At 42.7% G+C, this 71,905-nt stretch overlaps 2 protein-coding genes and 2 long non-coding RNA genes across 6 annotated transcripts; 2 read left to right on the forward strand and 2 right to left on the reverse strand.

The window, feature by feature from the left end:
* Positions 1-7,548: 7,548 nt before the first annotated feature.
* PLEKHF1 (pleckstrin homology and FYVE domain containing 1) lies at positions 7,549-22,227 on the forward strand. Of its 2 annotated transcripts, none has more exons than XM_043494957.1 (2): positions 7,549-7,681; positions 19,643-22,227. In XM_043494957.1, the coding sequence occupies exon 2, from the start codon at positions 19,648-19,650 to the stop codon at positions 20,476-20,478; it is 831 nt and encodes a 276-aa protein (XP_043350892.1). In that variant the 5' UTR covers positions 7,549-7,681; positions 19,643-19,647; the 3' UTR covers positions 20,479-22,227. The 2 variants fall into 2 exon arrangements, with proteins under 2 accessions (XP_043350892.1, XP_038224279.1); XM_038368351.2 differs by lacking the exon at positions 7,549-7,681 and adding an exon at positions 18,767-18,896.
* A 1,444-nt stretch (positions 22,228-23,671) lies between these two features.
* On the forward strand, positions 23,672-41,806 carry LOC122456278. The gene is made up of 2 exons (XR_006275086.1): positions 23,672-24,853; positions 40,044-41,806. It is a non-coding gene; the product is annotated as an uncharacterized LOC122456278 (long non-coding RNA).
* LOC122456277 lies at positions 32,789-38,695 on the reverse strand. Its single transcript, XR_006275085.1, has 2 exons — positions 33,620-38,695; positions 32,789-33,535 (listed from the first exon to the last, which is right to left on the reverse strand). It is a non-coding gene; the product is annotated as an uncharacterized LOC122456277 (long non-coding RNA).
* Positions 41,807-43,010: 1,204 nt separating the features above from the next.
* C12H19orf12 (chromosome 12 C19orf12 homolog) lies at positions 43,011-61,017 on the reverse strand. 2 transcript variants are annotated; one of them, XM_038368361.2, is made up of 4 exons: positions 60,856-61,017; positions 48,831-48,921; positions 46,334-46,510; positions 43,011-43,530 (listed from the first exon to the last, which is right to left on the reverse strand). In XM_038368361.2, exons 3-4 carry the CDS (start codon positions 46,491-46,493, stop codon positions 43,265-43,267), a joined length of 426 nt encoding a protein of 141 aa, XP_038224289.1. In that variant the 5' UTR covers positions 46,494-46,510; positions 48,831-48,921; positions 60,856-61,017; the 3' UTR covers positions 43,011-43,264. The 2 variants fall into 2 exon arrangements, with proteins under 2 accessions (XP_038224289.1, XP_038224290.1); XM_038368362.2 differs by lacking the exon at positions 48,831-48,921 and having other exon boundaries at positions 60,856-61,015.
* Between the last annotated feature and the right edge of the window lie 10,888 nt (positions 61,018-71,905).

The raw sequence follows: 71,905 nt of genomic DNA on the forward strand, positions 1-71,905 counted from the left end.
ATATAGCTTCCATAATTTCAACTTCAAGTGATGGAATATGGTCAAGTAGTTAGGAGCATGGGACTATGAGTCATGGACTCTGGGGTTCTATTCCTGAATCTGCCAGTGAATCACTGAATCGGACTCTACTCCCCACTGAAATCAATGGCAAAGCTCCCATTATTCCCATCTTCAGTGGAAGTGTGATCAAAAGCTCTGCATGACCTTGACTATGTCACTCTGCTTCTCTGTGGCTCAGTTTACCTATTTGTAAAAAGGGTATAAAATATCTACCTTGTTCACAGGGTTACGCTGGAAGAGGAAGAGTGTATTGTTGATTCGTCAGCCAGACCTACTCGGACAATAGCACCAGGAAAGATGGGACAATGAGAGGCTAACTTCAAAGTCAGCCTGTGTCAAAATTTACTTGCAGCAAATGGACTAGATGTGTCTGACAGAACATCAAGACTTCTCTATTTGAATTAATGATCTGTTGGAAACTGACATTTTTAAGTCTAGAAATGCTATTTTAGGTCATTTTGCAGGTGATTTAAACATTTATTAGCTCTATTATTTCTATGAGCGCTGAACAATTGGACTCAAAGGCTTTTTAGCAAAGGGGGTACAATACATATTCCTAATACAAATTCTGTAAACTCTAAAATACACTGATTCAGCTCTCATCATAGGAGTCTTTTTACTGAGTCCAGTGGGAGCCAGATCAGGCTCATGCAAGAGATAGGATGCTATGATATAAAGGTTTTATTGGCAGTTGTTCGTGATATGTGCATAACTTACACACTGGCTGTGCCACTCATAAGTAGTATGATCAACCCAAACTCATGCTAATAAACCTTTATAATCACACTACACACTGCAGAATTCCTGATTGACAGATAGCTATATGGCATTGTTTTTAAACCTTGTTTTGTCTAATGTCACGTTTCATGAAGATTAAAAAATAGTGCCCACTGGAGTTCTTAGGACCCTATGGGCTCTGAAGTCCTAAGTATGTTAGTTGAGTCTTTCCACTTAATTGTGTTCAGAATAGTTTTATACAATGCCTGTTGTTTTTTAAATGCTCAGTTAAACATATACTTAGCTCAGGATTTAACAGATGTTTTTGTTAACATTATAGACTAATCTTTTTTCTGCAGGCTGTTGTAATAACTTCGCCACTAGAAGATAATAAAGAGCCCTTTCTCCCCTACAGAGTTTACCTTTGGCTGACTCAGTCTGAACAGCTGCAATTTCCTTTATTTGCTTTGAAATAATTGCAACCCACTTCGGCTGAAGATATTTCTGCTCTTGAAAAAACAGTTGTTTTTGGAAAAAAAATGCAATGGGCAGTAGATTAGATAGCTACAACTACAAACAGGTAAATGGACTTTAAAAGCTGGTACTTCAAGTTGTAGCTTTTCTGACTGGTCTCACAAGTGCTTAATTTTTAGGACTTGAAAAAGTACAGCTCCAGAGACCTTTAACAAGTGGCCTTTAGGATTCTTTGTAAAACTGTGAGTTTATTTTTCCACTTGAGGCACTCGGGCCAAGTTGAACTAAGGAAAGGAAGCCAATTTTCAAGTGTGACTGGCTAACAGACTAGGAATGATATACATTTTCAGAGACAGCAGCCTCCCTAGCATTGTACAGCAGTTGGTTGAACTGTTCCACTTTTGACTGGGGATGGAGAAAATAAAGATAATCATAAGTCACATAATGTTCAGCCAAGCCAGGTGCCAGATTTGCTCAACCGTCCAGTGCTTAAAAATATTAACAAAACAGAAATGATGAGGGGTATGGAGCAGCTTCCATATGAGGAGAGATTAAAAAGACTGGGACTTTTCAGCATGGAAAAGAGACGATTAAGGGGGGATATGATAGAGGTCTATAAAATCATGACTCATATGGAGAAAGTAAATAAGGAAGTGTTATTTACTCTTTCTCAAAGCACAAGAGCTAGGGGTCACCAAATGAAATTAATAGGCAGCATGCTTAAAACAAACAAAAGGAAGTATTTCTTCACACAACACACAGTCAACCTGTGGAACTCTTTGCCAGAGGATGTTGTGAAGGCCAAGAGTATAACAAGGTACAAAAAGAACTAGATAAATTCATGGAAGATGGGTCCATCAATGGCTATTAACCAGGATGGGCAGGGATGGTGTCCCTAGCCTCTGCATTCCAGAAGCTGGGAATGGGCGACAGGGGATGGATCACTTGATGATTACCTGTTCTGCTCATTCCCTCTGGGGCACCTGGCATTGGCCACTGTTGGAAGACAGGATACTGGGCTATATGGGCCTTTGGTCTAACCCAACATGGCCGTTCTTAATCACACTTCAGAAAAGTCAAAAGGATTGAACATATTACAATTATTATGAGAAATCCCAGAGAAAACTCATTCAAAACATTGAGTCATTGAGATAAAGGACATGAATAGGAGAAGTTAACAATGGATTCAAAGTGAACTTAACACCTGGAAAAAGAAAGGCTTAAGCGTTATAAACTATTATTGGCTAAACCTGAATTACACAGAGTCCTAGGACAGCTTTTGATATATTTGTCAGTGCACCGATTTCTGCCTGCTATAACCTTTGCATATCTGACTGTAAGTATTAAGCAAACAGCACTGAGCTAAGTATTACATTATAAGACATAGAGATCTATCCAATTCTGTGGTATCATTCTGAAGGCAGTTAAACTCGGAGATAGTTTTTATTGGGGTTTAACATCAAACAATTCTCAATAATTAACACCCATTTCCAGTAAAAAGGCTGGGGAGGGAGGAATATATCAATTTCCCACAAACTGTGGTTTAGGGAAGTCTGCCTTTTCAGTGCTTCTCTTTCTCTGGTGTATTTGGACAGCACACTTAATGTTCTTCACCAGCAGCAAAGAAAAACGAATCTCAGAATAAAACTCTAAGAGTGAAAAACTGAGCTCAACACCATCACCTGCTCTGTGCTGCTGTAAACTGAGCCCGCTTCCCTCTCCCAATTTTTCAAAAATATATTTGCCCTTCAAAGACCCATTCCAGCCACATTTACAACAATATATTTGCCCTTCAAAGGCCCATTCCAGCCACACTTACTCATAGTCAGTGGGCTATGTGCAAGAGTGGGCAGGAATGACATACCATTTATACCCACAATTAGTCAGTCCACTTTCAGCAGTCAGAAACAACTATGAAGTATGAAGAACAGTATCAAGATGTAAGGGCTGACAGACAGAAATTGACCTTGTAAGTTCCCATGATTACACAGATGTTTTAGCTTTAAAATATAGAGCTACTTCCATATTCTTACCAAAGAAAACTAAAACTTGGACAAGAAACATTTAATATCTTGAGAGATCCATCAGTTCTCATTACAAATTGGGAAAGCGAGAGCAAGTTTCTAAATTATAGCCCAGTGCAGGCTCATAAATCTAATGGGGGTTATGCAGAGTCACCACAATAAATCTAAATTTTCAAATGCTTCCGTTAACTTTGGGTGCCTCCATTTTTGGGTGCCCAACATGAGACACCTGAAAGGGGGATGATTTTCAGAGGTGCTGAACATGCACAGTTCTCATTGACTTTGAAATTGTGGGTGCTCAAACATCTCTGAAAATCAGGCTTTGGGTGTCCAAAGGCACTGAAAATGTGTGTCCATTTCTGGTCTAATCCGAGTGGCCATCTGCCAACCCTCATCAAAGGAGTGTCGCTAATGGCTCTGAAGAAGCCCATCTCAGCTTCGTTGGCCAGAACTGTAGCTGCAAGATGGATGCTTGTTCAAGAGGCATAAAGTGCTACGTATACATGGAAAATAAGTGTACATTTTCCGTGACTATGCTTATTACAGGCTCCTGATGTCCTCTCCATCTTGAGCGGCCTGTTTATTACAGGCACTGTGTCTGTGGTGGTTAGAGCCATGTAAAGGGAGGAGAATGCATGTGGCAGAAGAAATATGCCGAGGGCTCTGACATGGACATGGGTTTACAGAACACAGAAGGAATTACAAAATATGTTCAGGGCAGAGGGGATGTGCACAGTGTATTGCCATCAGTATGTGAGCAAGGACATTACACTATTGTGAGAATTGAGGTTTTAATAGTCACACTGAACAAACTGCATTGTCCACCCCAACCACAGCACTCACACGGACTCAGAAAATCACGGCTGTTATGTAGAGTTTAAGGCTAGGTGCCAAAGGAAGGTGGGAAGAGAACTCCTTCTGCTTCCCTTGGCAGGCTTTTGGAGCAGGGTCTTGGCTCTGACTTGTCAAGTACCCTCCTCTGTCCTCTCCTCAGTCCTCTTCATCCCGAACGTGAATTAGTGAACTGTCAATGTTTTAAAGAGTTTTAAGTTGGGGTTTATGTGTGAGCACACGTGTCCTAAAATAGAGAAGCCGGTCTTTTTTTTAAACAAACAACAACAACAACACAGCACTCAGAGATTAGTGACTTAGGGATGTCAGGCTATATACAGTTTAGGTTTTACTGTGGTCGTTATACACAAGATAGTCATAAGGCATCACAAACTCAATACAGTCACATTTTTTTAATAAGGACACTGCTGGGATAGATCAATGATCCCATTAAATGAATGGCCCTAATAACCAATGTGGGGTTTTCACCCAGTAATGGCCTCAGAGAGTATAAATGGACATAATATAAGATTACAAGGAATCATGTAGAGACAAGGCGGGTGAGGTCAGAGACGGCCTTAGGGGTGAGCCACCTGGGAGACTGCCCGGGGAGCCATAGTCAGGCGGATGACATGCAGCAGCATAAAGGTGCGCGCTGCCCGTGTAGTGTCGGAAGCTGCTCCTGGCTGGCAGGGGAGCGCTGGTGCGGGAGGGAGGTGTCCAGATTTCTCCCTGCTTCCTCCCAATGGAAGAACATGGGGGGAGTGAACAGTGACCCACAGATACTGCTCCTCCAATGTTCCTCCGCACCCCCGTTGGGGCTGTGAGTGGGGAGCGAGGAGCAGCATCAGGGCTCCCTGCATCCAGGTCACTTTCCACACCTGGGCATCGCTCTTCACTCCTCCCCCTCACAGCCCCTAGGGGGACTGGAGGAGCAGCATTCGGGGGTGGGGGGAAGAGAGCAGCAATACCAGCTGCTCCATGCATCCAGGTCACTTTCCCCACAGGAGAGGTGCAGGGGTTAGGGACACAAGGGGACACATTGCAGGGGTTGGGGTGAAGGGGGTGGGGAGCCCACAGGGGCCAGGGGGAGCACCCATGAGGGCCAAGGACAATGGGGGGTAGGGACGCCTAAAAACAAGTGCGCACAGTGCATCATTTTCCCTAAGGCCAGCCCAGGGTGATGTAATATCTTTTATTGGACCAATTTCTGTTGGGGAAAGCTTGTCTCTCTCACCAGCAGAAGTTGGTCGAATAAAAGATATTACCTCACCTACCCTGCCTCTCTAATATCCTGGGATCAACACGGCTACAACAATGCTACATACAAGAAATCATGCAGTAATTTACAAATATTGCATTCATAAGCACTTTCAGTGCACGTATGTGTAAATATTAAGAATCAAGATGCATTGTACAAAATAATTCATGCGTCTCAAAATTTTAACAATAACAAATAGTTTCATAACCTCTCCTATTTAAAAGACTTAAAAACTGCAATTGCAATTCCATCTCAGGAGCACACAATGAAGTTAAATTATCTTGCACAAGATCTTAGAAGTCCCCCAGTAAAATAGCTCTTAAAGCCTGTTAAATGCATTACTTGAAATCTGCTCCTGGTCATGTGTTAAAATTAAGTGGATGTCCCTATTGACTATGGACCAATGACACATTGCCTATTGTACTTCAATAACCTTTGGTTAATACAGTGTTTTATAATGAATCCATCCTGAAAGCCTATTTTTGTGCATTATAATGTGTTTTATTTGCAGTCTGGGCCACTCTTCAATGAGACACATCCTAAAATGCAAGACTTGAGAAGTGACACCAGGGCACTCTGAGGGAAGAAGAGGAGCAAGTTTTGTGTTTGTAAAATTCCTAAGCCTGCACGTCTCCAGCTCTGTCTTATAGTTTAGGAGGAAATCATATGGGATAGTCCTACAACAAAGCAAGCTGCCACTGTGGCAGTGCTGCTCACAAGGATCCTGCCCAGAGGTTCCACTTATATAGTGCCCCCCAGATGCATGCTGTTCTCAGGGCCAGACCTAGGAGTTCTGCTGCCCTGGAGAAACTGACAAATGTCAGCCTCTACGAGTCACTCAGCCCTTACTGTTTTGCTGTATTAGATCATTGCCGGTATGGGAGAACTTCCTGTACCTAAAACCACAGGCTCCATTCAGAGGAGCATTGCCTGAAAACTTTCTCATGGGGAGTGGCCTTCTGAACACCACTCAGCTCCCATCACTGCGGCCCTCTGTGCTTCAGTAGTGTAAGCAGGAGCACAGTACGAAGTGCACCATCCACAAAAGTACTCATGAGGCTGGTGGTGCGCTGGAGAAAGACAGCGGTGAGGGGACTCACTGAAACAAGGAGAGACAAAGAGGGTGAGATTCTTGCCCCTGGCAAAATTCCCATGGACGGTAATGGGTTCTGGATTTCATCCATGAGGTTGAAAGCAAAACAGAAGAGAGATACAACAACAAGACATCCGATGAAGTGAGCTGTAGCTCACGAAAGCTTATGCTCTAATAAATTTGTTAGTCTCTAAGGTGCCACCAGTACTCCTTTTCTTTTTAACAACAAGACAGGTTTCAGAGTAGCAGGCGTGTTAGTCTGTATTCGCAAAAAGAAAAGGAGGACTTGTGGCACCTGCATCCGATGCCTCCGATGAAGTGAGCTGTAGCTCACGAAAGCTTATGCTCTAATAAATTTGTTAGTCTCTAAGGTGCCACAAGTCCTCCTTTTCTTTTTGCGAACAACAAGACATTATTTTCACTGCATCCATAAACTAAAACAGCGCCCAACCCCACAACAGGCAAACTTCTCCATTCTTCTTTGGAATGCATTAAGTTCCAGATCTTCTACATACTTCAGGCACGGAACCACTTATCATCCACTGGGAACCTCAGCAAGTCAGGCCATGCTTTGCCCCATCTCTCACACACCCCGTGGCACAGAGAAAGGCTCCAGCAGGGTCTGCGCTGACACAGAAAACTTCCCACAAACTGCTTCTATTCCTTGTCCCTCTGGACAGCTGGAGGTCCCAGCGCCCCTTCTCTCCGCGGCTGGGTGGCTCCCTTGCTCCCCAGCCAGGACCGTGATGATTCCTCCTGCCCGCCCCGCTCACAGCAGCTGGGTGGCCTGCCCTGCCTCGCCGCCAGCCGCCGGATCCTTCCCTCGCCCCCTGCTGGCTACCCCACGTCTCTACGGGGGCCCCGAACTCCGCGGCTGGGGCCCCTACGCCCCTCTGGGCCCCTGCAATCTCTCCCCCGCCTTCCATTCCGCCCCTGGCCGGGCTCTCGCTCTGGCTTTGCGATTGGTCGAGATCCCACGGAGGGGCGCGGTCAGAGCGGAATGTTGAGTCGGAGCGTTCCAGAACCCGACGGGCTTGTTCCGGCTGCCGCGAGCTGATTGGCTGAGGGACCGCGAGGAATGCTGCGGCGCGTTCCAGGGCTGGGCGGGGCGGGCCGCGGGAAGCCGGAGCCGCGGCCGCCGGGATCTGCGGAGTCCGCGAAGCCCCCGGCGGCGGGACTGGTCGGGTCGAGAGGCAGGGATCCGGCTGGGAAAGGCGCAAGGTAAAGCTCGCAGGGGCGGGTTGCTCCAGCCCGTGTGCTGGGGGAGAGGCGTTCGCTGCCCGCGGCAGGACCCCAGCCCGGCTCCGCTCCCCCCGTGGCCCCCTCCAGCGCGTCCCCCGCAGCTGGTGCTGAGTCACAAACAGCAGGAACTTTACCGCACCCCAGCGGACTTTCACGTGTCACTGGCAGAGCCACGCCGGGGATCGCGCCTTGGCAGCATTTCACATGGGAGCGCCCGGCGCTTAGCTATTGGGAATAAATAGGTAGCAGATGTTAAGTCCCTGGAACCGCGTTGTTGACATGGTTGTACTCACTGGCTCCAACTAGGAGGGATCGGGTCTATTTATATAGGTATTTCTCTAGTCCCAGTCGCGAGAATCTGAGCACCTTGTAAACTTTAATACATTTTTTTCCCCCTCACAACCTTGTGAGGTAGGTAAGTATTATTATCCCCAAAGTACAGCTAGGGAACTGAATCACAGCGAGGGTGAGCCAGCCCCTGCCAGTGTTACACCTTGCACCACAAAAAAGTTCAGCTGAAATCAGTGGGACTGCTTGCATAGGAAGCTACTACTCACCGTGAGTGAGGGTGATAGGACTGGGTCCTTAGAGTTTGGTACAAGGCCACGCAGAAATCTTCCCAGTCCAGTGTCATCCTTCCCCTGAGTCAGTTTAGAAATGTTTGCATTGAGCAACATGTTTGGAACTCTGTGTCCTACAAACAAGATCCAGGAATATGAAGCACAGAGGGCATTTTAAACGGTGTTAAGCAGAGAAAATTCATAACAGCAAATGCTCAAGAATCCTTCAGGGTATGATTTAGTCCAACATAGCTCCTGGGACTTCCTTTGTTTTTCTGCTCACTATCCTTTAGACAGTAAACTCTTTGTTTTTGTCTTCGACAACACTGAGCATGTTGTTGGTGCTTTACAAATACTGAATCATAATAACAGTAATAATAATAATCCTTCTATAACTCCTCTGTAATGTGATTGCACTGTTTCTAATCTTTTTTCTTAATGTATATGATTAGCAGTAATGTACTCATCTGTTAAATGGTATAGTAATACTTACCCAATTCACATGTTTGTAAGGCACTTTAAGATCCCTGATTAACAAGAGCTATATGCTAAGTATTTACTATCTTTTTTTTTTTTTTTTCCCCCTTTTGGAAAAATAGGCTTAGTCCCGCTAAAATACATGACTGTGTTTCAATATCAATTGCAAATTTTGTAACTTTTTGCCATCTAAGGAAGTATTCCACATTTATTTTATGTGGCATTGTGATCTGCACAGACTGCTTTCAGGTGCTGGGAGACCAGAGTCTGTATGGAACTCAGAAAATCAGTATTATAACTGAACCAATATAGTTTGAAATGCTTTGATGTGAAACCAGGAAACTGTTTAATTGCAACATCTACAGTTATATTTTGTTCCCCCCTCTTCCCCCCCCCCCCCAAAAAAAATAACTGTATGCTTGATTGGCCTGCACAGTTGCTGGGTTTACACACACAAACTGTGTATTTGTTCATTCAAATGGACTCCAGCTTTCTTGTATTCATGAACAACTGATCTGTGTCAACAGTTAACATTACTTTTTCACGTGCAGTTATGCCCTTGCATCTCTCTACTCTTGCAGAGTGTGCACCTCTAGCTATTTAGCGGTTTATAATACCATCCTGGGGCATTTGTTTAATATCAAGATGAAAAAGAAGAGTGCTAACTACTGATTCCTAGCAACACTTCCTGCAGCACCTTGGTGTTACATACAGATGGTTAGATCTGATTAGATTTTTAAGGCCAGAAGAGACAATTAGGTTGTCTAGTGTGATCTCCTGTATACCACAGGCCATAGAACTTTACCCCGTTACTCCTGTAGTGAGCCCAATAACTTGTGTCTGACTAAAGTGGATCCAAGCTTGCTTGATTTGAAGATTTCAGGAAATGGAGAGAGACTCCACCCCTTCCCTTCGTGCTTTGTTCTAGCGATTGATAAAAACGTGTGCCTTATTTCTTATTTGAACTTGTCCGGCTTTAAGTTCCAGCCATTCATTCTTGATTTGCCTTTCTCCACTAAGTTAAGAGTCCTTTAGTCCCAAGTATTTTCTCCCCATGAAGGTACTTACACCTTCATCAGCTGCAGTCATATTAGCTAGTGACAAGATCACATGCTAAGGTAGCCTGATTCCAGCTGGTGCTCTGTTGAAGGGTTCCAGAGGGAGACATGTCCAGGTCTCTTTTATTGGAAGGATATCAATTATGACATGGAGATTTCTGAATGGACAGTGGATGTGTGGTAACTCTCATGGACTCCACAGGGCACTTGGAGTATCCCCTGCCTGCACTCACAGCTGTTACAGCACCTGGGGGGAGGTGCCACTGCTGAGGCTTCTCCTTCTCCATAGGAAACCCACCAGGCCTGTGTGGTTAACACGTAAAGGTTGCATAAGTCATTTGTGTATATATAGGCTTGAAAAAGTGCTCAGCATTTTTAACCAGGGTGAAAAATACCTTTGCTGCACTCAGAAGTGAAAGGAAGCCAGTACGGTGTACCGGCAAGAGCCAGTACGCTGTGCTGGACTGGACCGGCTTCCCCAGGCTGGTGCTTTAAAGGGCCCCAGGCTCCCTGCAGCGGCCGGATCCCTGGACCCTTTAAAGTGCCTCCTGAGTCCTGCTGCCGGAGCCCCGAGGTAGCAGCGACAGACTCTGGCTGTGCTTTAAAGAGCCCGGGGCTCCCTAAAGCGCACCTGGGGCTCCTCGCAGCAGCCGGATCTCCTGGGCCCTTTAAAGCAGCCACCTGAGCCCTGCTGCTAGAGCCCTGAGGTACTGGCGGTAGGGCTCCGGCGGTGATTTAAAGGGCCTGCAGTAGTGGCGGCCAGGGCCCTTTAAATTGCCCCAGGGCTCCCAGCTGCCTCTGCAGCTGGAAGCTCTGGGGGTGATTTAAAGTCCCCAGGGCTCCCAGCCGCAGCTGGAGCCCTTGGGCCTTTAAAACTTGATTTAAAGGACCTGGGTATTTAAAGGCTCCGCCTCTTCCGGTTGAGGCCACACCTCTTCTGGTCGAGAGTCACGCCCCCCCTGCTCAGGACTCTGGAGTACTGGTAAATTCTTTGTTACTTTCACCCCTGGCTGCACTGTTCCTGAGGCAGCATTCCCCAAAGCCATGCTCCCTTTCATTTTAAAGGACTGAAACAGCTGTGCACCATGATTAATTGTCCTGTTGTTAATCAACTACAGTATTTAATTTTTTAATATATAATTTACTACTCCAAATGATCGAATAGTGGAAACAAAGAGTTCAGTGTATTTCACTAGTATTCATTAACTAATATATATTAACTAGCTACAAAGCAAGTTGAATACCAAAAAAAGGTGTTTGTCAAATGCCAGGTAAATTAGACTAGTATGCAACCATCTCCACACCTCTTCTGCTTTGGATGTGCCTTCGTTCTGTTTCTTTCCTTTCCTTCCTCCTACAAATCTGTGTGTACCCAATACTTCTCTCACATGGCTATTCCCATCAATTGGAGGCTTGTTCTGTCACGGGAGAAAGTTTTTTTACCATTTGATGGCTATTTGTAATGAGTTGATGGACCAGTGACCACATTACACAAACCCACCATCGTGACTGGCACCTGTGTGTACATATGTATGTATATGCATGCCCACATTTTACTGTTTATTGGTAAATATACTGTAGTGATTTTACTAGCTCCATAGCATTTCCTTTAATAACTAATACAATGGTTCAGCGACATCATAACAAACTTTGATACAAGCAGAACAAAAATGACATATTTCCCAAATTAATAGGCTGGATCAGAAATTACATCCTGACTTTTTAATCTGCTTGTTACTTTATTATTCCTAAATTTTGGTGTCTCACTTCATGGGGGGAGCCGGGGGAATACAATATTGCATATTCCCAGAAGTCTGTTTTATTTACCAGTAAGAAAATCCCTAAATTCATGCAGTGCCTTCCATTTGTACAGAAAACTAAATAACATTTTAAATTAATCACAATGTTATTAAAGAAAAATTGGTTTCGCAACCTGATGCATAATCCATAAACCAATGGTAATTTACAGTTTATCTGAGAAGTATACACTCACTTTAATAAACCATTTATTCCTTGGGGAATAAGGTGGGAAGTGAACTTCTCATCTTTTTGAACTGATTAAATCAGAGCAAATTTTACCATAGAGGCAGAAATCCATGGGTGGGATCATGGGACACCAGGGATGTGTAATAAAATTGTTTTGCCCATCTGACCCCATACTGGCAACACACTAACAAGCAGTGGTTTGGAGGATTTCTCCCCCCCTTGGGTAATTAATAGTTCTTCTTTCAAAAAGTAACAGGTTAGGATACTGGGGTACAAGAATATAACCTCCAGATCCAAGTATGCCACTAGACAGGTAGTTCCTTTAGTTTTTCTCTCATTTGGGAGTGGAAAGGGTGTTTATACACAGTCTGTTTGTCCTATTGTTCTGGTGTAACAAAATTTGCAGGTGTTCTATGCTGTGTAGGAGCCAAAATAAGCATAATAGTTAAAAATTTTCCTAAATGATTTAGGAGCCAAGTCCCACTGACTTGCAGTAAGGTGTTTATGAAAATTTACCCTATGTCTTCTGGCGGCATAACCTTAATCTGGGATTACATTGTCAGTTTATTTAGACGTTTAGGAAGTATATGGAATTCTCCCTGTCTCTCTTTTCTGACCATCCATGCACTCCCACTCACTACAAAATGTTACCATTCTTCTAAAATAGAGGATTGAGCTAAAAGTCACAGACTAATATGGAAGGTTGGGGTTCCACTGTCCAGGACCAATGCCTAATGAGAAGCCAACCAACCCCGTAACATCTGGGAAAGAATGGGGCGTGGTGGGATTCTCACCAGAGCATTAACCTGAACCGTGCTCCACCTTTTGAATTAACTGCTAAACACACTACACATACTCAACCCTTTTTAAATCACTTTATACCCTAATAGTCTCACAGAGCCCCTCTGAGAGATCTAAGGCTTATTTTACCCATTGTACAGATAAGTAACATGGAAAAGAGAGGAGGTGATTACATGGTGAGTCAGTTGCAGAGCTGGTACTAGAACCCAGGAGTCAAGCTCTTATATTACCATGCAGTGAGATTGCCATAAACAGGATTAAGAATCTCTGTAAAACTATCCAATTCTGCATTGATAATTCCAAAATTCCTGAATTCCCCCACACCAATCTGCCCTTGTTTCAATCTCTCCTCTATTACTTCTATTTCTTTTTGGCTGGGTATCATTGTGTCTTTCTTATCTCCTTTGTGCTCAAAGCTCCTCTCCTAAGGTTTTGTTTGTACGTGTCCAAAAGTAGGCAAGACTCCAGATCTAGAAAATCAGTGTACATGGCATTTATCTGAGGGCCATGCTGTGCCCTCAGTGCGCAGTCATTCTTCTGTTTAAACCTTTCATCCGTTTATTGTGCAATGTCTGTGTAGGCAGGAGGGAGAAAAATGGTTGTAGAATCGCTGTAATGGGAAGTGCAGAAGTTTAATCCTGGCATTGTTATGCCTGCAGGATAACCACCTAGGCTAGAGGAGTCTCATCTGCTCCAACCAGCTAAGCGGTGACACTGAGACTGTCTTTCCACTCTCCCCAACACAAGGGGAAGACAGTTACTCCCATAATGCAACATTCAAAATATCTTTATTTAAAGGAAAATGTCTCTAGAACTTTACTTCAGAAAATGTTGCTCCCTTAGGCCTTTTGGCATAAGGTGCATATATGTCCCATTCTAATATCGCTCATGAGCACCACCATGAAATAACTAGGAAAGGCTGTCTCCAGCAACACTCTCTTATATGGAAATGGATGCACAACTGTGTTATGTGGGAGTGGAGTAGATGGGTGTGGAGTTTCAACTGTTGTCTTAGTGGGATGGGCCTGGAGGCATTTGTATCCCATTAAACATCCCAGACAAAATTATTGCTCTTTCTTTTTCCTTGGTTTAAACTTCACAGAGCAGAAGTCATGGTCTGCTAATATTTTATTTTTCAGAGAAACTTTCCAATGACACACACATATTTTCCTGTGTAACCTTTAGAGGAAGAGTGAATAAAATCTCTGCTATTTTTATGCTACTTTCCCTCATTCATCAGTGTATGGTAGAGGTTGCAATTGGATTTAGACTATACTACACACTAATGAATAGATGTGCTTAATGTAGTCTGAATCCATCAAATCTATTGTCTCAAAGCTTTGAAGAAATACTGTACATCCTGACAGAAGTGAGTCAGAGGGTCATTAGAACCTTCTCTGAATTCAAGGGAGGTCGTGGGTTTGTCCTTTTTTTGGTTGCTCATAGCTTGCATTTGCCTCATCATGCCTGTGTGGGACATAATCCCAGCAACACATTAAGGTAGCTATTGTGGTTCCATCATTTATTAGGAAGAAAGGTTGCCAAGGAAAACACAAGTGCTCCAGAGAAATGTTGACTTTCCCTCTGAATCCATACAGAAGCCAATGCTTTGGGGCACCTTGCTGCTAAAGGCACTGTATTTACATGTCTGCTAAAGACATGGGTCCTGATCATTTGTGGTCAGCCAGATTGAGCACTCAAGGGTGCCCATTTTACTCAATGACAACTGGTGGGTGCTTGGAAAATACAGCCACTTCATCTAGGTTCCTAAGTGGGAGCTGAGCTCTTTTGAAAACTTGGCCCTAAGCTTCCTGTAAATCATATGGTTATTAATAGCAGTCTTCTGGCCACATTCTAAACTGGGGAACTTAATTCATTGTCTCCAGTAATTTTAATTGGCTGCTGCTGTTTTTAGAAACTGCTTAGTGTCACTATATGATGTTTAAGCTACTACTCTGGAGGTCGTTGTGTTTTCCCTATCACTACCCTGAAAGGGTGTGTTGAGATGAAAAATGCTCTATGAATGTAAATTGTCTAGAATTTTCTCCATGCAGTCTCCATCACTGATGCTAAGAAGTCTAAGCACCATGTGGCTTTTAGATCTTTTGAAACCTAGGTTTTTGAGATAACAAGTACTTATGTATTAGCCATTATAAGAAACGCTTACAGAAACAAAGTCCTATGCGCATCTCCTGTGAACTCGGAGCTACTGCTGTCTAAAAGGAAGTGATTCAGTTTCTTATGAAGTTTCTTGTGGATTATTACACCTAGACCCAGAGTCTTGGGGCCAATACCAGTAACACAAACAGCATTTTAAATGTGTAAGTGGAGGAAGATTTTACGTCATGAGTGTGAAGGTATTTAATTGACCCCAGATTAGGGACTTAAAGGAGTTATTTTCACATCACGTAACCTGGTACTTTTAAAATAAAAAAATGTTAAACAGGGGAGTAGCATTGTGGAGATGAGAGGGAGGAATGAGTATGCTATGATCTAGTTCTTTCAGTACTATTCAGAACGTTTTCAGAATGACGTGTCTTGTAACTGGAAACACAAATAAGAAAAGGAACACTTGGTGTGATAAATGCAGGGGTTGGGTTGTGTGGGCTGGGTTGTTTGGGGTTATTTTTAAATTTTTTTTCGGGCTTGTCAGTCCAATAAGAGGAGGCTCACAGGGGAGAGCTCAGAGAATTGATAATAGAGCATGCAGTCTTCCACTTCTGGAATTCTGATTCGGTTCCAGCCTGGGTTTGCAGTGATCAGAGCTGTTACTATCTGGGTGGTGAGTGGTATCCTTGAATTCAATTAATTGTTTCATTCCAATGCCTAGAGGCTAAGAATTGAGTGGGTGTGGAGACTGCACTTAGACTGCTGCACTAGCAGACTTTCCACCCATTAGTAGCAGGGAGTGCAGCTGCACTAGTGTTAGAATAAATGCTAGTGTAGATGGTGATAAAAACAATTGCACTCTGTTTACACTAGCACTTAGCAACTGGTTCAGCTGTACTAACAGGTTAAAAAAAAAAGCGCTAGTGTAGACACACCTGCAAAGGCAACCCCTTTTAGGGTAGGGGTGCAGTGAGGAGTGTGTTGCCAGAGCCAACTCTGCTGTACAGACAGAGCTCTAGTTCTTATGCCTGTCTGTCAAGCACCTTTCATGAGTGACATTTAAAAAAGACATTGTAAGATTGTATTGACTTCACACAGTTTTTGTATCAATATCATTGTTGGTTGGGGTGTGTTTTTTCTGTTTTTAACACTGATATAGTTATCCTGGTACAACTCCTAATGTGGATGCAGTTTTGCCAGTATAAAGGTGCCTTAGAGCAGTTTAGCTAATTCCTCTTCTTCAGTAAAAAGAAAAGGAGTATTTGTGGCACCTTAGAGACTAACACATTTATTTAAGCATAAGCTTTCGTGAGCTACTGCTCACTTCATCAGATGCATGCAGTGGAAAATACAGTAGGGAGATTTTATATACTCAGAACATGAAACAATGGGTGTTGCCATACACACTGTAAGGAGAGGTTTCAGAGTAGCAGCTGTGTTAGTCTGTCCATGTAATGCATCCGATGAAGTGAGCTGTAGCTCACGAAAGCTTATGCTCTAATAAATTTGTTAGTCTCTAAGGTGCCACAAGTACTCCTTTTCTTTTTACTGTAAGGAGAGTGATCAGGTAAGGTGAGCTATTACCAGCAGGAGGGGGAGGGAACCCAAAACCTTTTGTAGTGGTAATCAAGGTGAGCCATTTCCAGTAGTTGACAACATGTGAGGAACAGTACGGGGAAAAATAAACATGGGGAAATAGTTTTACTTTGTGTAGTGACCCATCCACTCCCAGCCTTTATTCAAGCCTAATTTAATGGTGTCCTGTTTGCAAATTAATTCCAATTCAGCAGTCTTTCGGAGTCTGTTTTTGAAGTTTTTTTGTTGAAGAATTGCCACTTTTAGGTCTGAAATCGAGTGACTAGAGAGATTGAAGTGTTCTCCGACTGGTTTTGAATGTTATAATTCTTGACATCTGATTTGTGTCCATTTATTCTTTTACATTGCTGGCCACTCTGCCATGTACATTGGCCAAACCGGACAGTCTCTACAGAACACTTCAATCTCTCTGGTCTTGAATAAAGACTGGTAGTGGATGTGTCATTAAACAAAGTAAAACTATTTTCCCCATGTTTATTCCCCTCCCTACCTCCCCCCCCCAGTTCCTCACACGTTCTTGTCAACTGCTGGAAATGGCCCACCTTGATTATCACTACAAAAGGCTTTTTGTTTTTTTTTTCTCTCTCCTACTGTTAATAGCTCACCTTACCTGATCACTCTTGATAAAGTGTGTATGGTAACACCCATTGTTTCATACTCTGTGTATATAAATCTCCCCCCTGTATTTTCCACTGTATGCATCCAATGAAGTGAGCTGTAGCTCACAAAAGCTTATGCTCAAATAAATTTGTTAGTCTCTAAGGTGCCACAAGTACTCCTTTTCTTTTTGCTGATACAGATTAATACGGCTGCTACTCTGAAACCCTTCTGCAGTAAATATTTCAGTTACGTATTTTGGGGGAAAAGCTTGATGCAGTCTCATCATAGAGTGATGATAACACTCTTTCCATTCCACTAGAATCTCTGAAGGATGCTCATCAGAAGCTACCGATGTTAGACATATTTTTAAATCAACAGGTCCAGAAAGCTTGTATCCAAGAACTGTCTGAGCTCAGTGGACCATTTAATGTTGATTTTTCAATAAGTCAGAGCATTGGGGAAATTAGAAATTTCCAATTTTTAAAAAGGATAAAAATATGGTAATTATAGGTTTTTCAGTCTGACATCAATGCCAGGCAAGATAATGGAGCAGCTTGATATGGGACTCTATTAATAAGGAATTGAAGGAGAGTAATGCAATTAATTCAAATCAATCTGGGTTTATGGAAAATAAATCTAGTCAAACTAATTTTTATCTTATTTTGATGAGATTACAAGTTTGGTTGGTAAAGGTAACTGTGTCGATGTACTATACTTAGAACTCTAAGGTATTTTTGACTTGGTACTATACGACATTTTGATTTTAAAAAAACAACAACAAACAGCACTAAACATGATGCACATTAAATGGATTAAATCTGACCAACTACTTGGTCTCAACATGTAATTTTAAATGAATGGGGACTCATCCTTGAGCTGGTGTGTTTCTAGTGGGGTCCCGCAGTGGTGGGTTCTTGGCCCTGTGCTATTTAACACTTTTATCAATGACCTGGAAGAAAACACAAAATCATCACAGATTAAGTTTGAACAGGACACAGAAACTGGGGGGACGTGGTAACTAATGACGAGGAAAGATCACTGATTAGAGCGATCTGGAGCTCTTGGAAAACTAGGTGCAAATGATATGCATTTTAATAGGGTCAAACGTAAATTTATACATCCAGGAACAAAGAATGCAATTCATACTTCCAGGATGGGGGAACTCTATCCTGGGAAGTGGTGACTCTGAAAAAGGTTTGGAGGTCGTAGTGGATAATAAGCTGAACATGAGCACCCCGTGATGCTTTAGCCAAAAGAGCTAATGCAATGCGGGAGTGCATATACTGAAGAATCTTGAGAAGGAGTAGAGAGGTTATTCTACTTCTATATTTGCAGGTGCAACTGCTGCTGGAATATTGTGTCCAGTTCTGGTGCCCACAATTCAAGCAGGATGTTGATCAATTGGAAAGGGTTCAGAGAAGAGCTATGAGAATGATCAAAGGATTAGAAAACATGCTTTATAGTAATAGACTCCAGCAGCTCAGTGTATTTAGCTTAACAAAGACAAGGTTAAGAAGTGACTTGATTACAGTCCATTAGCACCTACATGAAGAACAAATATTTAATAATTGGCTCTTCAATCTAGCAGAGAAAGATAACAAAATCCAGTGGCTGGAAGTTGAAGCTAGACAAATTCAGACTGCAATTAAGCGGTTGTGTGGGGGTTTTTTTTTGTTTTTGTTTTTTTAAAACAGTGAGAGTAATGAACCATTGGAACAATGTACCGAGGGTCATGGTGGATTCTCCATCATTGACCATTTTTAAATGAAGATTGGATGATAGAAAAGAAGGCTTTGTTGGTGCTAAACTGTGTGACAGCTCCCAGCCAGCCAAGCAAACTCCTTAGGACTCTTCCTACCCTTACTTTGCCTTGCAAGGAGCACTTGGTGTCCCCTGTTCCCGAACCCCCTTTGCAGTATCCTGTCCCTGGACACTAACAGAAATTACCAAGTCAGCTGTCTCAAAGAGACTGAATGCACTGTTGGCTCAGCTGATGTTGCACACAAGGTATGCAATTTACATTAGAGAAGGGAACTAGGAGGGAAGATAATTATCTGGAAGAAAACCTGTTTTCTTCCCTTTGTTTTGTTGTTGATTTTATGTTTTAAAGTCTGTAAGTATCCATGATTTGCTATGGAGTGTTAACACATATGTTGCACAGTGATATTAATGACCAGTGTGTCACTGAAATTTCTTTGATATCTTACTAATCTGTAAAGAACGTTGTGTATCATGAGAGCAATGAGTTAAGTGTGGTGAGTTTCAGGCTTGATACAAGTCGCTGTTGAATGGGCAATGAACCCTTTGCCAGTGGGCACTGAGGGGGCTCCGATGGTCACAGGTCCCTTCTGGCTTTGGAATTTATGAATGGGAATATACTACACTGGCATAAGTACTTTTATCCTGATATAACTGTAGCCATAATACAGAGCGTTATACCTTATCCAGTATGTGATATAAGGCAACTGAAGTATGGGTAACTGAATTCTGATGCCTGAGAATAGGCAGTATCAGCCTGCTACAAAATATATCAGACGCTTCAGTGGGTTTTCCTTTTCATTTTGAAGAGTGTTTTAATAAGTCATTGCTGGGTAGTACCACCCGGAAAACTTAAACTCATCTCCTGGCTCTTTGAAAAGCTACTTACTGCTGTTTAAATTTGCTGTTCAGTTTGGAAGCTAGGATTGATGCAATTGTTTGCTGAACAGAGTTATCATTTTATTTCCTCTTCCTCCCCCCCACCCCCACTCTAGAGTGAATGAAGGAGATGGTGGACCATCTGGTTAACACTGAAATTAACAGCCAACGCATTGCTTCTGTGGAAAACTGCTTTGGGGCATCTGGACAACCCTTAGCTGTGCCAGGAAGGGTCCTTTTGGGTGAAGGAATTTTGACCAAAGAATGCCGCAAGAAGCCCAAGCCACGGGTATTCTTTCTTTTCAACGACATCCTTGTGTATGGGAGCATAGTGATAAACAAAAGGAGGTACAATTCCCAGCACATCATACCTCTCGAAGATGTCACCTTAGAGACGCTGCCGGATACCTTACAAATGAAGAATCGATGGATGATTAAAACTTCGAAGAAGTCCTTTGTCGTGTCTGCAGCCTCCCTCACAGAAAGGAAAGAATGGCTTAGTCACCTTGAGGAATGCATTAGGCATCTGCTGACAAAGACAGGCAGGCAGCCCTCCATGGAGCATGCCGCCCCCTGGATACCCGACAAGGCCACTGATATCTGCATGCGCTGCACACAGACCAAGTTCTCCACGCTCACTCGCAGGCATCACTGTCGGAAGTGTGGCTTCGTTGTGTGCGGGGACTGCTCCAGGCAGAGGTTTCTGATGCCACGCCTGTCCCCCAAGCCGCTGAGGGTCTGTAGCCTATGCTACAGGCAGTTGATGGCAGAAAAGAAGAAGGAAGCAGAAGGTGACCAGAAGCAGCCAGAGCAGATTGACTCTTCCATGACTGGTTATGAACCATCTAGTGGTGAAGACAGTGATAAATCCGATGATGACAAAGTGGAACGGTGGCCGGCAGATGCAGAATTTTATGCCTCAGAAGTATCTTGGTCATCTTTCCATAGCTGACCTTCTTACCCTTGGCTTAAAGCTTGAGGAGCCAAATTCCGACTTCTGATCCACGCATAGCCCTCAGTATTTTCAGTGGTGAGCGTACATTGGAGGGTGAAATTTTTAGCCCCTCTTTATCTTGTTTACTTTCATGTGTTTTCCTGATTAAGTCAGTCTCTAGTGATTTAAGAGAACTAGTATTGTCATATTACACTCGCAGGGCATGGCCTACATCGAGGCAGCGTGGTATATTGGGCAGAGCACTGGACTGGGAACCAGTAAACCAAGGTATTACCTGCTCTGCCATTGGCCTTCTGGGTGACCATGGGCAAGTCACTTCCCCTCTCTGTGACTCAGTTTCCCTATTTGTAAAACAGGGCTGCTAATAACCTCTTTTGCTAAGAGCTTTGAGATCTACTGATCTCTATACAAGAGCTAAGTATTATTGTTGTCTCAAATATACTACTCACCTGGGGTGGACCTTTTTGTTGATATTAGAGGCCCGTTGATGGGGCAGCTTGTGCTGCTACTGCCTGTGGTGTACCTCCTCTGTAGAGAAGAGAGGACTTCTGCCTCCAAGGCTGGGATTTCTCATGAGCATTAAATACATATAAAATGATAGAACTAAAACCCGAAGTACATGGAAGCCTGGGCTGGTGCCCTTTGACCTCAGTACAGTAAGATACTGAAAAATAACCAGCAGGAGACCTGGGTTAGACTTTTAGACTGCCTTTTGCTCTCCAAGCTGCCTGAAGCTGGGAGCCCTGGGGAAATGGTGATCTCAGGAACAGGGAAGTTTTGTGTGGCTCTGGAGCAAAACCTGCTGACTTCTCACTAGCATCATTAGCACAGCACTGGAGAAGTCATCCCTCCCAGCCAGAGAACAGCCATTGTGATGACAGAAGGTAATGAGAGAGTTAAGGTTTATCTTGGGGGTGAGGTGAGAAAGAGGAGGCTGGCTCAACTCAACAGAATCACCCCACGCATGTATATTTACAAGTCTCAAAATCAGTAACCCAGCCAGATTTCTATTCCACTGCCCCAGAGATGGAAGAACCCCAGCCTGGTGGGTGATGTAGCACACAGTGGTAGAGCTACAGCAAGAGGTGGTGAAGGGATGGGTGGATGGTCAAAACTAAGGTCTGATTCTGAGGTGCTGAACATACTCAATGCCCCGTCACTCACTTGCAGCAAAGGCTTGGGGCCTTAATGAGCAAACATATTTGCATAACTTCAAGCGTGAGCAGTCCTGCTGATTTCAGAGTTATGAACGTGTGAGTGTTTTCAGGTTCAGGGCATAAAAGTATGTGCTTAATTTGAATTGAACTTTGACATTAAAGTTAATCTCAAGTGAGAAACTGTCTATTCAAATAGCCTTTCATCGTCTCATGTGTAACTAAAACCATTTACTATCAGTGAAAATTAGACAACAGCAATTGTATTGTAGCAAATAACTGTACAACAAAAGCTCAGTTGCTACCTTTTTTGCATATTTTATACTGTGTATTTTATAGTCTAGAGCAAGAATTTAGTTAAAAGTAATTTTCAGCATAATTTTTTCCTTACCATAGTCCAGTCTATCTAAACACTGAATTGCATGCCAAATGACCAGGTTGGGGTGATTGGTTTTTTTTAAATTAGTTCAAAGTAATTCTTCTCATCGATTTATTTTTTTTTCCCTTTTTTATATACTGCCAATGTCCAGCCAGTTTGTAGTATTCAACCGATTGTGAATAAAGATATGGCCAAGGAGGGGGAAAAAATTGATCAAGTAAATGTGCTGTTTAACAAAAAAAAACAAGCACTGGGTCATATGCTTTGATCAAATGTGAATTCAGCAGCAGTTCTTCAGTCATGAACTGAACATCCGGGTTTTCTATTTACTACTTGAAAGTGAATATTACTGAAAAATATCCAAGTCTGCGGCTTCCTTTCTGTTTATTTCATTCTTTCTCAGCAGACTGTTTCCCCAAGACTCTTGCTGTCCCTTGCAGTAATTGAAGTGGTACTTTCTGCGGGGGAGGAGATGGTGCAGAAAAGGCCAACAAACCTCATGATCAAAACGCATGTTTCTGGTTTTTAGAGTAATAAAGAACATTGAGTCCTATTTTTTTTCCATCCCTCTTCAAATTCTAGTTCATAATTGTGAACAGTGGCACGTGCATTTATAAAGCCTCCCTCCCACAAGTGACTATACAAACAAACAAAATCGCAAACAAAATATGACTTTAACAAAAATAAGTAGTTAATTACATATATCAAATACAAAAGCCCAGAACAGAAGCCCCAAACTTCCCTAATATAAGGCCTGATGTATGCCCTGGTCAGGCAAAACTCTGTGCTTTCAGCTGAGTCCTTAATAACTGACTCCAGAAAGAGATTCCAGTTTTTAATTTTTTTCCCCTTCTGAGATCAGCTTTCCCTCCCATGCATAGACATGTGCTGCAGTTAATGGGACCTAATCACTTTATTGACTGATTTAGTCTGTAATGAAAGGGGCTTATACTTAACAGATGTCTTTGATTCAGAAAAGTTCCCTCTCTAAACTGCGGCAACAAACTGACATAGAACCCAGACTGCTTGTAAAATGTGTACTTCAGTGCATGCCCTTTCCAGGAATGCTGAAACAACCCACCTATTCTGCCCTCCCCGCTCTCCTCCCCGAGGCTGGTGAGAATAAAAGTTAGTGGGCAAAAAATAAACTGTAAGACACTAAGGAAAGGGCTGATGATTTAGTGTCTCAGTCACTAATATTTCTGTGAATCTAAACAAGATACTGGGGTTGAAATATACTTTACATTTGAGAGCTCTGTGGAAATTCAGTGCTACATGTGCTACGAGTGCTTAGCTACACTAGGCCTTTTTTGGCTTTTTTCTATAAAATTTCTCACTGCTGCTAACGCCGATTCAGCACCATTGGTAGGCACGTTAGCGTAGACAGGAGTTTCAGATACACAGTGCACAGAACACCTGGAGCCATGCTCACAATGGGTCTCTCGTGATCACTACCAGCCGTGGATCTAAACTACTGGCAGCAAGGAGGAGACTGTTCAGAGAAAGGCTGAGTAGCCCTGGCAACACACTTATTTGGGTAAGTATTACAAGCAGAGAGGATTGCAACCATTGCTGGGCAGGAAATTTCAGAAAACTCTTGTTTCTTTTAATTGTCTGACCAGCTAGTTGTGACTTAGCTAAGACCACAGAAAGGGAGGGTGTTCAGAGCCTGGGGATTCCTGGCTCTCAGCCCTCTGAACACACAGGCTTTAGAGCAGGGTTTGCACTAATATAATATCACCTGTATTTTTCACATGACTAGCTTTTTGTTCATTTTTGTTTTGGCTTGATCTTATGTTTGCTCCATTTAGAAACTACTTCCTGTTTTGGAATTAAACAAATCCTACTGCTGGCTTGATTACAGAATTTTAAAGAGGGACGAGTGGCAGTGTGCAGGTTTTGTGTGTTAATTGCATGACAACTGAACATAACTAGGGCCTATGTTAATCACAAATACTGACCTTGAGGGAGAAAGTATCAAGGTTTGTTTTTTGGGGGAGATCTTCCTGCAGCACTCACTGGTAGCTGTTATGCAATGAAACCCCTCTTGTTGAGGGGGTTACCTGGCCATCCAACTCCAGTGCAAATGCCACAGTTTGCAGCAGTTTTGGGGAAGTGTTGCCAGATGTTGAGCTAGGCAGCTGACCCACTGCAGTGCTTTCAGAAGAACACTGCAAGGTGTACATGATGTTGCAATGGTGACAGCCAGATCCGCACACAAACTACGAGCTAAAGCAGGGAGGACTAGAGCCAGCTGACTACACCTGGACTAAAGTGGGTGCAAGAGCTGTAAGACCAGAAAGACAAGCTATAGGAGAGCTGCAGATGGAAGGGTTGGCACGCCAGGGAAGGTACCAGGGCCAGGAAGTAAAGTCTGGGCACTCTGAGAAGTTTATGCCTGTTTCAATGGACCCTGGAGCAAGGGGGGTGACAAGCCATGTGAAGTGGAGACTGAGTGACTGACTGGCATCCAGCCATTGAGAGACATTTTTTGGCACTCATTTAAAGAGACTCCAAGGCATGAGAATGAGCTGCTTTTCTGGTCGACATGGAGGGGGTAACCTTTCTTTTTTGTGCAGCAGTGTAAGGGGTGTCCCTGAAGCTTTTGAGAGCGAAGAGACACATTCCATTTGTTGAGCAATGCAAAGACATGTAAGCTCTGGGGCATGTGACCTACTGAATGTGTTGGAGGCTTTCCAAACAAAATGACAGGAAAACAGAGCTAAAATTCATGGAATGTTGAAAACCACAGCTTCAGCTCTCCTAAGTCACCAGCAATATAATGAAGTGAACAAAACTACTACTGTAGCAGTCTGCTACAAGGGCAACAGAATGAAAGGTAAGAGTGACCGATCTGAGTCGTGAGTAAGGTGGAATGAAAGGCTCTAGAGAGCTGCAGTACATTAAAGACGTACTAGGCTTCTAGATTCTAGAGGGTACTGCCTGGACAACACCCACTGTGTGCCATAGTGATCATACTGTGGACCGGAGGCAGCTTACAAGCATGTGAGGGCACCCTAGTAAGATCAACGCTGGAGAATGGGTATTTGAGTAGCCAAGCTGGAAATCTGGCTGCCACTCAGACATAGGCTCTGCAGCAGCAAAGAGCCCATCTTTCATTTAATGGGGGATTTAAAAAAAAAAAAATCCAAGGAACAGAGAAGGCAACTATAGCACGGAGGGCCAATCTTTACTGAGCCTTAAGGAGGCTCATCCTAAAAATATTGGTTCTGCTTGTCTGACTCCTTGGTCTAACTTTTTTGTTTTTTTTTTTACTATGTAAAGAAGAACAAACTTGCTAAAGCCAAATTTGCTCTCATATTCACCAGATCTTGTATATTTTGTACATGAACCCACAGGGAATTCCTCTGCAAGTGGGATCTGAGTGCTGAATACGTATTATTCCTCAGTGCCTGTTACTGTAAAAATAATATTCTGCTCATGATCTAGAGTGGCTCTGTGCTAACTCCTGCCTCATAATTGTCCTGCAGCACCCCAGCTATTCAATGCCTGGGGCTTTCCTCAGCAAAGATACAGAGGACTTGCTTGCACTGCACTGGGTGGGGCTTTCTGAGGTGGATGACTAGGGCAACATTTCCTAACATAAACAGCCTGCTTGGAATACTATTTAAGGGAACAGTGCAAATCATCATTTCATGTTTAGGTATTGCTGGTGCTGACTGTAAAAGCCGCTATCCTTAGCAGCTTGGTTTCAGATGGAAGAAATGTCTCAGCTGCGTGAGGCAGATGCTCCACTGAATTAGAGCAGCTTTGCGCACCTCATCAACAGAAACCTTCCCTAAAGCCAGCTTAGCTGACCTTGCAAGGACTTCCTAGGCAGGTGGGGGGCTCAGGTGGCAAATCCATGCTAGACCCTCCTCTCCTCCCACAGCAGCTGGGTAACCCAGCAATCCCTGGCTCCTACTGGCAGCTGGTGCAAGATAGAGCAGCCTTCAGAAGGGCTTATTAGCACTGGGGAATATTTTGTCCATAAGCAAGAGGCCATCCTTTCAGCAGCAGATGCTCTGATCCGTACATACTATTAATTCTGCAGCACCCAGCCCAACCAACCCACTGGTAAAAGCACAGTAATTCCCCAAAACCACCGCAGCAGCCGGCTCAACAAGAGGTGGTGTGTTTACTTAAGCCCAATCACCGGCTGCAGGTTTCAGATTTAGGATGGGTGTGGAAAGAATTAAGCAAGGCTGCAGCCAGTCAGATTATACCAAAGCAGTAGGAACTGAGTTACCTGGAGATCTCCCAAGAGCTCCTACCTTCACACTGCCACTGAACCACTTTGAGTACAAGTAGCATGGTCAAATATGCTCTTGTTATGCACACAGCTTGGTGATATCACTGAGATCACACTGCAAGTAGAGTAGCATGAAAAGGAAAGTCTCTCTGGTTTGTATGCTGCGTGTTTTTGTTTTCCTCCCTGCAGAAACTGCCATTTCTTTCACAGGGAATCAAGAGTAACAGCATGCAACACCTTAGGACAGGACGTTAAGGGACATAAATAGTGCTCTGTGTTTTTTACTAATGCAAAACAACAAAAAATGTATGCCCCAGAGCCGGGTCCTGCTCCCAGCACGATGGAGGGGTGGCTGGGCCAACCCTGAGCCAGCACTGCTCCCCTATGCACCAGGTCACAGTGCCCAGAGCAGGCAGCCAAGCTCCACAGGACAAAAGCTGCAGCTGTGGGGCAAGTGCAGGACAGGCTTGCTCCACAACCAATACTTACTTTGTGCCAGGACTGAGCCCTGGCACTTGTAGGCTTGGCAGTTCCTAGCCTCAGCACCTCTGGGCTTGCCACATCAGTTATAAAAGTAAATCATTGCTTGAGTCCTAGCACCACTTTCATTACAAATTAAGCAAGGTCTGCAACCCCCACACCCAAGGGCTTCCACCCCCCAGCGGGCAGGACAAAACAAATTCCCATAAAGTAAAATGAAGAATTATAAAAAGAATGTCCCAGGACTCTAAAAATAAGGTCTCCAGTAGAAACTGCTTGAATAACAATGAGCAGCCATAGGCCCATTAAACTCAGCAGTAAGTGGGTGTTCAGCTGCTCTTGCAATATGGAAATAGTTAACCCTTGTGAGCAGGTTGTCCTAGCGAGGTTGCCAAAGTGCACCACTTCCACAAGTTCAAAGAACTTGTCTTTACTTTCCAAATTTTAGTCAAAATGAATTATGTTCCTCTTTCTTAAGAATACTAAGGTTTTCCATCCAATACTAATTTATAGGGGAGGGCAAAAATGACCAAACATCAGACTTTTGTTCTTTCAAAGACTATTCCAATGTAGTGCCTTCTCTTAAACTCATGAATAAACTGCACACTGTGCAGTATACTAATTATTCAGCACTAGGCTTCACCCCACTGCCAAAGATCACTTTGTAACTCACCCCAGGGGAGGATCAAAAGCACACATCCTCCAAAGCAGCGAAATCCTTTTTTTCTCTTAACTAAATGTATTTTAACTCCTGTTATTATAATTATTTCATCACACCACATGTTTTGCTTTTATATTTTTACCCAGAAAAAACTATTTCAAAATGTTTTGGTGTGACCACTTACACAAACAGGCTTTGAAAAAGGAAAATGTTAGCTCGGGGTGGGCAGGCCTCTCTTTTTCCTGACAGTGTAACAAGAAAGAACTACTCACATCGCTGTTATCAGAAGAGTTACATCCAAGGTAGAACAAATGCGCTTATGTATTTTTCTTATACTTTCTTATACTATATCTTCCAGTAGTAGCTGAAGATTTTGATCTTGTGGTAAAGTATTGGATTGGGTGTTAGATCTGGGTTCTGTTCCAAGCTTGCCACATAAATAAATGGACTGAAGCAATGAAATCAAGCTCCTTAACTCTTTGAGCACCAGCACACTAAGATGGTGGTGCTCATGACAAAACCTGCATCCCCTGGTGCCATGTCAGTCTGGTAGCAGCTCGAGCAGCTGGTAATTGGCCTCTATAGTATTTTTTTAGTGCAAAGCCCTTTATTGTGCAGTATTATGTGATGCATCCAGAAAAAACAAAATACAAACGTGTGCAACATACACAATATACTACAGGCATTAAATACTGCTCCAGGGAGCTGTAGCAGGAATTGTGAAACTTACGCAGCGAGTGCTGTGGGCAGAAGCAGCATGCTGTAGTTTGCACTGACTTGGCTGCAGCAGTGCCAGTGGAAGTGACAGGTTTCAGAGTAGCAGCCGTGTTAGTCTGTATTTGCAAAAAAGAAAAGGAGTACTTGTGTCACCTTAGAGACTAACAAATTTATTTCAGCATAAGCTTTCGTGAGCTACAGATGCATCCGATGAAGTGAGCTGTAGCTCACGAAAGCTTATGCTCAAATAAATTTGTTAGTCTCTAAGGTGCCACACGTACTCCTTTTCTTTTTTGGAAGTGACAGACTTTTCTGCCATAGATGCAGGCTGGCAGGCCCAGGATCATGCTGGAACAATAAATACCCCAGATATAGCCATTCTGAATAATCAGTCATTCTGCAGCAAATTCCAGATAGCCCAGACAGTCTCTAAGGTCACACCACTCCAATGGCACGTAAGTTTATAGCCAGTTCAAAACAATGGATTTAAGTAGAACATCCCCCCCCCCGGGGCAAGTAGGCAGCAAAGGAAGCCTTTATCATGTGTGGCCTTATCTGTAGAAGGCCTTTTTCTGGAGAAAATTCCCACAGTGCTACTCTGGCGGTGGGTCATAAGACTGGGAGCAATCATGCAGCCACAACGCTAGCTTTACAATGGAGGTACGGAGATGCAGTGTCATCAAGACTTCGGACAGAGCAGGAGTCCACCGGCATAGGTCAAATTGCAGGCCCAGGGTCTATATGAGGCGTTACAATCTGAATGCAAAAAGTATAAGTATTTATCAAGGGTGGTGCCTGATTAAAGCTGGCCTGCTTTATCCACTCATCTACTATTTGAAGTGTAATCTGTGATGTCAATGATGTTCATATAAAACTGTAGTAACAGCCATTAAAAAAAGCCGTTCCCAGTGGAACAACATCATAGCTTTGGTTTACTTTGATTTTTACTCCATCTTGGTACAATGTGTCAATAAAGTGAAAAACCCAACAGCAATGCTTAGTAGTGGCTGCTTCAGAGAGCAGGGGGCTTCATTTTTTCCTGCCATTTGTGTAATGCTAATGAGGAAATAGAAAATGGCCTAGCCCTGCTTAAAAATCTACTACCTTCTATTGCCTTATCTTAGCACACTGGGTCTCATTGCTGTCCCATCCTGTTCCTTACCTCTATAAAAGAGAAACAGGATAAAACAGGCATAGTCACTCCTGTTATGTCTTCAGACAAAACTGCTATTCTTGTTTCAGCCCAAAATCTTAAAGAAACATACCATCATACCCCAGTAATTTTATAAAACTTTAGTGATACTCACACCCTGAATATTAAACACAGAAGAGCTCCCTTCTCAGATCCATTGCTGAGTTCTATATTCCATTCTAGGACTTAAATAGGAGGCCAAGATTTTCAAAGGTAATTCATAATTTTAGGTGTCCAACTCCAGACACATTCAAGGGGTTGATTTTCAGACAGGTTAACTCTTTCTGAAAATCAAGCCCATTTAAAGTTTCTCAAATTGGGAGCCTAAAATCAGGACACTCAAAATCAATAGTCTCTTCTGGAAACCTTGACTGTAGTCCTGTCAGGCTGTTTCTCCCTCCTGCAATATTTGAACTTTCCCTTTCTCCCCCACTACCACCCCAAATCTCTCTGCCTCTAGTTTTTAAAGGCTGTATTTTCCTGGAGCTGGGCATCCACAACTCTTTCCATTTATGCTGGAGTGTGGAATATCTGTACCTTTCTAAAGAACTGTGTGAATGGCGGAACACATCTACCTTAAAACTGAATGACTCTTGCATTGTAAACATTTGTGTGATCTGAGGGTTCACTAGCGCTGTCCATTCATGGAGAGGTAACAAGCATAGTTTGGTAAAAGCAGATATTTAGGTAACTGTAGATATCAGTACTTAAATCTCATACATTGTGAAAAGATTTAAAGATGCTGATTTACTCAAAGGAAATACAAAGAACATACCAACGATCACATGACCCAGGGAGCATCTCACTTTAAGACAAACCTCTCCTTTGATTTGCCTAAGCAAAGAGTAATACAATGATAGCCTCTCAATGTAATGTTCATTGTATCTGGGCTTGAGACAGTCATATGAGCTTTGTAGTCACAACTAAATTATTTGGATTCAGATAGCATGGAAACATTAGGGTAAAGGACTTGTCTACTTAAAACAAGCCATAATGGTGTTGAATGTAATTCTTATTTGTACACTGACTCTGAGATCCAGCTGGAGGACATTTATATAAGAGGTCTCAGATGACTGACATAGTGAGGTCAATTTTTCCTATCATTTATTTAATTACACGCTTGTACAATGGAAAACTTTCAGGGAGGAAGAGCAGGCACAAAAGCAATGGGTGGGTTTTCCTTTCTTACAGGAAAGACATTTCCCATAACATCAAATGTGTTGCAATGTTTGTGTAGTTTGATTGTTTTGGACAGGGTGTGTCACATTTTACATACAGTAGTGGATGTGCTGGAATATTAACACCACAGAAGAGATATGTATGCTAGTATGTGTCTGACATGTATGCCCGTCTTCCCAGAAGAGGAAGGAAAGATTGTGGAGAATGTAGTTTCAGGGATAAGGAGGCTTGTCTGGGCTGAAAAGGTTTGAAGTCATGCAGTCAAAACAAAGTGTTCCTATACCTCCCTAAAGTGTCAGTTTACCTGTACAGAGGTTTATGAGTCTGCTGTAGTGTTCGAACTCTGGAACCCAGGTTGTTTAGCTCAGGCACTAGAGGTTCATAGTTTTAGATCCAAAGGTCAGTGGTTCAACCCTCTCCACTGACACCCTATCTGGATGCTTTGAGTCATAGCTGTAGTTAGATCTGAGCCTGGTAAATGGTGCTATATAACTGTTAGGATGGGAGTGGGAGGAAAAGAATATGAACACAGAAGCTGGCTGTCATAAAAACCTGGAAGACACTAGGAATGCTAAATTTACTCTGTGCTGTTTCACATAATACCTGAGGTTTATAAAGACATGCCAAAATTAACCAAAAAAACCCCGTGACAGTTGGTTCAGTTGCCCTGGTATGATGAACATAGGCAGCCCCCAATAGGTTAATTCATTCCCTGATTTCTATGTAAAGGTCCAGTCTGATTTTATTTCCAAAACAAAGCTGAAATTATGCATAATAGAAACACGTACTTACCCTCCTCACAGGGCTGCTTGAGGATTAATTAGCTAATATCTGTACAACACTTTGAAGATGGAAGGCAGTACAAAAGTACCCATTATCCTGGTTACTACCTAGTAGTAGGATTAGAACAAATAGTCTAATCTTCACCCCTTACTTCAGGAAAATGTGCCACAGCCATTGGCAACATGCAGAGTTCCTTAGGGCCCGGGCTGTGGACATGAAAGGCCTGAACCGAGATTAGGCTCAGCAGCACCACAGGCTCCCACAGAGCCAAACTTCAGAAGGGGAAAAAAACCTCAACTATGCAAACAGCTGCTATGCAGTGGAAGGATGATCACCACAGTTATGGCACAAGCTTCCCAGACTTAATGGTCTCAAGCTAAAGAACAAGAAAGCAAACTTCTTTTATGGGACTACCAATGGGACCCAGCCAAAACAGGTCACTGAAGGGCCCAATCCTCCACTATCCCGCTCATTGAGCAGTCATTGACACCAGTGCAAAGGGGATGTACAATATTATCAGAGCAGATGGGAAATATTTTATACCCACTTTGCACTGACCTGACTACACAAGGTTGCAGGGCTACAGAGAATCAGGCCCCTACTGAACACAATGTTTAATGAACAGACAAGATTGGAGTGGGAAGCTAGAGAGGACTTTGGAAAGGTGATTCATGGCAGTTTGCCTACCTGAACTAGTCCTGAGTGCATGTAAGAAATTGCTGGATTCTCTTAAGCCAGCCTAGCAAGTCTCTCATTCATGCTAGGAAGATCAAGGTTGTGTCTTTTTATAACTTGAAGGACTAGATTATATGGGGCTGAAGGACTGATAGATAGTTGTAATGGTGAGGAAGGACGTTTGGGAGAGACTCCTAAATTTTGGCCTTAGGATAGAATGTTTAGACGAAGGGAGAAGTTGGCTAGAACAGTGGTGGACATGAGTTAAAAGTTGGGCCCGTGGTAGAATCATAGAATATCAGGATTGGAAGGGACCTCAGGAGATCATCTAGTCCCACCCCCTGCTCAAAGCAGGACCAATCCCCAATTTTTGCCCTAGAAGGCAGGGGCTGCCCTATCCATGCAGGAGGATCAAACAAAAGTTGCAAGCTGGATTGAGGGTAATAAAATGTAAATATACATTGGCCTTTGGCATTTTCAGCTGGGTGAAAACGAAAACTCAGCTGAACATACAAACACCTGTAAGGGAAAATTACCTACAGTGCTGCTTTTCTGAAGATATCCTTTAAACGGAATCCACACTCCTCTCTGTGAGCTCTATAGCATAAGACTGGCAAAACTTCAGCTCTTAAAAAATGTTGTCATCTGAGGGAAGCAGTATCAGGATTGTGAGCCAGGTGCCCTTATTGGCCAGCTGCAGCAAAGGTCACCTTCAATATCCTTGTTTTTTAAACCTATAAGTGTTCATCGGGTTGACTCAGTCCAATTTGCATGATTAATTTGCCATAACTTTTCAAGCCATGGAACTTCTGTGTGAAATACACTACAGCTGAGATAAAAATATAAATCCCTTAAGGACATTTTATTACATCAGTTTTGAGCCAGAATTACAATGATTATTCACTCCCATCATTTCATATTTCATACAATAGCAAGTCATGGTATGCTGTCATCAAAACTATACAGGAGGGGAGTATCTGACATATGCGTATTCAGAAAAACCTCATTAACTTAAGATAATGGTTGCACTTTTTACCTCTTTCACACAGACTATGGAGAAAAAAAGGTTAACTGAAAGAACCTAAAAATGTTCAAATTCCATTATATAGATTCCTTGAGGCCTAAGTATAGAGGGCCCCATACTAGCTTAGATCAAGTACAATATCAGTTTAAGATTGGATATAATCTCTCAGGAAACAATAACCAGCCTTTGCAAGTATCTGGACTCATTGTCTAATAATTTTTTACCCCTCTTACTAGTATGAACCTACGCTAACATTTACAATATTCTTCTATGTCTTGACATCTTGATTGTAGAAGTGGAGGGAGGCAAATAGCAAAAGAAGAACAAGAAGTTCTTGCGTAGCAATCTTCATCAGCAGATTTGAAAGTGCCTTCCAGAGGTCAGGAGCATAATCCCCATTTCACAGATGGAGAAACTAAAGCAAAGTACACAAAGAAGGGAAGTCACTTGGCAAACTATAACAGAGGCAGGAATTGAACCCAGGTCTTTCAAGTCCAATACCTGTGCCTTAGGCAATCCTATCTCCCTTGATGATGCCCAAAATGTGAAGAGAGATCCCTGTTGAAATGGAAACCACACTGTTCATTAATATTCAAATACAAGGTAAATATGTTTTCACCAAATTTTGAGACTTTTTTTAACCTTTGTTAAACTCTTCACATAGAGCAGCATGGTTCTGGTGAAATCTTTGAGCCATTAAATTAAACTGGAATGTTGGAATTTTTGCCAACTTTGGAATGGAATTCATGTATTTTCCTATTATGCTCTTGTAGAATTCATAAATCATATTTAATGAAGTATTAGCACATTGTTACTGCAATTATGTGATGAATGTTTGATTTCTGGCTCACAGCTTGAGAAATGCATTGGATTTCTGTGATCTCTAAAAAGGTAAAGAAGAAATCTCCTATTGTAATTAAAGGCTAATAACTTTAGTTCACTGCAATGCAAAGACATTAGTTTAAAAAAAATCATCAAGCTGAAAGTCTGTTGTTAAATTAGACTTGAGCTATACCCCAAATCTGCATTCTACTTTATTATCAAGCAGTGTCAGTCTTCCCAGCCAGCTAGTGCATCTACCGCAGGGGAGAAAAAAAAAAATCATTATTACAACAGCAGCCAGCAATGGGACAGCTGCACTGGTGCTAAGCTGTTAGTGTAGACAGAGCTCAGGGGTTACCACTGCTCTGTCAGGACAACCTATTCAAAGCAATAATGATTCCATTGCTACAACTAGCACAGGGGTTCTCACAACAAAATATTTGGTGGTCTCAGAGTGTGGCCACCAACTCTTGCTGGTGGCTGCTCCTACAATTTTTCCTAAAATAATTAACTTTAGGAAACACAAATAGACAGACATGTCCAAGGGCCAACCTGTCTCTGCCCCTACCTCCCATGGCTCTTCAGTGAGAGCCTGCCCTGGGGAACGTGGGTCGGGAACTCACTGGCTGCCTGTAGAGTCCCAGATTCCCCATGTCCCAGCTGGGTGGGAGCAGGGGAGCTGCCCAGAGGGGTGCCCAAGTGACCTAACGCCACAGCCACCTCCACTGATGAGCCATTTCCGGTGCTGTGCACACTGGCCCCAAGTGTCTCCAGAGGTGCTGTCTGGACCCCACGAGGAGGCTGCATGGTGCAGGGCACCAATCCCTGCTGGCAGCGCCAGTGCAAACACAAAAGGTGGTACATCTCACTTCCCTTGGTAACAGTGATTCAGGAGCAACAGCTGGGCACTTCCCAGGAGGGTAGACAGAGGGTAAAGGGGAGGGGGGGCTGTGACTCAAGCCATTCAGGGGCGGATGAACCTTTAAATTGTGCTCCCCACTATCAACAATGCCCTCCATGCTTCTCCAATCTCCACTCATGCTTTGGAGGCTGCTGTCGCCACACAAAAATCCACTGTTGGCCACATTTGAGAAACGCTGCACTAGTGCCCTTGCAGAACTGATGGCAATTGCTAGAACAGGAATACTAATTTTCTAGTGCAGACAAGGCCCACAGGAACTGGTCTCAAGAGCACGTGTGTGTTTAAAACATTCATCCAGTCACTGCATCATCTGCCAAGTAAGTGTCAGCTGAGAGTGGGGTTAATAGCTTGGCACTGCTTGCACTACACTGTGTCCTTCTGCCAAGAGAGGAGCTGGCCCGATTTTTAGAGTCCTTCGCCATGGGCGTGTTCTCTCCTAAGAGAAGCTATGAAAGGAAAACAACAGAATGTAAAGATTGCAACTGCCCAGCGTGTTAGTGTGCACACATGTAAAACTGCACGTTAGCGCCAGGGTAAGACCCCACTAAAAGTCAGATCCTCTAAGTATTTGCCAGTCTCCTAAAGGGTAAAGCAATCAGAGTGCTAATAATCACAGATTGTAACAGTGGAATCATTTAAAAAAAAATCTGGGAAATAATCTAATATTAATAGTAAAGTGATAACACTGTACCCTTCAATAGCTCCTTCCAAACCAGGACCTCCAGGCACTTTATAGCCAGCACTGAATAATTAACAATAAGAATATTAGAAGGCCATATTGGGTCAGATCAATGGTCCATTTAGCTCAGTATCCTGTCTGCGGACAAAATGAAAAGATCAGGGCAATTTACTGAGTGATCCATCCCATGTCATCCAGTCTCATTTTTGCAGTTGGAGGTTTAGGGACACCCACAGCATGGGGTTGTGTTCCTGACCACCCTGAATAATAGCCACTAATGGACCTATCCTCCATGAATTTATCTAATTCCTTTTTGAATCCAGTTATACTTTTGGCCTTCACAACATCACAGTTGCAACCCTCTGCAAAGCAGGTCAATGTTATCATCCCCATTTTACAAATAAGGAAATGGAATGAGGAATTTAAATCACTCATCCAAGGTCACACAGCAAAGTATTGCTACATCAGATCAATTAGCTATCTTCAAAACTTTACCCCAAAACAATTACAAAAGATTCTTCCAAATTGCTCAGCTGTTCAAACAGGGAGGAATCGGCAATACAAGCTGGATGGGGGCAAAAATGAGCTAGCCATAACTTCCAGGAAATTCTTCCATTAGGTCTCATCATGCAGTCACTACAATAGATAGAACAGCATAGGAGGACAGCGCCCCACTGTGGCAGCAAAAATTCCTACGTGTGCAACATCTGGAGAAGGAGATAATAAATGCAGTTCTGCAGATGTTTTTCAGCAGCAAAGCCACACTGAGCTGTTTGTACATGGTATGGGAGAAAGAAACAGAAGTGTTCAAAGTGAAATCAATCAGCCATTTGCCTCTCATCTCTTTGAGACTCTGAGGTTTTTCCATACTTACATAGCAGTGGTGATGAATGGTGATGTGACTAACAGCAGGCAGGTATTTCCATATCACACTGTCCTATGAGCACCCATACCTTACTGCTTGTGAAGGGAATGCGTCTGCTGGTTAGAGTACAGGACCAGGATTCCTGGGTTCAAATCCCAGTTCTTTCCCAGTGTAACTTTGAGACCTACTTTCCATCTATAAAATGGGGATAAGAATTGAAAAGCTGCATTTTTGTCTTAGGAATCCGATATTCCAGACTATATATTTTTACAATACCCCCCAGGGACTTTACACAGTTTGGGATTTTTAGGTATCAGTGGTTGAGTGTGCTCAATTCTCACTGAAAACACAGTCCTGCCAAGGCAAAATCTGAGCTACTTGTAAGCATCATAATTAGAGGGAATGATTTGTCACCATGTGTGTCTGTGTGCATTGCTCTGGGATGTTTTTGCATTTGCAGAGTTTGCATTTCTCTGGGATGCTTTTGAAAAATAAGTCACTGGGAGGGTCATTCTAGGGAAGTGTTCCTCCAAAGCCCATATCTGGGTAGCCCCAGGAGGCTCAGTTCTCTCCCCAGGTTACTATTCAACAGTCATATGAGAGTTATTGGGACAGCTGGTGAGACAACACAGGCTGAAATGCCAGCAGTACACAGCTTAACACCCTGCTCTCTCTCTCCTTTATGTCAAATATAAGCAGCCCCATCTCCCAGCTCTCTCAGTGCCTAGCTAAAATCAGCCCCTGAAAGAAGAGCCGTTGGTTAACACTGAATCAAGGCTGAGGTGATGCTCATAGGAAAACAAACAAATCCTTTGAAAAACCTGCCTCCTCTGTAACATTCCTGATTATCAAGGGCATGTACCCTCAGATTACTTCACAGTACTGATGCCCAAAGGGACATGCTGTAAAAAAGAAAAAAAATCCATCTTCCCTCTGCACACTACCAAGAGATTGCTTCCCATGCTATGGGGCTCAAGCTTGGCTAGAGAGATGCATACACTTCTCCTGGGGGAATTTGCACCAAAAAAATTAAGAATTTGGTGTCCTTCCATGACTTCTAATACATACACGGACGAGCAAGCCAGCACACCAACCACCCTATAAACGAATACAGATATTTATCCTGCAGCCTGGGAAAAGAAAAAATGATTGTTCCTGTTTTTTTCAAACACGTGGGGGTGGGTGGACGCTTAACACACTACAGAGATCTAGATCACTAGAAAACTGGGAAACAATATGTATTTTAATATGGGGTCGAGGTAAATGTATATAGCTGGGAACAAAGATACTCCTTCCCAGGATAGAGTTCCCCATCCTGAAAGTGAGTTTGAAAAAGTGGTGGATAATCAGCTGAACATGAGCTCCAAGTGTGACGCTTGGCCAAAAGAGCAAGTGCGATCCTGGGATGCATAAATTGGGGAATCCCGAGAAAGAGTAGAGAGATTATTTTACCTTTGTATTTTGCACTACTGTGGCCTCCTGCTGGAATACTATGTTCAGTTCTGATGCCCATCATTCAAGCAGGATGTTGATAAATTGGAAAAGGCTCAGAGAAGAGCTATGAGAATGATTAGAAGACATGCTTCACAGTTATAGAGCTCCATCTTGTTAGTTTAACAAAGAGAAGGTTAAGGGGTGACTTCGTTACAGTCTAAGTGTGCCTACATGGGGAACACATATTTAATAACTGGTTCTTCAATCTGACAAAGAAAGGTATAACAAGAACCAGTGGCTAGAAGTTGAAGCTAGACAAATTCAGACTGCAAATAAAGGTGTACATTTTTAACTGTGAGAGTAAAACCATTGGAACAATTTACCAAGGGTCATGTTGGATTCTCCATCTCTGATGATTTTTAAATGAAAAAAAGATTGGATTTATTTATTTTTTTAAAACAGATCTGCTCTAGAAATTATTTTAGGAAGGTTCTCATGCACCCACTGTTTAGTAAGCAGGGCTGGTTAGGGCCTATACAACACTGCTGCTCCTGAAGCCTTTGTAGAGGGAGTGTAAGGAAAACAGCATTCAATAGACAGAAGCATTTCTCTCCCCCCCACAGCTTTCTGCCATGCTGCTCTGTCAGGGATGGATCCAGCAATGCACCAGGACAGTGGTTTAAAGGGTTTGTGTATACTTCCAGTTTTGTCAGATCCTGACTTTCTCTATGTTACTTTGAAACCCATAACCATTAACAGTTGTTAACTCAGAGGGGAGGGAGTCTGTCAAGGATTATGTCTTAGCATAAAAACACCAGTTGTGAAGATATGACCTACGCTGACGGAAGCTGGCACACACGATTGGTATAACCATAGTCAGTCAGGAATGCATCCGATGAAGTGAGCTATAGCTCACAAAAATTTATTTGAGCATAAGCTTGTTAGTCTCTAAGGTGTCACAAGTACTCCTTTTCTTTTTTGCAAATACAGACTAACACGGCTAAACAATGAAAAAAAAAGGTTTCCTTTAATGATCATTGAAATTTACAGATAGGCAAAGTAAGAAAAATGCTGCTTGAAAACTTAAAGAGTTTGATTTAAGGATGTTTACTTTGACTATTTTGACATGATGCTGACAAGTTGTGGTTTAATGGTTTTTGAATCTCAACATCTACTGTCATTAGATAATTATTGTCACACCCCTCCCAATTTCTGATAACTGTGAACATTTAAATTGATAAAAACAGCAAAAGTGCTCAAAATCCATAATTTTGTTCAACTATGAAAAATTTACATTGATGAAAATAAAAGTGTTAAAAATAAACTGATATCTGTCAAAAAGTTATAAAAAATAAAAACCTAATTCTGCCAAACCTACTTATGATCAATGATTCTTTGTAAATTGGCAGCAGCTTAGATCAGTCCAGTTATTTATTTGGCTGTTACTTAGCAAGTATGCTAAATCCAGTTGGGTTTATTAGTCATTATAATGGTAAAACTGACTTCCTGCAGCTATTTATTTATTTTCCTATTGCAACTAAAACCACACAAATTCACCACTCTCTATAGATAGCGTATACATTTCTTAGTAGCCAGGATGGGTAGGGATGCAACACCATGCTCCGAATGTCCCTAGCTTCTGATTGCCAGAAGCTGGGAGTGGACAGGTAATGGATCACTTGATGATTGCCTGTTCTGTTCATTCCCTCTGAAGCACCTGGCATAGGCCACGGTCAGAAGACAGGATACTGGGCTAGGTGGACCATTGGTCTGACCTAATATGGCCATTCTTATGTTCTTAATGGTCACCAATAACCAATTTTAGCACAGACATGTCAATGCAAGTCATTGGTAGGCTAATATTTCTAGCCTCGTAAAGAGTTTTATGAATTAATAGTAACAAAATAAGATATACTCCAGTTTCATGAGGTAAAGCACTACAAAACCCAGAGATTGCTGTGTCCATATGACAATATACATGGATTTAAGAAAAGCTTCAATTTCCCCCCACTAGATGGCGTGTCTCAATTACTAATCTGCACTGGAATTCAACCTTTTAAAAAGTAAGATATTTCCTCCCTTTGCTACAGTTTTCCATCATGTTTGCTTTCTCCTTTAAAGCCAGAAGTTTAAAAAAAATGGGGGGGGGAGGATAATTTTAGCTAAAAATACACCATCTGCCTGTGAAAAAAATCTAGCTTGATTCTGTCACAGCTACAATGAACCAGGTTAATAACCAGCATCGGAGCAGATGGTTTCTTTATATAAATATGCCCATCTCCCCACAGTGACTCTTCTTCAGCTGCTCCTGAAACTGTTGGCACTGCTTTACCTTGTTTCCTAGGTGACGACTGTCTCTTACACTCAGCCCAGACATTATGCAGCTGGAATGGATTTTAGAAGTTGCTATCTCCTGCCCATGACTGCTTCCAATCTCTACAAGGGATGCTGTGGTGGACAGACATCTCTGTGCCAAAGAACAGCAACAGATGGATGTTAATAAATTAGCTTACAACTGCCCTTTTGCTCCAGATGATCAAGTTTGCAGAGGAGTTCTGAACCCAGCCAAATCCTCTGACAAGACCAAACAACAAATATAGTTGCAAACTCAAGCTGCAGAATTGTAGGCCGGAGGACTAGGGAATGAAACTGGATCTTCTGGCAATGTTCAGTGAAGTTCTGCTAATGTGGATTGGGTCAAACATTTAAGTGTGGCTACTTTGAAAAGGGACTCTGTAAAAATGGCATTGAGGGCTCCATTCTCCATATCAAGTGTTCTCAATTTACAAGTAAAAAGATATTTTTCTCACACCCTAGAAACTCAGTTGGGCAGAGATCTGAGCTGCATTCTTTGCTTCTTGTGCACTATCAAAAGTAATAATATGCTCTGAATGCCAAATTAGGTTTTTGGCACAGTGACACCCATGCAGTCTCATCGCCTTCAGGAGTTTATTTGCATCAGTGCTTCGAACTAGATGATAGTGCTGAGAAGGAAGAGAATTCAGCTCACTTCTTTTTGGCGCTGCAAGAGGTTTTGATTTTGGTCATCTGCTTATTTAAAAATGACTCATCTATGTTCACTGCAATCCAGTGTGTTATTGTGATTAAGTTATAAGCAACACCCTGGGGTGTTCAGCCATTGGGATCACTCAATCATCTGAACATTCTGACATCACAACAGAGCCTCTATTAAACCACCCTACTGTCACTGTGCTGTGAGCAGAGAGAGATGGAGAACAGGTTGAGATTATTGAAATGCATAATAAAACAAAGTGATGTGCTTAGGAAACTTCAATTTGTGAGATGCAAAATGACAGCCCTGGAGCCCAGAGTAATCCATTAAAGATAGTCACACTCTGCCCCAACAGTACGCCTTAAGTCTATGGGGGAAAAGAGGAACCTGTTGGTAGTCCAGTCTACATATGGACCTTTTCCAGCTGCCAGCAAGGATGCTTTTAACAGTTTCTGATTCCTGACAACAGTCAACCGAAGTTAATATGATTTAAGTGTTGTCCTGAATCAGAGCCATCATGAGGACACCTGCCTCCAGGAGACAGTGGGGCTTAGTGAATAGCATGCTGGATTAGGACTCAGGGGACCTGGGTTCTGCCACGGATCCGTTGAGTGACCTTCAACAAGCCACTCCACCCGTTCCTCAGTTTCCCATGCGTAAAACGTAAAGCACGCTGAAGTCATAGGCATTTTTGTTAGAACAAAAGAACTGAAGCCAGCATCTCATTTTATATGGACCATCTTTACAATCAGATGTCAAATTACCCTCAAGTTACTACTGATCTTGGCTGGATTTAAATTGATGATCCTGATGTGAAAGGCTGTGTGTCTCATGAACTATCCAATCATTGTCATTTGCTATCCCTCTTTGGCAATGTCTCATTTTAAGTGTTGTGGCTATGAAGGCAACTACTTCAATTTACAGTTCTGCCCAACAGCTTGGCAAACTTGTGCACAGTGATATTTCTAAAACAGATATCAGATTGTATGAAAACTCATAAGATTATATTTATCCAAAAATCTTTGAAGAAGCCAACTGTATTACAAGTACCCTGCAAATTAAACTGTACTCTCCTGCTTTGGTATTATTATGCACTGAGACTGGTCCAATTATAATCCACTTCTGTTCGGCTTTCCACTTTATTGGAAAGAACTAGTAAAGACAGTGACACTCAAGCTAGCCCATGAACTCTGCAGGGGAAAATCAAAACAGGCTTACTCATAGCATGTTACATTTGTACAAAGTAAATTAGCTAAACCCAACACATTTGGTAAACTGTCAATAAAAAACACTTTTTCCCAGACAGATTCCAAATTTTAGAAGCCTGACCAAAAAAAAAAATAAAATAAATTTATTTTGATTTTGCTACTAGGAAAAGAACATAATATAAAAACCATTTCATTTCTTGTACATTTTTACATATAAAAGAAGGCACCTTTGTACACTTTGTATATGTGAGCTTGTCTTACGTTTCAATATAAATAGTGAAAAATCAGAAGATAAGCATAATTTCATCTAGAGTCTGCAGCTTCGACGTGTAGAAAACCATTCCAAATCATTATTCAATAGATAGTTTGACATAATAAAATAATGTGCCTCATATTTGCTCATATTTCAGTTCACAGTTCTGATGTACTTGATTTGTTTTAAAGCAAAACACAAAAACATGATACTCCATCAGGGTGCAGGGGTACATTCTTTTCTATCTTAAGACATACATATATTGCGCTACTGCAGCACAGAAAAAAAAGTTAGCTCTGGCTTTAAGGAGAATTAATTTGAATTGAAGATTTGTTAATTATACTACTACACCTTGAAAATACTTTAAAGAAAGTATCACTTAACACCTGCAGTTCAGATTCAACAAATTTCAGTCAGAGCAAAGCATTTTTCTTCTACAAGCCAATGCTGAGATGACAACCCCAATTCTGCAATTGGATGGGAGATGCCAGCCACCACCATTTTAGCAGCCTTCTGACTCTAGCCTTTCCATACAAGGATAGCAGGAGCAACCTAGCTGTGCACATTTTGTCCAGCTGTTGCAATAAGTTTCAGCTAAGCATTTGTTAGACTTGTACGTGAATGAAAGACTCAAAGTTTGAGAAGATATTTAACTTCTCAGTAGCAGTCCCTTCATTCTTGCAACCTTTTACAGTCCAGGAGTAGATAGTGGGTAAAATTTTCAAGAGTGTCCAAGTGACTCTGGAGCTTAAATCCCTCTTAAAAGTGGAACCTAGAAGCCTAAGTTACTACAGTGACACTGAAAATTTTCCTCAATGATAGTTGGTGTAAGAAACATAGCTCCTTCAATGCTTTATTATCTTAATTTCAGTTTTCAATACACAGTAGCTTAAATGGCACAGCAAATCAGTTTGAGATAATACAGTAATTTAATTCTAGATTCATAAAAACCAAAATATTTATATCTGCCTACTGCCTTTACTTAACTTTATAATTAGCTGCACTAACTAGTAATCGTTATGTTAAAAGATCACAGCTGTCAAAATAAAATTCCCCTCACTGTAAAGTGAAAAAACACACTCTGAAAAGGTTTACTCTCCATACCGTATTTCTGCTCTTAGCTCATGTGAAAGATAATTTATTAGCACTGCTACCAACTTCTGTTGGAGGGCGGCATTTCCCATTACAAGTGCAATCAACTGTGCAGCATCAATCCAGTCTAAGTTCCTGATAATAGCAAAGGCATCATCATAGAGCTTCTGTTGCTCAGCAGGAGGCAGTTCCAGTATAATCTGAGGGATTGGCTTAAACTGTCCAGCAGTCATCCAAGCACCAAATAAACCACCAACTGCACCCCCTAGAAAATCAATGAAGATGTAATTAGTCAGTCTCCACTTTTTAATTATTAAATTTCAAACCTTACCCAACAATAACCAGGCTTCAAACAACAACACTGGTGCTGCTGTCTTTATCAGAAGTTAATGAAGAGAGGTGTGTGGCCAAGGCACATTTACTTTAATGGTATATATAAAACAAGTTAAAAGTGGCCAGAAAGAGTTTCCATGACTTTAAGTCAGCTCCCATCGCAAAACAATTCTTAACACAATCAGTACTAATAACTTAAAGCCCTAAATCAGTGAAAAAAATCATCCTTTATGGCCCTGACTGGTCTCTTCAGGAAAAAGACAGAAGATCACAGATTCTGGCTAAAACAGATTTTTTAAATAAAGCCCTCTGGTCAAGGAAACCATGAGATAAATCATATGTTGGTGGCCAAAGTTTATTTACTTCTCTCTCATTACAAATCCACAGCGCAGTACACGTTTTCTGCCTCTGTTAAACAGGGCTTATTACTCTCGTTCCTTCGTAAAGTCCCTGCATGGCTGGTGCTTATATGATGCCAAACAGAAAACAAACCCAGCAGTTTGCGGAGTACTGATTTAGAGACAGTCACCCTATTGATTACTGAATCAGCAGCTTCTTACTTGTCAGGCAGTACCATGGATTCCCAAACATGCTCTTCTATTTTATATAGAGCTGATTCGTCCCCTCCCAAGAATACTGGGGGTGAGGGATCCTATGTGGCTGTCAAGGTGATCGTTGCGCCTACTCCAGGGGGAAGGTTCAATAGTACAGTTCTATAATGGGTGCTCCCTTTCAAAAGGGAATCAATCCCAAACTGTAAAGTAATTCTCTTTAACATAAAACAGCAAACGTAAAGTCTTTAATAATTTACATCACTTGCCAGGAGTGTCCTGGTTAGCTTAGCTGCCTCAGGTTTGCAAAATGGGTTCCAAAACTACACTCCTCAACTTCCAGAAGCCTCACACTCAGGGACTGCTCCTAGATCATCATTTATATACCCATTTCACTGGACAAAAATTTCTTAATTTGCAAATTTTACTGAGCTTGCAACTCTTCCGGTGATGCTAGTGAAACGCTTGAAAGCCTACAATGGCTGCATTCATCTGCATCACACCTTTATTAGATCATCAATACCTGATTTAGGGAGCACTACATGGAAAAAATAAATAAATAAAATAAAAATAAAAATCACAGATGTGGCTCTTAGACTGGAAGATTTCTTACACAATCATTTGTTTTCTTCAGTTAACATTCACCAATTCACTCCCCTCAAAGGGATCCAAGCAAATGATCTAGGCACTGGAAAGCAAGATAAACTGCACGTTTCTCAGGGGGCAAATACAGCAGGGGAACTCAACATACGACTTCCTCACAGCCAGGAATAATGATAACCCTCCTATCCAGTTTACAGTAAAAGAATAATGCAGCCAAGGACCCATCTACACCATAATTAGTGCATATTCCTGCTAAAATTTAATTAAAAGTGCCTCCATAACCAAGCTAAAACTTTAGAATGTTCAGTCACAGGTCACTTACTTTTACAGTGTAATAATCTAGATACAATCAGAGTCCTCCGATTCAGTTACAGTTGCATACAGACAAGGACAGATAAGCACTCAGTCTCCCTTCCAAACAATGCACTTGTTGCAATGTCCCTAGCAGCTATGACAGGAAGACAGTCACTTACACTGGGGTATATAGGACAATGCACCTTTTAGTTTTAAGGTAGCTGTCCCCCCCCACTTTTTTTAAAAAAAATTTGTGACTGTAACAGGTTGGTTTCATTTGATGATTTCTATAATTCCAGTTATTTAAGTATTTGGACAGCTACATTCTTCTTAGTACTTCCTACTGGTCTCGATATTATAAATTTCTTACAACCATTTGGTTATACCTATTTCTTACTGAAAAGTTTAGTAGCATCTTTGTAACAAGACTTTTTTCTAATAATTAATTAAGATGGGTGTTTGTAATGCTGGTAGCTGTACAGTTTCTCTTTGCATCTCCGGCTGTGCCATTATATGTTTATTTTGTATTTCTACAATGCCCTTTTGTGGCATTAAAGCTAGTTTATGAATGAAGTGACTTGGGCCCCAATTATTCAAACATGAGCAGATGTACAGCTTTACTCATGTAAGTATTCCCATTGAGGTATATGGGACTGCTCATGTGAGTAAACGTACATACATGGCTCAAGTGTTTGAAGGATTAGGGCACAAGTGACATCAGTAGTACTCTAGCTTTAACACCACAAAAGGTTATTAATAAAGGAGATATCTGGAATTTTCTCTTCTGCATCTCTCATTGCTACTAAGCTCAGGGCTTTAATATCATTTTTGTTATACAGAGAAACGCTAATTGACAGGGAACATGGGACTCTGAAAAAACTAAATATATCCAGCATGATAACAAGCACACTACAAAATTTTAAATAAACAACACCTTACTGTCAGAAGGATATTTTTATTAAGGAAGGATTCTTACGCCCCTTGATATGGTTAAACTGGGAAGGTTTCCTCCCCCTCACTTTATACCCAAATTAAATACATTTCCTTAAGGGGTAAAATTGAGAGTTTCCAACCCATTTTTCTCTATTTATCAAATAATCTAACAACAGTTCCTTCACAGGGATCCACATCAGCCATGAATTTAAGCCGAAGCACTCAAAGTATTATGAAAACCTGCTTTACCTTCTAGTTAAACCACATCACACATCAATTCTTTAATACCTTAGTTCAACAGCTCATCTTATTATGAGCCAAACCATCTTTCCTTGTATGGTAGAGTGTATTTACCTACGGCTATTCCAGGTGGACCACCCATTAAGCCCCCGACAAATGCTGCTGCACCCGCTACTAGTGCTCCTCGTCCAGAATGCCTGACAGCAGCCTTCATCTTCCTCTTCTCAGAGATACAGCACAATAGGTGCATCACATCATTAACGTTGATCGGCATCTTGGCTAGTTAGGACCCTGAAAAGATATATTTTAAAGGTCAAGTTTATAAAAAAGGATCAGTTCTTGGAATAACATTTCTTCTTCCAAAAGAAAACAGAGACCAAAAGTTCTGCAAATAGCAATGAAACAGGAATGTAGCAATGAAAAGCAAATGAAATAGGAAAGTAGGTGACAAGTGTTGCATACTTCCAAATGTATTTGGTTTTGTGCAGATTTTTTAATCTGGTCAAAATCACAGTAATGAAACATGTTTAAATGTTCTGCCTATTTGTATAGGGTGTTGTCTTTAGCCTTGAAGAACTGTCAGGTCCATTCAGTGTTGCAAACAGCTACGTGTGAGAAAAGAAACAGGCAACGACTCGGTCTTAAATCAAGTTATGATCAGAAGATTATAATTTACAGGCATCCTTAATTCTGGCATTTCCTAACTTTGCAACATTAATAGCATATTTTTCAATGAAGGTTTATGTGTGTGTAATATACATTTAACAAGTCAATTCCTTACTTTCTTGTAAAGACAGGCCCTTAGATGTAGAAGTGGAAGTAAAGAGCGTCAGAGAGAAGCGAGATTTTTTTCACCTTAACTTTAAATTTGAAAGCCATTTCATAATGAAGATCCCTTGCTATAACATTTAAGAGGGCAATGAAAAATGTTCATATTGTGCTAGTACATAAGAGCCCCAGTCAGGGGATTTGATCTTATTGAGCTAGGTGCCGTAAAAACAGAACAAAAACAAAAAATAGTCACTGCCCCAAAGCATTTTACAATCTAGGTGTTGATTCACTGCAGCTGTCTCATCCAAGCCCACAAATGAGGACATGTGTGAAAAGGAGCCCCCAGAGCTGCAGGAGGTGAAAGAGATAGATGGGGGGAGAGGGATTGGTGGTGATGTGGAACTGAAAGTGGGCTAGGGAGTAGGTGAGATATGAGGCTGAAATTAATTGATGTCAGGCCAGGAAGGTACAGAAATGACATGGGTTGGAGCACGTGCCTAATTAATTGACACGGGTGAGGGCCAAGGGCAGATGTAGGGCACAGGGTGCATTATAATTAACATTTGTAAGTTTTGGGAGGTAGCCGCTGAGCCACCAGCAGCACTTTATGCAATTTTAGGCAAATGTAAAATCTACTGTTTACCACAAGATGCTACTTGGTATGTATAAGGCAGGGGAAATACTTTATATACATTTTTAAATAATCACTGTTTCTCTATGTGTTTTGTGTCTAAATAAAGACGTTTCCATGCACTACTGTATTGTATATATTACTCAGATGCACTGTACTGACATGCATTGCTTCTACATCTACATATATTCTTGACTATCTTCTCAATGAGACTGTTGCATAGAGAAATAGACTGAAGACTGAACTTTTTATCCTGGTGCAGTGATAAACAGTAAAAATAGTTTCTAGATGAGGAGCAACAGCTGGCAGCAGGGTAGATAAAAATCAATGATTTTTTTTTTATTTAAAACAGATTTTTTTGATAAAATGCTTTAAGGGAAAAAACCTATCTAAAGATAGTTTTAATTAAGATACATTATAGCTCAAAGATCTCTCATCCTGGAATAAAGATTATACATTTTAATTCTATAGTATGAGAATATATTCATGTAATGTTTAAGAAAAGTTTTGTAAATAACTTCCAATATTTCATGGATTAAGGACCCAATCTTATGAGGTTCTAGGGGCTTCTGTATAGATTATTTAGGTTAATCTTTTTATCTATCAATGGTACTCAGTGCTCAGTCTAGAAGATACCATCAGAGATGCTTAGGTTTGCAGTTCTCAAACTGTGGATTTGCAACTCCAGAGATAACATGCTTGTTAACAGCAAAAATGGTTTTAAAACAAACAAACAAACAATTATATAGAGGAGATACAACAGACCTCAACCCTATTCTCCATCTGCAAATTTGTGTACACAGAGTCAATCTCTTACCTCTCTCTAAAAGTGAGAAGTTTCAAAAAGTTCAATGAATAGACGATTGTTGGGGGCAGAATAGATCTGGACAAGAAGAAGAAGTCTGGAGATAAATGTGAGAAGGGAGGGACAGGCACTAGAAACAAAAGTGAAACTGTTTGAGCAGCATATTCCAGAAGTCTTTAGGTCTTTCTGAGTGTAGCCTTCATTGATTTGAGATCTACCATACCATTCTCTCACTAGAAGGGAAAACCTATAATGGCAGCAGGCCGTAAAAGAGACCCAGTTTGGGAATAAGAACCATTCAAGAAATATATGTTTGCTGATGATGTTTTAAAGAAAGTCACACCAGCAAACTGGTGGAAGTTACTTAAGCACTTGGACTCAGACTGTTGAAGTGATAATCTTACTTTTAACTGCAGCAGCTTCTTCTGCCAGTGTAGAAAGAATAATTTTCTTCCTTTGGACTAATTCGTTCCAAATTGAGAAATCGTTTGGGACCTGAAAAAGCAGGAACACTTGTTTTTCTTCTCTAGATTATGAACAAACAGGAAAATGAAGGTGAAGACGACTGAGTTAGCTGCAGAAGCCAATGTTTTAAGTTTCTCATGTTGACCTCGCTGACATAGTCAATTTAATTTTTGTTGCTTTTAAAAAAAAATTCATTTAACTATTTCAGTTAAAAACTATTTTAATAAAAACAAACCTAATTTTAAAAAACTTGAACGTTTAACTAAATTCAAAAATTCATGCTTGTTTTGTTAAAATATTATATATCCAGAATACCTAACGTTGTTGTTTCAGTTAAATAAAACAGTTTAAATGTCTGTCTGGTGATGTTCTCGTCCTAATACAGCATGGCAAGAAAATCCTCCAAATATTAAGGATTAACCTGTTGAACTGAAGATACTTTACCTCCGAGTGACTTCATAAATATCTGCTTCAGTTACCTTTGGTAAATGAAATAACCAATCATTCATTTTCTAATATAGCTGTAAAACTAATCTGAAAAGTTTTCAAATTAAAATCACAAAATTTAAAAATTAAAAAGTGTATAGTGTGTACCTTCTAAAAATGAAACCTACATCTATCTCTGAATTGTGAAGAATATGTATTAAGGTTATAACAGCCAACAAGAATGCACTTTTGGGTAGAAATCCATGATTAAACTGAGTCTTCCTGACTAGTGACAATTTGATTTAAATCAAATCCACCCCTGGCTGGCAGGGTGAACAACATGAATTACCAGGCTTCATCTTGTGACAGTTGATTGTTGAATTCAAGGTAACCAAATTTCACCCTGAATGAAGGCCTGAGAATTAGGAACACAATCTGGACCGATACTGAGCACCCTCAAGTATTGCCAGTTTCTGTGCTTTCCTCCTGCCCATCAACAAGAGAAGCACATGTACATACATCCCGCTTACCTCTCTGCAGCATCTCGTGCCATCAGTCATCAAATAGCCCTGTCAAACTCTCAACAAACCTCACGAGTGAATGGAAACTCCTTGAAATGGCCTTCCCCTTAGGCCAAATCCAGAGATTTATTGAGGACACCTGTTCCTCCAACTCCAAACACCTCACTCTGAGGTGTCCCACAAGGCCCCTTGATAGGAAGCTACTGCAATGCTGATGAGACGACAAACAACTCTCTAAATCTCCTTTATGTCCAATTTAAACAGCATACAGCCCCCAATGTGCAGTTTGGGTGTCCTTTTGGCCTCCTCAAGGATTCCGTCCTAAGTGGCCATACTATAACACACTGAACCCCTATGTTCATTCCTTTTTCAAGGCTATCATAAATTCTGTACAAAGTATGCCTTGTGAGGTATCATTTGAAACCTCATAACTTGCTGATCATTATTGTCCTGGTAAAGTGTGTAGCAAAACTGTATGTAAAGTTATAAGATTCTACTATATGATATTACCAGGAATCCTAGAAATCCATCTGCCACAGAAAACAATGCAGAAAAACACAGAATTTGAAGTTTTACAGAGAATCTTTAGGTTTTACATTTTGTGAAAAAATAAAAACATTCAATAAAATTTAGTTAGTAGTTGAAGTAAGTACCAGTGTCACTTGTTCAATGCATGCAACCTCACCCTCTTTTGCTTGATTTCTAAAGAGCTTTAAATTTACAGATGAACTCCATTTATCCAATCTAATTGGGACCAGGGCCAGATCGGATAATAAAATTTCTGGATAATCAGGAGAATTGGCAAAGAGCTTTCTATCCCTTATTTTAAGATGGTGGGGGGCGGGGGAAACGCATCTCAGGCAGCCAGTCCTGTGCAGCAGGGCTGACAGCCAGAGCCCCAGCCACCCAGGGCTGATAGTGGCTGGGGTTCCAGATGTCAGCTAGTGGTTCAGTGAATATGGAGAGATGGATAAAGGGGTTTTACCATACATCAATAAAACATTATGTTCAACTGATACATATATCTAGCGGCTAGAGAAACTAAAGTTCAACTTTTTTTTTTTTTTTTTTTAAAATCGGAGTATTTTGGTTTTTTTAAGCTTGGAAAACTAGGATCCCTGGATATTACTAAGAGCAGCCACAAACCAGTTCCTCAGCTAGGTGTCAATGAAATCAAATAGACCACCATCTGATTAAATGGCCATTCTTTGGCAGGAGAAAGGGTGAGAAAGAAATTTACATCTTGGCAAAGAAACAGCTGGAGGTTCCTATCCCCACAGACTCTCTGTCTCCTGAACCCCAGCTGAAGATGATCCTCAAGGAAGAGGAAAAGATAAAAAAAATGGGGGACACCCCAAATGATCTCTCCCTTCATCTCTACTAACAACATCGAGAACACTTGAATACAGGAAATATCCTTGGACTGGGAATAGAGATCCTGACTGAAAGGAGTTCAGCCTTCTGAGAGACATGTGGTGCTTTGAATTCACTTAAGTTAGGTGTTAGTTGCATTTTACCTTTTATTTACTTGTACCTAATTATGACTTTTGTGCCTCATTACTTGTAGTCACTTGCAATCTATCCTTCTGTTAATAAATTTCTTTTATTGTTGTATCAACCAGTGTGCTTGGATTGAAATGTTTGGGGAAACTTCAGTTGGGGTAACAGGATTTGTGCATATCATTTTCTATTAATAAAATGATGGACTTCACATGAGCTTGTGTAGCTCAGGAGGGGCTGGGCAGTACAAGACGCACATTTCTGAGGAAAAGTCTGGACGTGGGAAGTTGCTGGTGTTGCTCTGCAGTATAATTCAAGGGTGGCTGGCTAAAGCACTCATACAACATAGCTTGGGCCCTACCAAATTCACAGTCCATTTTGGTCAATTTCATGGTCACGGGATTTTAAAAATCAGAAATTTCATTATTTCAGCTACTTAAATCTGAAATTTCACAGTGTTGTAATTGTAGGGGTCCTGATCCAAAAAGGAGTTGGGGAGTGGGCGGGAGGGCCGGGGAAGTCACAAGGTTATTGTAGGGGGGTTTGTGGTACTGCTACCTTTACTTCTGCGCTGCTGCTGGCGGCGGCGCTGCCTTCAGAGCTAGCCAGTTGGAAAGCGGTGGCTGCTGGCCAGGAGCCCAGCTTTGAAGGCAGAGCTGCCACCAGCAGAAGCAAGGATAGCATGGTATGGTATTACCACACTTACTTCTGTGCTGCTCCCTGCAGAATTGGGCCCACAGTCAGCAGCTGCCACTGTCTGGCTGCCCAGCTCTGAAGGCAGCAGCACAGAAGGGTGGCATGGTATGGTATTGCCACCATTTTGAGCTGCTGCTGGCAGGGCGTTGCCTTCAGAGCCGGGTGCCCAGCCAATAGCTGCTGCTCTCTGGCTGCCCAGCTCTGAAGGCAGCACCGAAGTAAGGGTGGCAATACCATGATCCCGCCCTAAAATAACCTTGTCACCTTCATTCAACTCTCTTTTGGGTCAGGATCCCAATTAGAGGAATGCTGGTCTCCCCCCGTGAAGTCTGTATAGTATAGCATAAAGGCACACAAAAGACCAGATTTCATGGGAGGAGACCAGATTTCACAGTCTGCAACACATTTTTCATGGTTGTGAATGTGGTAGGGCCCAAGTATAGCTGGAAGTAATCTGCATGGAGGCTGTGTGTGGGCAGACTAGGAGTGGTTGCTCTCACAGCGAAGCAGTGTAAAAGATGCCCCAGGTTGGAGAATTGAGGGTGACTCAGCTGTTCAACAGTCCAGCTGGTACCCTGTCACACATACTAGCTAAACACCTCTCCCACCATCATCTTGAGGTCTCAAAAAGAGCTACATTCAATGGAACAATTAAACTGTTGACCAAATGGGGAAGCTTGTTAGTGAAGGAGAGAACTTTTCCAGGAGCTGGATCTGAGCTATGGAGATCACTCGCACAAACGATCAGAACAACCATAAGCCTCCACACTTTTGCAGCCAAATGCAAAACTAACTTCTTCAAATTAGCATTCCCTCAACGCTTTCTTCTCACAGGCCCACAACCAACTCACATAAGCAAGCAAAGAGAAACTCTATAAACTAATCAAGTTATTTCTCCTCCAGGTTGTGAAGAGGAAAAAAGGAGAGCATTATTGTTATTTCTCTTTTTAATTACGTGTTAGGCACTCTAATACCACAGTAATAGAGATCATGCAAGTATCTAAATAGATAAATCAGGCTTGTAGTCCATTGTTACCATGTCTTTTTATTCCAGGAAATATTAAATGGTGGAAGAAAGCTCCAGTGATTCCTAACAGCACCAAAAGTTTAAAAGGTTGGGTATTGCCAAGCAGGCATTCCCAGCATACGTTTCAAGCACCATTTGAGAAATCTGTCTTTGAAAATTGGACCGAGTCTCCAGGGTAATATACAGAATTGACTAAACTAATTAGAAATACAAGACCTGACCACCTCCTCACCCCTGCAAGTGACCCAATAATATACGCCAGCTACTTAAGTCAGACAGTAGTTCACCTGAGAATATGACTAATATAGGTGTCTGTCTGTCAGTCAGTCAACAGGCCAACTTTCTTAAACTTTTCCTTAAACCAAATAAATTAAAATAAGACCAACTGTGCTAGATCAGCGCCTGCAATTTATAAAGGTTAGCTACCACAGAAAGTGAACTGTGACATCCTTTAGACCACACAGGCAAGTAAACACTAAGAGCAATGTTATCTCACAATGGTATCACACCTCAAGCAGTACAGATGATGGCGCACAGTTCTAAGGTTTCTCTGATGGAAGAAAAGAGAAGCTCCAACACTCAGGTCCAAGCAAAGAGGAGATTAAGGGTGCAGAGAAAGACTGCTCTCACAAAACCAGAAAAATTGTACGACAATAATGAAAACTCTGATAGTACTGCTATATTTGAAGTCCATCAGGCCTGGCTATAATAAAGACTGAGTAAAAAATATTAGCATTAGCATAGTGACAGCAGAGGTCAGATCTCAAGGTCTGAAGCAGAAAAGAAATATGGAATTCAAGCAAATCTAGATACTTTTTCACAGTGAAACTTGGGAGCTCTTTGGTCCCTCCACAGTACGATTGTGATTATAAAGGATTTTAATACTTGTTTTCTCTCTTTTAGGGCTTGACCGAGCAAGGTGCTCAGCACAATGGCCCCAATCCAGCAAAATGCTAAACTTGTGCTTACTGTTAAGCATTAGTGGCCCCAAGGAAATCCTTGAAGGTACTATGAAAAAAAGCACTTATTTCTGCTCCGTCAAACTACTTAGCAGATTAGTTTGTGAGTATATTGCACCATCTACCCTATTCACAAATCTGATGGAGTTCAGGATTTATTTGGTAAGACTCAGACATGTAAGAGCTGTGGACCTATTAAAACATATATGCTAATATATTACATATACACACTTGTAGAATACTAATACTAAATATATGTGGCATTTTACAGTAGAGCGTGTACACATCTTCAGAAGTCATTTAGTTTGTTTTCTTAGGGCCTTTGTTGATTTCTTTTTTCTTTGTTACTCTGTTGGAGAATTAGAGTGCTGAAGCAGAAGACGCTGTTTCCAGGAAATGTATGTGTTATCTAAAAGGATATGTTTTTGTCACAGATATTTTTAGTAAAAGTCATGGAGAGGTCACGGGCAATAATGAAAAATTCATGGAAGCCGTGACCTGTCCGTGACTTTTACTAAAAATCATAGAATCATAGAATCATAGAATATCAGGGTTGGAAGGGACCCCAGAAGGTCATCTAGTCCAACCCCCTGCTCAAAGCAGGACCAAGTCCCAGTTAAATCATCCCAGCTAGGGCTTTGTCAAGCCTGACCTTAAAAACCTCTAAGGAAGGAGATTCTACCACCTCCCTAGGTAACGCATTCCAGTGTTTCACCACCCTCTTAGTGAAAAAGTTTTTCCTAATATCCAATCTAAACCTCCCCCATTGCAACTTGAGACCATTACTCCTCGTTCTGTCATCTGCTACCATTGAGAACAGTCTAGAGCCATCCTCTTTGAAACCCCCTTTCAGGTAGTTGAAAGCAGCTATCAAATCCCCCCTCATTCTTCTCTTCTGCAGACTAAACAATCCCAGCTCCCTCAGCCTCTCCTCATAAGTCATGTGCTCTAGACCCCTAATCATTTTCGTTGCCCTTCGTTGTACTCTTTCCAATTTATCCACATCCTTCCTGTAGTGTGGGGCCCAAAACTGGACACAGTACTCCAGATGAGGCCTCACCAGTGTCGAATAGAGGGGAACGATCACGTCCCTCGATCTGCTCGCTATGCCCCTACTTATACAACCCAAAATGCCATTGGCCTTCTTGGCAACAAGGGCACACTGCTGACTCATATCCAGCTTCTCGTCCACTGTCACCCCTAGGTCCTTTTCCGCAGAACTGCTGCCGAGCCATTCGGTCCCTAGTCTGTAGCGGTGCATTGGATTCTTCCATCCTAAGTGCAGGACCCTGCACTTATCCTTATTGAACCTCATTAGATTTCTTTTGGCCCAATCCTCCAATTTGTCTAGGTCCTTCTGTATCCTATCCCTCCCCTCCAGCGTATCTACCACTCCTCCCAGTTTAGTATCATCCGCAAATTTGCTGAGAGTGCAATCCACACCATCCTCCAGATCATTTATGAAGATATTGAACAAAACGGGCCCCAGGACCGACCCCTGGGGCACTCCACTTGACACCGGCTGCCAACTAGACATGGAGCCATTGATCACTACCCGTTGAGCCCGACAATCTAGCCAGCTTTCTACCCACCTTATAGTGCATTCATCCAGCCCATACTTCCTTAACTTGCTGACAAGAATGCTGTGGGAGACCGTGTCAAAAGCTTTGCTAAAGTCAAGAAACAATACATCCACTGCTTTCCCTTCATCCACAGAACCAGTAATCTCATCATAAAAGGCGATTAGATTAGTCAGGCATGACCTTCCCTTGGTGAATCCATGCTGACTGTTCCTGATCACTTTCCTCTCCTCTAAGTGCTTCAGGATTGATTCTTTGAGGACCTGCTCCATGATTTTTCCAGGGACTGAGGTTAGGCTGACCGGCCTGTAGTTCCCAGGATCCTCCTTCTTCCCTTTTTTAAAGATGGGCACTACATTAGCCTTTTTCCAGTCATCCGGGACTTCCCCCGTTCGCCACGAGTTTTCAAAGATAATGGCCAAGGGCTCTGCAATCACAGCCGCCAATTCCTTCAGCACTCTCGGATGCAATTCGTCCGGCCCCATGGACTTGTGCACGTCCAGCTTTTCTAAATAGTCCCTAACCACCTCTATCTCTACAGAGGGCTGGCCATCTCTTCCCCATTTTGTGTTGCCCAGCACAGCAGTCTGGGAGCTGACCTTGTTAGTGAAAACAGAGGCAAAAAAAGCATTGAGTACATTAGCTTTTTCCACATCCTCTGTCACTAGCTTGCCTCCCTCATTCAGTAAGGGGCCCACACTTTCCTTGGCTTTCTTCTTGTTGCCAACATACCTGAAGAAACCCTTCTTGTTACTCTTGACATCTCTTGCTAGCTGCAGCTCCAGGTGCGATTTGGCCCTCCTGATATCTTTCCTACATGCCCGAGCAATATTTTTATACTCTTCCCTGGTCATATGTCCAAGCTTCCACTTCTTGTAAGCTTCTTTTTTATGTTTAAGATCCGCTAGGATTTCACCATTAAGCCAAGCTGGTCGCCTGCCATATTTACTATTCTTTCGACTCATCGGGATGGTTTGTCCCTGTAACCTCAACAGGGATTCCTTGAAATACAGCCAGCTCTCCTGGACTCCCTTCCCTTTCATGTTAGTCCCCCAGGGGATCCTGGCCATCTGTTCCCTGAGGGAGTCAAAGTCTGGTAGTGGTAATTTCTGGTCATTATTGCACTGTTTTCCTTTTGACTTGGTTTATCCAGTTTGTGATACCTGAGCCATCCAGTTTGCATATGTGCTCATGTACTGCTGAAGTAAAAGGCCTAGTATTTTTTCCACTCTGCAGTTTATGTATAAGGCTGCAATTTAGTCACAGAGGTCATGGAATGCGTCACTTCCAAAGACCTCCATGACTTCAGCCAGTGCCCCCTGGGAGCTGCAGGGTCCCCTGCTGCCTGCAGAGGCAGCTCCTGGCCACTGCGGGTGGCAGGGAGAGCCCTGCAGCTCCCCCGCTGCTTTTGGCCCCCATGGGAGGCAGGGGGATCCCGCCACTCCCGGCCACCACAGAGGGCAGAGTGGACCTGACGGCAGAGGGAATTCTCCCTGCCCCCACTGGTGGAAAGCAGGACTCCCACTATTGCGGGTGGACCCTGCTGCAGGGGGAATCCCCACTGCTCCCTGCCGCCGCGAGCGCCGAGAGGGATCCCATGGCAGGGGGAAATCTCTGCTGCCCCCCACAGCCGTAAGCAGCAGGGGGGATCCACAGAACTCCCAGCTACCATGGGTGGCAAGAGGGACCCCCACTGCTCCCAGCCCCTGCTGATGGCAGGGGGATCCCTGCCACCACAGGCAGCAAGAGGAACTGCTGGAGCTCCTGGCTGCTGTTGGTGGCAGGAGGACCCCAGCAGCTCCCAGCCACAGCGGGGGACCCTGGAGCTCCCAGTGCGCCCTCTTTCCTTCCCCCCCCCCCCGAGCTGCTCAGCCTACCCATTTTGTCTTGGGTATTTACAGTCTTCAAATCAAATATTTGTACACAATAAGCCAGTAGATTCCCCTGCTCAAGGCAGTGGTCACCAACTAGTCGATGGCAGAGGATCTCCCAGTGGTGCACTGTAGCTGCCTACCCTGGCCCCATGCTGCTCCCGGGGCGGGGGGGCAGGGTCTCTCCCTCCACGCAGCTCACATTGGCCGGGAGAGCTGCGGGGGCAGTGCTTGCAGAGAGGGGCAGCTCACGGAGCCACGTGACACCCCCGCCCCCCCAAGGGGTACATTGGCCCCTTTCAGGAGTGGTGTGGGGCCAGGATAGGCAGGGAGCCTACCTTAGTCTCGCTGTGCTGGCCACTGACCGGGAGCCACCAGAGGTAAGCGCTGCCTGGTGGGAGGCCGCACCCCACCTCCAATCCCCCTCCCAGAGCCAGCACCCCATACCCCTTCCTGAACCCCAAGCCCCACCCTGATACCCCTCCCAGAGCCAGCACCCTGTACCCCCTCCTGCACCTCAACACTCTGCCCCAGGCTCAACCCAGAGACCCCTCCCACACTGCAAACCCCTTGGCCCCAGCCCAGAGCCTGCACCCTCTCCTGAACCCCAACCCCCTGCCCCAGCCCAGTGAAAGTGAGTGAGCATGGGGGAGGAGGTGTGTGTGGAGTGAGCGGGGGGAGGTGCAGGGCCTCGGAGAAGGGATGGAGTAGATCCTGGGTTACCCTTAGATTAAAAATGTGATCCTGGGCTTAAAAAGGTTGGAATCCACTGCTGTAAGGTGACATTAAAAGTTGGACAGAGACTCTCTGGACAATTGCGGCAGATTTCTGTCAAGTCAATATCTAGTAGAAAACATATACAAGGATCTATGGTGATCTTCAAGTTGTATTCTGATTGCAATAAAGAATAAAAACTAAAGGCAGGCAGGGGAACTCAACAGCTCTCCCCATTAGATCAGATCTAATTTCAGTATATCCCTTTTATGCATTTCCAATATACATAGGCATTTTAATTTCATAATCTATTGATAAAATGGCGGTTATTACAGAAGCTTTTTAGTCCCCTAGTAACTGAGTAGATGATTGGCCTGATTGTTACACAACCACCACATGATCCCAGAGACTAGACTGTTAGCCAGAGTGACTCAGCAGTTCACATAACCTCCCTGATTACGTGGGGGCAGAAATCCACAAACTGCTGTAGCAGAAACCACCAATAAAAGAATCCAAGTAGTAAAAACATACCTATCTACAAAAGGAGGATCTTCCTCTCTAGAACCCATGGGTACATTCGGCTGCCTTGAGTGGCACTTGTGCGCCTAAAATTCCTAAATCATTTACTGTAACCTAGAGACCCCCTTGGCAAAGAATTCCTGTTCTTTGCAAATAACTCTCACCTCAGACTATACACGCTCATTGCATCAAACATATCACATAGGATATTTATCTATGAAGAGTAACATGTGAAATACCTACAAACAGCTTGTAGATATTCATCAAGGTTCAGAATCACTGCAAGATGTATGTACAGGTAACATTTAAAGTATAGTGAATTTATTCTGAAAGTATGCTTTATGGTCTTGGAGTAGAAGGGCTTGGCTACATAGGAAATTGACAGCGCTGCAACTTTCTCGCTCAGGGGTGTGAAAAACACACCCATCTGAGCACAGCAAGTTTCAGCGCTGTAAAGGACCAGTGTAAACAGTGCACCAGCATGGGGAGCCATGTTCCCAGCGCTGGAAGCTACGTGTCTCGTTGAGGTGGTTTTTTTTTTTTAGAGCGCTGGGAGAGTTCTTTCCCAGCGCTGCACTGTGACCACACAAGCCACGTTAAAGCCCGAAATTAGTTACCAGTATCTGGATGATTCATTCAGGTAAGAGAGAGATGTCGTTCTTCCCTGATCAACCAGTTATGTAATGAAAGGTTCTAATGCCTCCCCTTGCCACATACCAGAATAGTCAATGGAAAACCAGCAGAGACAACTAAAAACAATCAGATCCATTTGGAGGTGAAAAGAAAACTTATAGCAGGCAGAAGACTGCCTAAAAACAAAAAAGAAAAACCCACCAAAACAGCTCACCTGTTCTAGAGAATGTTACACTTTCCTTGCTGCAACACATCAGAATAACGTCCATTAAGTCCTGCATCCTCACCTCCCCACCACACCAATGGTCCATATAGTCCAGTGGGAATGCTTTCTAGTAGTTAGGGCAGAAGCTCCGGAGCCAAAATGCATGGTTCCATTCCAATTCTACCACTGTTGAGCTGACACACCTTGGTAAAGTTACACCACTTATTTGTACCCCACTTTCATAACCTGCAAGATGGGGATGGAACCTTTTGTCCAGTCCATCCCTTACTTTTTCTGAGGTAAATCTCATCCTCCTTATCCACATATTCCCTTCTCACGTTGTGTCTAAAATTCTGAGTCTAAGCTATTTGTGGTCAGGGAATACATCTTCGTGTGTCTTCTGGATGGTATAAACTTAAAACAACTTGCAACCTTCGCCCTGCCAAAATGATGGCCGTCTGTTTACAAACCTTGTGGGCGAAATGGCAAATGAAAACATCTCTAAGGACCCAACAAGCAACACTCTTGAACAGCCAAGGAACACAAAACTGCAATTATACATCAAAGCAGTTCTCTTCAATAGTCGGTCTAAGGTTTTAGGTGCGTTTGGAATGTGATCTTTAATACTTTCTTGGGGCTTGACAAAATGTTAATAACTAACCTCATTTCAAATAACTACACCCCCAAAAAGTTAGCTTTTGGTTTTATCTATTTGAGAAGGACATTTTCATGCCTAGGATGAAAAAAATCCAACACAGACATTACAGCTCACTAGCCCTTGGGAACGTCTAGCAGGGAAATCTCCCTCATCGCGTGATAAGAAAAAAAACACTCCCCATCCCCAGGCCTTTGGAGCTGTGACTGAGGCCAGACACACCCTGCTCTACGCCAGCCATGAAGTAACGGGGCAGCGCGCAGCCCCAGAGGCTGCTAAAGCCGATCCGGCAGGGCTGGTTCTTGGAGGCAGGGGTTGCCCAAGGGCTGTGGCCCCCCGTACCAGGCGCTCCCTAGGGCGGTGGCACACACACATCTGGCCGGCGGGGACAGCAGTTTACACCCCGAAACGTGGGGTCGCCGCCCGCCACGTGCGCTCAAGCCACCTTCCCGGCCGGGGCTCGGCGGAGGCTCCGGCGGGCCCGAGCGCGGCTGAGCAGGGCTCTGGGGCCGCGGCACGGGAAGGGGGCGGAGCGCGCCCTGCCCCAGCGGGCCGGAGCCCTTCGCCGTGCTCAGCGGCACGTCGGCTGGGACCTACCGCAGCCCCCAGCGCAGGGCGCTTCCGCCCGTGCCCCCCGGCTCCCCCTCAGGCTGCCTACCTCGGGCCGCCGCGGCGCGGAAGGAGCCGGGAGGTTCCGGTTGCAGGAACAGCCACTGGCGGAGCGGCGCCGCTACTGGGAGCCGGCCGGCGCGGGGCCCAGAGGAAACACGCGTGTGGGGGAGGGGGCTGCTGATAGGTTGCGTCTCGTCCCCGCCCAAGCTCCCTAGATTGCTACAGGAAAAGGAGTACTTGTGGCACCTTAGCGATTGCTACAGAGGCCGCGGGGGCGGGCGGGGCCGGCCCCCTCCTGCCCTGGAAGGGGCTGGGAAAGTAGTTCAGCCAAGGGCGCCGTCTGCTCGCCCCACAGATGCTGGCACGAGGGGTGACACCGCTTCTCCTGGCTTGAAGTAGTTTCCATTATACAAAGGGTTTAAGCGGCTGGTTCAATGGCTCTCAGCCCCCTTTCCTCGCCCACTGCGGCCAGGCACAGAGCCCCCAGCCGCAGGCTCCTCAGGCTGTCATCCTTAGCCCTAGTGGGGGTATTGCCCCAGCCTCCCCTCGCCCCCCGGGAATGCGGGAATTTGCAAAGCTTGGGCTCAGACAGGGGCCCAGCCCCAGGGAGGAAACCCCCGGGGTTGTTGCCTGCTCAGCCTTCAGAGACTAAATTCCCCCCCCCCCCCCCGGCCCCGAAACACTCCAGCGGCAGTCCCTGGCTACTGGAAACAAAATTTTTTCAGCCTGTATGAATCACTGTGTGGGCTTTATTGCAAACTGTGTTTGCTATAGCACCAGAGGGGGCAGGTGTTGATAGTCTGTGCAGATTGTTGGCAGCCTTCATCTAAGAATCCAGATGTGAGGATTGCGGCCTACGGTGTAGATGGTTTGCAATGTCTCATATGACTGAATAGTCCAATCTGAGATTGGCATGATCTTTGGCTCTTTTCTCTTCAAGCTGTAGGAGCCAGCTCCTGTCATGGACTTGTTGGCACCGATGGCACCACTTGTTATGATCACTTGCCAAGATTTCCCATTTGTCAGGATCAATACCAAATTCCTTCATATCTCACTTACATGTGTCTTTATAACGAAGCTTGGGATATCCTGTTGTGCTTATTCCCTCTGAGAGCTCCCTGAATAGATGTCCTTGGGTATGCGTCTGTCTTCCAACCTACTCAGATGGCTCTTCCAGCGCAGTTGTCTTTGCTTGAGCAGGGCTTTCAAGGTTGGTAAATTTGCCCTTTGAAGAACCTCTGCGTTGGTGACTTTATCTTACCATTTGGTGTTACGTATACAGTATAAACAATGTAGGGGGAAACTGTTTAACCTTTTCTCCTGATGAGCATAAATTGTCCATGTTTCCCTGCCATACATGAGAGTGCTGAGGATGTAAGCTTGGTACACTAGCATTTTGGTCTTGATGGTCAGCTTTGAGTTGTTCCATGCTCTTTTAGTTAGTCTGCTAAAGGTGGTGGTGACAGCCTTTCCAGTGCGAACATTGAGTTCTCCATCCAGTGAGAGGTTGGTGCTCACTGTAGAACGTAAATAGCTGAACTTTTGGACTACTTCTAGCTGGTTTGAATTTAGGGTGAGTGAAGGATCTTGTGGAACCCCTTGTCCTAATACAACCATTTTCTTTATGTTAATGGTGAGAGCAAATGCCTGACAAGCAGTTGAAAGGCAGTCCATCCATGAGTTCTTGTAGTAGATCTTCATCATGGGCTATGAGGGCAGCAGCAGCAGCGAATAGAAGTTCCCTGATTAGTGCCTTTTTGACTTAAGTCAGGACAGTTTGAAGAGTTTCCGATCTGATCTTGTGTGAAGATACACTCCATCTTTCATGTCCAATGCACAGTTCCAGAGTACTGAGAAGAAGATTCCAAAGAATGTAGGGCAAGAACATATCCTTGCTTCATTCTGCTTGTCATCTTAAACCTGTCTGAAATGGACCTGTCAAACTGGACAGTTGCTCCCATGTTGTTGTGGAATGAACATTTAAGACTTAACAGTGTTGGTGGGCATCCTATCTTTTCTAATATTACAAATCAGGGTGGATAAAAATCAATGAATTAAAAAAAAATAAAAATAGGATTTTTTAATTTAAATCTGATTTTTTTGATAAAATGCTTTTAGAGGAAAAAATTTATCTAAAGATAGTTTTAATTAAGATACATTATAGCTCAAAGATCTCTCATCATGGAATAAAGATTATAAATTTTAATTCTGTAGTATGAGAATATATTCATGTAATGTTAAAAGAAAGTTTTGTAAATGACTTCCAATAGTTCATGGATTAAGGACCCAATCTTATGAGGTTCTAGGGGCTTCTGTATAGATTATTTAGGTTAATCTTTTTATCTATCAATGGTACTCAGTGCTCAGTCTAGAAGATACCATCAGAGATGCTTAGGTTTGCAGTTCTCAAACTGTGGATTTGCAACTCCAGAGATAACATGCTTGTTAACAGCAAAAATGGTTTTAAATAAATAAATAAATAACTATATAGAGGTGAGATACAACAGACCTCAACCCTATTTGTGTACAATGATGTACATTTGCAAATTTGTGTACACAGAGTCAATCTCTTACCTCTCTCTAAAAGTGCAAAGTTTCAAAAAGTTCAATGAATAGACGATTGTTGGGGGCAGAATAGATCTGGACAAGAAGAAGAAGTCTGGAGATAAATGTGAGAAGGGAGGGACAGGCACTAGAAACAAAAGTGAAACTGTTTGAGCAGCATATTCCAGAAGTCTTTAGGTCTTTCTGAGTGTAGCCTTCATTGATTTGAGATCTATCATACCATTCTCTCACTAGAAGGGAAAACCTATAATGGCAGCAGGCCGTAAAAGAGACCCAGTTTGGGAATAAGAACCATTCAAGAAATATATGTTTGCTGATGATGTTTTAAAGAAAGTCACACCAGCAAACTGGTGGAAGTCACTTAAGCACTTGGACTCAGAGACTGTTGAAGTGATAATCTCACTTTTAACAGCAGTAGCTTCTTCTGCCAGTGTAGAAAGAATATTTTCTTCCTTTGGACTAATTCATCCAAATTTGAGAAATCGTTTGGGACCTGAAAAAGCAGGAACACTTGTTTTTCTTTTCCAGATTATGAACAAACAGGAAAATGAAGGTGAAGACGACTGAGTTAGCTGCAGAAGCCAATGTTTTAAGTTTCTCATGTTGACCTCGCTGACATAGTCAATTTAATTTTTGTTGCTTTTAAAAAAAAATTCATTTAACTATTTCAGTTAAAAACTATTTTAACAAAAACAAACCTAATTTTAAAAAACTTGAATGTTTAACTACATTCAAAAATTCATATGCTTGTTTTGTTAAAATATTATATATCCAGAATACCTAACGTTGTTGTTTCAGTTAAATAAAACAGTTTAAATGTCTGTCTGGTGATGTTCTCGTCCTAATACAGCATGGCAAGAAAATCCTCCAAATATTAAGGATTAACCTGTTGAACTGAAGATACTTTACCTCCGAGTGACTTCATAAATATCTGCTTCAGTTACCTTTGGTAAATGAAATAACCAATCATTCATTTTCTAATATAGCTGTAAAACTAATCTGAAAAGTTTTCTAATTAAATCACTTTAAAAGTGTATAGTGTGTACCTTCTAAAAATGAAACCTACATCTATATCTGAGTTGTGAAGAATATTTAGTAAGGTTATAACAACCAACAAGAATGCACTTTTATATAGAAATCCATGATTAATTCGAGTCTTCCTGACTATTGATTTAAATCAAATCCACCCTGTTGCAAATAGACCTGCTTGGCTGGCTGTGTGCACACGTAACACTGGGATCGAACCTGGGACCTCTGAAGCTTAGTATATGAGCCTCTACTCTATGAGCTAAGGGCTACCTGGTACTTAGCTAAGACTGTAGTTGACTTATTAATCTTTAGATGGTCTAGGCTATAATGGCCCAAACAGTGGAGTAACACTAAATGTGAGCAGTAGTGATCTGAATTCTTTATGGCTGAATATAGCACTATTTTTCTATAAAACAAGATATGCAAAGCCAGAAGTAAAATACTCTGTTTACACTCCTATGCAAAGAAAAGGTCACTAGCCTAATCAAATGTAATCTCTTTGGTATTTAAAAGGTCTCAGTTCTGCAAACACTTGGGGCTTGTCTACATGGGAGGTTTAAATTGCACTAACTTTACCCAGTATATACTCAAATGACCTTTATATACATGACACACTCTTTCAAAGCACTCTAATTGCATATTATACAAATAATATGTATTCCATAATCCAGTCTGAAAGCGGATTAAGTTAATTGTGGATGAGTTAGTGTGGACTAATGTTCATGTACCCAAATGCTCATTTGCACTAGGGTGGCAGTTCACCAACTGCTATCCCACACAGCTTTGCATGTCATCAGGATCAGCCAGTTTACCTGAGTACTCTCCACTTTTCTGAGGTCATGTTACCCAGATGTCACCTTCCTGTTCAAATGCTGGCCAGAAGCCAGGACTGGTCCATTTGCTCCTGGATTTGCATACCTCAACATTTGAGTAGGGTATTACTACTACTCTACAATCTATACTACCATACAATGCCATGTGCAGCATCATGGAGCTGTGAAGAAATCATTGAGTTTCTCACCATCTGGGGAGAAGCAAGGGTGCAGAAAGCCCTTACCAAAAATCACCAGAATAAAGCAGTGTGTATGGACATCTCTAGAAAGATGGCAGAAAAGGGTTCCAGCAGGGACCCTTTTCAATGCTGCAACAAGAACAAATAACTCAAAAGCCTACACAACAAAACCAGGGACGAGAGACCTCTGTAATGCTTACAGGACTACAAGGAACTCGCCTGAGTGGTCTCATTGTGTAGTCCAGGAGCATTTACCTTAAGTCCTGCCTGCCTGAGGAGGTCATCCTAAGTTTGAGCATTCTGTTAAATCTTGGCCCTTGTTTGGGAAGCTGCACCAAGCATCCAGGAAAGCATCTGCTACTTCTGGTCACACACAAGATCCTTAGTGTTATTTACTGAAGAAATTTTTTTTAAAATGACTTGAGAGGGTTTTCATGTGTTTTTTTTCTTAATCCTCCCCTCCCCCTGAATTTTAGCTGAGTGACTCAAACAAACAAAAATGCAACCAACATGAGTCCCTAGACCAAGCAGGCTCATCCAAGGGTACCTCTGCCCTCCCTTCATCCAGGTTTATTTCAGTCATCCATTTGGTGTGATAGTCTGATACACTACCATATGTAATCAAGCAAACAATGAACTAAAAGAATGTTGGACAGCTGTGTCACATATGGCTCCAGAAACATCACAATGTTTCTTTACAACAGTAAAATCTACAAAAAGTTGTCTAATGTAAAAACGAACAAACAAACAAAAAAACTAGGTTGTGTTTCCAAAGCATGGATTATTAACTGATTGTTTTTGTTTCTTTGTCACTGAAGCCTTATTATAATACCATCTCTCTGATGCTAAAGTAAACCATCTCCCATTAGACTCTGTGGGAAGTGAGAGGAATGAACGAGGAAACCAATAAGAAATAAAGCTTCCCGTCTCTATGTCTTTCTTTCCTTCCCTGTGGTTACACTTGGGACTTCTTAACCTCCCACGCTTTATATGATCACATAAAATAACCCTCTCAGTATTACATCTCCAAATGTTACAGGCCTACTGATGCTCTTGATTTTTATTACTTAGATGCAAAAGGCATTTAATTTAACAAAACAAAAAGAACAAAAACAAAATGTCATGTAAATGGTTTAAAAAGCGAAGAATTCCAACTGTAAGCAGCTTTCCAAAGGAGGAGGCGATTGGAGCACTGGAGTCTGGCAATATTCAGGGGGAGGAAACTAAATGCTCATTTAAAACTCCAATAAAGGACAAATATACATAGTTTATTAGGGGCAGGTGACTGGACATTTCATTGACTTGCTATATTTTTTCTAGAATAAAATACCAGCAAAACAAAGATACAAATATTCAGTAATGATGAATGTATCCTAGTTAGGCTATGAGCACTACTGTAAATATATATGCACCATGGGTGAAATCTTGGCCACACTGAAGTACTCAATGGGTGTTTTGCCATTGACATCCCTGGAGCCAGGATTTCACCCGGTATGTGTATACCAAACTGCACTGGTTGACATATGTAAGATACTATCATTTTAGAAATATTCTAGTTTAAGTACTAACCTATTCATTCTAACACTACATGTCAAAAATTCCCATCATTTTTGAATAGGCTGACTAGATATTGAGGAATATGTAGCACAAAAGTCAAAGAGTTGTTCTTGTAGAAACAGAAAAGTATACAGTACAATAAACGAACTATGATTTCCTTTCAAACTGCTTTTATTACACAGATGGCTCCATCTGGTGGCTACATTAACACCTTCTAACCCTGTTATGTTGTTTTACATTGCCATTTGGAAAAAAGCTTTTACATTGAACAAACTGACAAATAATTTCATTCTATGTAGTTTCTATCAAATTACGTGCTTTAGTAAACATAGATTTGCCTAACTATACTTCAGAATCACATGGTCCAGTTTTAACCAATAACTAGCGCCATACCTGAGGCAGAGTTTAGTCTGCTGTGTTAATTCAAGGCACATTGTTCTCGTCTCTGGATCCCTAGTAATTTTCTTCCTTGGAAGTTTAGTATATTGTCTTCCTAACTGGAGGTGACATGATCTGTAGCACATGAAAGTATAATCTGAAGTTGTTTCCTGTTGGGTTATTCTGGAGAGCATTTTGCAAATATGACATATATCAGAAGTGTGGGTCAAAAGTGTATAGTGGGAAAGCTTCCTTTGGGAAGTATAATATTAATGGAAGGACTATTTTGTGTCTAGCAGCTACTTCAGACAAAAATCATTGTTAACTCAGTGTTAAATTTGCTGAAGTAACATATATAAAATATACTTAACTACAGCAATAGTTTTAAGAAAATCTAAGCATTTGTAAGGTTTTGTAAAGATTTAACTTGTAAAGTACCTGTAGAGGGGTTTGGCTAGGGCTCGTCCCTCTCCGGGGTGGCGGGGAACCACACCCCCTCGCTACTTCCTTCCAGTTGTTGATGGGGAATTAGCCTGGCCACGGGAGTCTCTCGCCGCAAACACAGACAGTTATTTGTGCCCGGCCATGGTCGGCAGGCAATAGTGAGGCAAGAGCTCAGGTCCTCAGGCAGGAGCTGAGCAACAGTATTTAACTAGCAGGTCCAGGCCCGGGGTCAGGGCAGGGCAGCAGAGAGTCAATGACTCAGACCCCCAGGCAGAAGCTGAGCAAACGGTTATATAATTAGCAGGCCCGGCCCCGGGGCAGACATGAGTCAGTGGCTCAGGCCCTCTGGCAGGGGCTGAGCAAAGGCAGGTAAACAACCAGCCCAGGCTCTCGGCTCAGAGGGGCCTGGGAGAGGGGGAGATTGCCACCCACGAGTTGGGTGGCGGGGGGGACGCAGGCCCTCCCACTCCACTGCATCCCAGCCCGGGGCCCTAGCAGCGGCCAAAGGCCCGCTGCTGAGTCAGTGGGGATCCTGGCCGCAACACACTGACATAGGCTCTGGTAGCGCTGCAGCCAGACTATGGTCGGCTGCCCCCGGGGCTACTTCCAGCCCCCTCGCCCCCGGAGGTACCTGGGTCTGGACGGCATCCTCCAGGGGGGTCGAGCACCATGAGGTCCTCTGGAGTGGGGCAGGCTGGGCAGCTCCTCCGAGCTCTGGGCAGCATTAGGCGTCGGCAGGCCAGGCCAGTCCTTGGGTCCGCCGTAGGTCGCTAGGGTCTCCCAGCCGTGAGTTAGTCCAGAGGCATCTGGCCTCGCTGGCGGCTGCTCCTCCAGTGAGTGCGGGGGTCGGGCTTTTATGCTTCCTGTCCTGCGCCTTAGCCTCTGGGGGTGGGTGCAGGACTCACTGGCTCCGCCCACTCTGGTGTTGGGAGGGGCTCGTCCCTTTCCGGGGTGGCAGGGGACCATACTGCTTCGCTGCAGTACCAATTAATTTAATTTACTTACACGTTGCCATTATAACGTATACAATCAGACAACAGCATCGATGTGAACATTCACTTACAACATTCCATTTAACAACCTTAGCTCTGACTCAGTAATAAAATGTATGAACTCTTTTGACACATACATCACTAATATATTGCATGTAGTCCAAAGTATAAAAATCATAGACAACCTAAAGTATGTAACTAGTATTACATGTCCATATAGTTTTCAGCAAATGTAAATTTTCAGATAATGTTTTTTGTGGAGGAATTTCCTCATTTTTAAAGAAGAAATATAACTTTATGCACTGTGTGATAAAAGTTTCTATGGCCTCAAACTCATAGAGGAGGTTTTATGTGCCCGGCACCTACAATTTTGTATGGTGCCAGGCATCAATTTGCGTAGAAAATATTATATCAAATGTTCCCCTTCTATGCACCTTCAGGAAGAGCCCTGATCTAATCAGCTATTTAAAGGACCACAGAAGTGAGTTGACTGACAGAGTTACAGTGGGGAGAATGACAGGTTTCAGAGTAGCAGCCGTGTTAGTCTGTATTCGCAAAAAGAAAAGGAGTACTTGTGGCACCTTAGAAACTAACAAATTTATTTGAGCATAAGCTTTCATGAGCTACAGCTCACTTCATCGGATGCATTAATAAATTTGTTAGTCTCTAAGGTGCCACAAGTACTCCTTTTCTTAGTGGGGAGAATAGTACCTTTAACTTGTAAAGCCATGTTCACAGTTACATAATGTAATCATTCTGATCTTAATAAGTACACAACGAGCATATCATAGAAGCAGCAGGAATTTACATTTGTTTACTTGGAATTCAGTGGCAGTAACAACAGCAGTTCAAGGCAGCCCCATTGTGAGATAAAATCTTTCCATAATCTCCAAGTGCTCAGTGCAGTCCTCCTGGCTCTTAAAAATGTATTTCATTTCTGTTCCTGCTGCATTGTCTTCCTTTGTTCCCTTTTCCAGTGTCAATGCATTACACTATTTATTTTCCCACTCATACTTGTGGTATCTTTCCCTTCTCCCTCCAGGGTTACTAGGAATTATACAGCTTAACATGTAACAAAAAGAAAAGAACAATCAAGAGACAGGACCATGCACTAGCAACCAAGTTGAGTTTGCCACATATTTTGGCTGTCAATACTTAATGTAAATATCGTAAGGGGAAGAAGTGCCTACTGCCATTGTCAAGGATCTCTGCCCTTCTGCAGGGGATAATGGAAAAGAAATAGCACTACTGCTGAGACCCTATCCTTTACTCAGTGACAATGTCAGGATCCAATAACCCCCTACTGCTTGTAGTAGAGTGTGCTGGCTCTCAAAAAAGCAGAGATTCCTAGCTCACTTGCTACTGGGTCTCAGCCCTTTCAGACCAGGCATTTAGGATGGTTGTGTTTCCAGGGGGACCATGTGACCAAGAGGGAGCTATATGAGTATGGGCAGCACTGGCTGGAGAAACTCTCCCCCAGATTTCCCCTTACCCTAGTGTTTTCCTGGGTATGTGTGAAAGATCTTTCAATCATTCTCCATAGTCTCAGGCTTTCTTTTAAAAAGAAAGAATAAATCTCTAGCTTTCATGGTTGTAAAGAAAACACTTCAAAAGCTGTCAGGAGTGTAGCTGATATAGAGATGTCTACCTGAATTTGCAGAAAGCCTGAAACAATAGCTCTGAGAGGTGAACTTCCCTGATCATTTCAGTGGGCTCTAACTCAGAGGCTAATGGTGATATTTTAAATGTCAATATTGTTAACAATTTCACCGCTTGTCAAAGCATGTCAGAAAGGAGAGAAGTGTCATCTTATGAAGATCTATGCCAGGGTTTCCCAAAATGTGTGTGGGAATGGGAAGCATGGAGGAATAGTCAGGAGGGAGTGTTTGGGGAGATTTTGGCAAACCAGTAAAGTGCCTGAACCACTATTGTGTGTTGCTAACAGTAGTCAAGTTAGCAGGCTGTACTGAGGCATTCTTGCTTATTGCTAAAAGTAGCCAAGTCAGCAGGTCGTAAATTAGTCATGCAGCCGCCTCAGCATAACCAAGGCAGGAGGGGAGGTGGTTTTGGGTGCCACAGACAGGGCAGCTTGACCCCGCGCCCTTCCTGATGAGAATGTTGAAATTGCTGATGCATGTATTTTAGAAAAACAAGAAGTCTGTATATATGTGTCCCAGGAATCTTTGTCAGGGCCCCAAGGCATGGACACTCTTCAAAAAAACAAACAAACAACACATCTGGTAAATTGATGACCATAAGGAAATCTCTTGTTTGACCTTTTTAAACCTGCTTGCTTAGCAAGTTTTCTTTAAGGGCTATGTCGTATTACTAATGTATAAATAAAGGGAAAAAGTTTGAGGTAATTGGACTTTTCAGGAGGGGCTCTTCAGGGACGCTCCCTCTGAATGCATCTTCAGGTCCCCACCGGCAGACGGAAGCCTGGCTAGCAGAACCCTGTCACGGTACCACTCAAAAGCCACGCTCAGCTTCGGTAATTATCGAGGGTTGGGGGTGTTTTACTAACCTGTTGCAGACGTGTGTAAGTGCTTGAGACTAAGTAAAGTTTAGCTTTAAGTGAAAGCACTCTTGTGTCGTCCTGTTTGTGCCAGCCATGTAGCAGTCGGACAGTCATGTCTCCCTTGATTTATTTCCTGACACCACCTCGCACAGAGTAAAAGTTACCAAGAGCTTTGGGTTGAAAAAAAGCCCTGGTAACGGAAGGAGATGCCATGACAGATATATTAATTAGGAGGAGTAGGTCTTTAATAACACATAACAGGACTGCAGGGGTGCAGTTGGCTTAAATTTCTGAAGAGTGGCTCAGCTTTCAGAAGTTTGGGAGACACTGCTCTGTACTGAGAAAAGGAAGGCTGTCCTTTAAATAAACTTGCCTATAGTAACATGGGTCTTTCTTGGTCAGATGATATAACTACCCTAAATGCATGGCCTTAAAGGACCAAGCCCCACTAAGAGGTGGGCTAGCGGCACCAACTCTGAAAGGTTCCAGTATGCTCTATTACATGGCTTCGCTCAACCTCATCTGCAAGCTGAGTCTTCCCACTTCCTCAATGCAATTGTAACACCGACAGACCTCGGTCATTGTCAGATGGGATTGAACT

This window comes from Dermochelys coriacea, chromosome 12 (genome assembly GCF_009764565.3).
Source record: "Dermochelys coriacea isolate rDerCor1 chromosome 12, rDerCor1.pri.v4, whole genome shotgun sequence".
In the NCBI taxonomy this organism is placed as follows: Eukaryota; Metazoa; Chordata; order Testudines; family Dermochelyidae; genus Dermochelys; species Dermochelys coriacea.

What these genes read in the sequence shown, in the direction of transcription:
- PLEKHF1 (XM_043494957.1), top strand. Translation starts at nt 19,648, where the DNA reads ATGAAGGAGATGGTGGACCATCTGGTTAACACTGAAATTAACAGCCAA.
- C12H19orf12 (XM_038368361.2), bottom strand. Translation starts at nt 46,493, where the DNA reads ATGCCGATCAACGTTAATGATGTGATGCACCTATTGTGCTGTATCTCT. An exon ending in TCCACCTGGAATAGCCGTAG is followed by an intron (nt 43,531 to 46,333) that starts GTAAATACACTC and finishes TTGATTTTCTAG; the next exon opens with GGGGTGCAGTTGGTGGTTTA.